General features: G+C 46.6%; 2 protein-coding genes across 2 annotated transcripts; one reads left to right on the forward strand and one right to left on the reverse strand.

The window, feature by feature from the left end:
- Nucleotides 1–1,167: 1,167 nt before the first annotated feature.
- Nucleotides 1,168–30,821, reverse strand: MMP25 (matrix metallopeptidase 25). Its single transcript, XM_060255631.1, has 10 exons — nucleotides 30,702–30,821; nucleotides 14,405–14,537; nucleotides 13,441–13,585; nucleotides 12,786–13,081; nucleotides 12,514–12,687; nucleotides 11,094–11,193; nucleotides 8,636–8,718; nucleotides 7,424–7,576; nucleotides 6,209–6,469; nucleotides 1,168–2,842 (listed from the first exon to the last, which is right to left on the reverse strand). The coding sequence occupies exons 1-10, from the start codon at nucleotides 30,798–30,800 to the stop codon at nucleotides 2,595–2,597; spliced, it is 1,692 nt and encodes a 563-aa protein (XP_060111614.1). The 5' UTR covers nucleotides 30,801–30,821; the 3' UTR covers nucleotides 1,168–2,594.
- A 12,929-nt stretch (nucleotides 30,822–43,750) lies between these two features.
- On the forward strand, nucleotides 43,751–66,165 carry BICDL2 (BICD family like cargo adaptor 2). Its single transcript, XM_060255716.1, has 9 exons — nucleotides 43,751–44,103; nucleotides 51,753–51,968; nucleotides 55,398–55,514; nucleotides 57,025–57,171; nucleotides 57,926–58,108; nucleotides 59,746–59,919; nucleotides 60,392–60,522; nucleotides 64,210–64,330; nucleotides 65,748–66,165. Exons 1-9 carry the CDS (start codon nucleotides 43,798–43,800, stop codon nucleotides 65,919–65,921), a joined length of 1,569 nt encoding a protein of 522 aa, XP_060111699.1. The 5' UTR covers nucleotides 43,751–43,797; the 3' UTR covers nucleotides 65,922–66,165.
- Nucleotides 66,166–70,926: the final 4,761 nt, after the last annotated feature.

Consider the following 70,926-nt stretch of genomic DNA (forward strand, 5'->3'; position numbering starts at 1 on the left):
TGAGTGGGGGTGGAGATGATGGATTAGTTGCAAGTATCTGGAAGCATTTCAATCTTGTTCGTACCAAGAAGTTTTGGCAGTGCAGTTTCAAAACAGAGGAAGTTGTGCCACGGTGAATTCAGCAGCGGACTTCCATAAATTGAAAGGGATGTGATTCAGGGTTCTGTTGACATCTTCTTGCCATCTGTGGGTTCCTGCTCCACAAGCTGGTGTTGCAAGCTTTTGCTTTACGTGGAGGTCCAAGGGGACCCACTTCCTCTCCCTGCAAGGATTCTCTGGGGACCACGAGCCTAATGCCTGGCAGATGGCTGTTAGCCACTGGTCAGTCTTCCCATCGAGCATTTTCTTTCAACAGAAGGAAAGAAAGCTGCCAAAATGCCTATCGAATCCATACAAAGGCAGTGGGATGACAGATATATTCAAAGTCCATAAAATTCAATTATATTTTACAGTTTGGTGCAGTGGTTAAGAGCGGAAGACTCTAATCTGGAGAACCAGGTTTGACTCCCCACTCCTCCACATGCAGTCAGCTGGGTGACCTTGGATCAGTCACAGTTCTGTCAGAGCTGTTCTCTCAAGAGCAGTTCTCTCGTGGCTTTCTCAGCCCCACCTACTTCACAGGGTGTCTGTTGTGAGGAGAGGAAGGGAAGGAGGTTGTAAACTGCTCTTGAGACTCAGCATGAAGGACAGGGTATAAATCCAACCTCCTCCTCTTTTCCCATTCAAATAAACAACGGGATCCCCAGTTTATATTCTGCATGGAGTCCCTTGCCCTCCCCATATACACCCCCACAACAGTATTTCCAGCCACAGTCCTTGATCTAAACTTCTGAGATATATCAGGCAATCTGTATTGCAGATTACAGGAACAGGCAAAAATCCCAAGAAGTCATGGTGGGAAGAGACATACATTGCAGGTTCCTGGAAGCACACACCCAGCAACATGGAAATAGATGCAGCAGGCAGGTCTGAAGCTGACTGCACCATCCTAGCCTGTCTGGGCAGGAAGGGACTTGGTTTACTGGTGGTGTAGCAGATTTGCACGCAGAAGCTCCATATTCAGTCCCTGGCGGATCCAGTAGCAAGGGCTAGGAAAGAGCACCCCATCGGCATGGACAATGCTGAGCTAGATAGACCAGTGGTCTGACTGGAATAAGAAGTCAAAAAGACAGTTTCCATTTGGCTTTTATTATAAAAACATCTGAGATCAATGCACTTCCTGCCCCTGGTGATGAATCACCTGAATTAACTGGCCCATCAAACTTCCTGTCTGCTCTTGGAATTGCGGCTCTGAAAGGGAGTTGAAGCCCCAGCCAAGATTCTCCAGGCACTGACTTGTATTTCATATAGAAACCTGGCTGCCCCCCAAATGAATTCACAGTACACTCTGATATATTCTATCTGAATATACACCTAGGAAATACCTTATTTTTATTTTCAAGTATACTTGGGTATTAGGAATGCCTTTTGGGATTCTCAGGCATATCAGTACCTGGGTCCCATACATTCCTGGGGCATTCATTTTAAGGCTGCCAGGCCTGTTATTTCCCTTTCAACAGGTTTCCTGGGCAACAGGAAGGCAGCTCATGGCAAGCTCCCCCAGTTGGCCCAGAAATGGAGGCTGATCACTGCTCATGGTCTTGTCTGGCCCAACAGAGCTGTGAGTCTGGCTGGCTCCTTCTCCTTCCCTCTCTCCTTTGTGGAGGCGGGGCCCTCTTCCGGGGCCACCTTTTTCTCCCAGTCAGCACCCCTGCTAGTAGGCTGGCCGGGGGCACCTTGTTCAAAGGGGATGTAGGATCAGACCCCTTGGTCCAATTCTCTTAAAACTTAGTAGTACTAGCACCCCTGCAATTTTGCTGTCATCTGGTTGAAAAACTGGGCACTGCCTCTCCCACCACATCCCCCCTAAGAAATGGAACCTGAGTGATTCTAGAATCCTGGAAAAACACAAACCTGAATCCTGAAATGGTATAGTGTATTTTTTTTCTCAGGTATACAACCCAAGTATCTGGGCAGGGGGGAAAGCAAGTGCCTTCCTAGGCAGCGTCTTTTTGGGGCAGGATAACTGGACCCCTCCCTGAAATCTTTATCTGTTTATAAGGAAAAGGGGGAGGGATGCATATTAAGCTTTCAGTCAATGATGCTGACAGGCTAAGGTGACCTCTAGGCTTCACCTTGCCTTGACATGACAGCCAGGAGGGGAAGAAGAGCAGCGGGCAGGAGGGCTGAACCAGGATGGGCTAGTTGGGCTGAGCAGGCTTCAGGAGCTGGAACTCAGCCTTGTGATGTAGGGAGTAATCAAAAACAAGGATCACCTCTGAGCATCTGCAGAGGACCCTTCTTTCCCCCTTCAGAAATCACAAACCCTTTTTGCCTGCCAGGGAGGCTGGTGCCCCGCCATCTTTCCCGACAGGAAACTAAGCAGTGGAGCCAAGGAAGGAAATGCCCAAAGGGTCGAAGTAGGTCACAGGTGAGATTCATGAGAGCACCATGAAAGGGGGGTGGGGATGTTCCCACGGGAATAACCCCCCCTTGCACCATTGGATCTCCTCCTCGAATAAGTAAAGTGCACTGTTTGGGTGGCTGGTGAAGGGTCAGCATAGAACCCAGATCAAAGCCAGGATCCAAGCCGAGAGGGGGGCCAGCTTCACGGCAGACCCTTGGCAGATGCACATCCCCTTGTCTCCCCCCACTCCGTGCCTGGGTGCTGGTGGAGCGGAAGTAGGGGGCCCCTGGCAATACATCCAGTCTCGGGAGGTGGAGCGGGGGTAGCCGGTGTCGGACTGCACGTTGCCTCCGGAAAACCCCCAGTATTGGGTGCCCTTGAAGAAATACGTGTTGCCTGCAAAAGAGGACAAAGTGGACTTGGGTTGGAAGAACAGATGTTGTGAGTGCAAAAGAAAACATCAGATTGCCTGTGGCCATCGGGGGGAGGGGACATCAGTCCCAGCAGAGCCACCACTGGGGAGACTTCTATACTTGACTATCTTCCATTCAAATACTTCGCACAAACTGGCATCAGGGAAACGGGGATGTTCCTTGCTTGGTGGCGGAAAGTGGCATCAATTTTCAGCTGTCTTAATAGCAACCCCATAGGGTTTGAAGGCAAGAAACAAACAGAGGTGGTTTGCTATTGCCTGCCCTTCTGCATAGCAACCCTGGGCTTCCTTGGTCGTCTCCCATCCAAGAACTATCCTGGATTGACCTTCTTAGTTTCTGGGATCTGATGAGATCAGGCTGATGACCCAATGTCATAATCTTAGGCCTAGTGTGGCCTACAGGCTCCAGAGAAGCCTGGGTAGGAGTAGCCACAAGGCCTACATCTCCCAGGATTCTTTCTGTCCCTCTGATTGGGTGAAAGCAGTTTTGGAGGGAAAACTTGCCTGGGGGTGGGACCTGGGAGGAAAGCATAACAAGGCCAAGCTACAGACAGGGTGGTTCTCTATGGAAAAGGCTGAGCTGGAGGCAGGTTGCAGCCAGAGAGGGATCCCTCATCCAAGCCCAAGGCAAGTGAGTGAGTTTGTTTGAAGTTAGAAGAAGGAAATGTTTAGGTAGTTGTGTCAGGGTTTTTGTTTCTTTGTACCAAGTTACTGTTTCTATAGTCACTGTTGCACTGAAAAGTTTTTCAACCCACTTATTGTTTTTGAGCATTTATATTAAACTTGTTTTTATTGTTAGATTGCCTGGGTCCTCACAGCTCTTTGGTCACGGATAGAAGGAGTTGCTAATAAGGAAAACGGGTGGACTAGGGTTGCCAAGTCCAATTCAAGAAATATCTGGGGACTTTGGGGGTGGAGCCAGGAGACTTTGGGGATGGAGCCAAGATCAAGGCTGTGACAAGCATAATTGAACTCCAAAGGGAGTTCTGGCCATCACATTTAAAGGGACGGCACACCTTTTCAATGCCTTCCTTCCATAGGAAACAATGAAGGATAGGGGCACCTTCTTTTGGGGCTCATAGAATTGGACCCCTGGTCCAATCTTTTTGAAACTTGGGGGGTATTTTGGGGAGAGGCACTAGATGCTATATTGAAAATTTGGTGCATCTACCCCAAAAAACAGCCCCCTCAGAGCCCCAGATACCCGCAGATCAATTCTCCATGATTTTCTATGGGAATAAATCTCCATAGGGAATAATAGAGTTCCCAGCAGACATTTCCCTCCCCTATCCCCACTTTCTGACGACCCTAAAGTGGGGGGAGGGCCTCCAAACCGGGGGATCCCCTGCCCCCACCTGGGGATTGGCAACCCTGGAGTGGATGGATGCACCTGGCCCTCCCATGCAGACCCTTACTAGTGGGGTGGCTGCCCTTCCTAGTGTTGCCAGATGTGGGTTGCCAAATATCTGGAAACTTTGGGGGTGGATCTGGGAGAGGGTGGAGTTTGGAGAGGGGAGGGACCTCAACATGGTACAATGCCATAGAGTCTGTCCTTCAAAGCAGCCATTTTTCTCCAGGGGAGCTGATTTCTGCCAGCTGGAGATCAGTTGGAAAATCAGATCTCCAGGCCCCACCTGGAGGCTGGCAACCCTAGTTCCTGCTGTGTGTCACCCTGTCATCCTGCTTTGCAATTAACAATTTCCCCCTTAAATAAAGATTTTTGCAGCAAATTTCCCTAAGTGAACATAATTTTTTCCTGTGACTGCTCATCAGAAGTCAGATTCCCCTCCCACTGTAGTTATTTCAGTTTGCAGTGCAAGACTTTTTGCTTGGGCTGGCTTTTAAGCTGAATGGCAGGCCTGTAGTGACTTTCCTAGTTACCTGTGGGGAGTCAGAATTCACTATAGATGATGGGGCACTGAAATTTTTGAAGAGGTTTTTAAAAAAAATTATTTCTGTGGATGTCAAGACCGGCCAATAAGAGAATCATAAGAACATAAGAGAAGCCATGTTGGATCAGGCCAATGGCCCATCCAGTCCAACACTCTGTGTCACACAGTGGCCAAAAAAAGTTATATATATATACACACACACTGAGGCTAATAGCCACTGATGGACCTCTGCTCCATATTTTTATCTAACCCCCTCTTGAAGCTGTCTATGCTTGTAGCCGCCACCACCTCCTGTGGCAGTGAATTCCACATGTTAACCCTTTGGGTGAAGAAGTACTTCCTTTTATCCGTTTTAACCTGACTGCTCAGCAATTTCATCGAATGCCCACGAGTTCTTGTATTGTGAGAAAGGGAGAAAAGTACTTCTTTCTCTACTTTCTCCATCCCATGCATTATCTTGTAAACCTCTATCATGTCACCCTGCAGTTGACGTTTCTCCAAGCTAAAGAGCCCCAAGCGTTTTAACCTTTCTTCATAGGGAAAGTGTTCCAACCCTTTAATCATTCTAGTTGCCCTTTTCTGGACTTTTTCCAATGCTATAATATTATTTTTGAGGTGCGGTGACCAGAATTGCACACAGTATTCCAAATGAGATTGCATCATCGATTTATACAGGGGCATTATGATACTGGCTGATTTGTTTTCAATTCCCTTCCTAATAATTCCCAGCATGGCGTTGGCCTTTTTTATTGCAATCGCACACTGTCTTGACATTTTCAGTGAGTTATTTACCACGACCCCAAGATCTCTCTCTTGGTCAGTCTCTGCCAGTTCACACCCCATCAACTTGTATTTGCAGCTGGGATTCTTGGCTCCAATGGGCATTACTTTGCACTTGGCCACATTGAACCTCATCTGCCACGTTGACGCCCACTCACTCAGCCTCAACAGATCCCTTTGGAGTTCCTCACAATCCTCTCTGGTTCTCACCACCCTGAACAATTTAGTGTCATCTGCAAACTTGGCCACTTCGCTGCTCACTCCCAACTACAAATCATTTATGAACAAGTTAAAGAGCATGGGACCCTTCTATCTTTTGAGGATTCATTTGCAAAGTGGAACAAAGTTTTGTCAGATTAGTATTTGCAACCAGGAGAGCTCAAAAATTCTCTTTGGATTTAATGGTAAGGATTCTGCATCACAGCCTGAGTCCTTCAGTGGATGCTTACAATATGTCAACGATGTGCAGTATAATTATGTCCCACCATTTTATAACTGTTTTATTTGTGGTTTTTAATATTGTAAGCCGCTTTGATCCATGAGGAAATGTGGGACATAAATGCTTAGATAAATAAATAAATAGACCATGTGCCCCAAAAGGGCAAAAAAAGTTTGTTTCAGACTCTCTGCTGGGAGAATGTTTCTTCCAAAACCTACCATCATTCCAGCGAGTGACATCATCCAGATCTGTGGGTACCCCTTCCCAAAGATTGACGGACTTGGGGTACCCTGGTTCCACATGTCCCATCTGATCATCATAGCGCCAGTACCGGTTCCCTTCTAAGAGGTACGTCTTGCCATTGTGAGGCCAGACAAACGCAGCCCCCACAATGGTGTTAGCAGGAAGACCAAGATCCGATACAGGACGGGGGTAGCCTGGATTGACCCGAGTCTCATGGAAGGCCCAGTAGTATGATCCTGAAAGGGCAGGGAAAGGAAGAATGCTGAGCAAAGAGGAGACAGCTGGCAGAAACCTTAGCAGGTTCATGTAAATGAATGCTGTCAAGTACATGACGCATTCTGAAAAAAGCTATTTTAACCTTCTCATTTCCCCCTACTACACATTTCCCCGAAGTGGGTGTGTTTTTTTTATAAATTGCTTTCTATATCTGAGTGCATTTGAGATGTTATACAAATTTTTAAAACTGATCTTAAAATAACAGAAGGCAAAATGCACACAAGAAGAACCTCTAACCCATCCCAAAAACCTCAACTAAAACTGTCAGCTGTCAATGATACAACAGCGAATGCATTAACACACCTAACGTTCAAGTCCATTTATTACATTTAAGAGCAGTCTGTCTCCGTGTGGGTATGTATAAAGTGCTTTCAAGTCACAGCTGATTTTATGGCAACCCCAGCATGGGGCTTTCAAGGCCAGTGAGAAGCAGAGGTGGCTTGACACTGCTTTCCTCTGCAGGGTCTTTCTTGGTGGTCTCCCATCCAAGTACTATTCAGGACTGACCCTGCTTAGCTTCCAAGATCTGACAGGATCGTGTTGTACCACGATAGTGTTGCTGCCTTCCCTCCCAAGAGCAATGAGAGAGCATAGGAAAAAAGAAAAAAGTTCTTCACAAGGCCTCCAAGCAGGCTAACTTGTGCATCCCTTGCTCTGCAGCTGGTTGCACTATATTGCGGTTGGCTGGACTGCATTGCAACTATCAGCCTTTTGCAGATGGGTTTTTTTTTAATGATTTAAGGGTGCCCAAATGCTTAGGGTTGCAAATAAATACATAAAAGCCAGAACACATGGCTTCCTCTCCCCCCACATCATTCACCACACCTCACCCTTTTTAAACATTAGGCTGTTCTGTCTTTCCAGAGAGGCCTCCAGTCCAATCCCATTGCACACTACCCCACTGCCACACTCACCAATAAAGAATACAATCTGGCTGTCATTGATGCGTTCGTACACTGCGTCAATGGCCTTGAAATCCTGTGGGAGACCGTTCCAGAACCTCAGCGTCTGCGCCGGCTCCAGAGAAACCAGGTTGCGGCTTGGCTGCATCCTCCAGAAGTGTTTTTCTTTGAAAGGTAGGGTGGTGCCGTCAATTAGGTCAGAAAACAAGCCTCTGCCCTGCCCCTTCCAAACCCACAACTTTCAAAAGAAACAGAATTTGAACAGAAAGAACGCCCCACCAAAGATGAGTAGCTGTCCCTGATCAGAGTTGTCATGTTGCACTAGGGAATGGAATGCAAGGCAGAAGATAGAAGAAGATGATACTGGATTTATAACCTGCCCTTCACTCTGAATCTCAGAGTGGCTTACAATCTCCTTCACCTCCCTCCCCTACAACAGGTACCCTGTGAGGTAGGTGGGGCTGAGAGAGCTCTCACAGAACTGCTGTTGAGCAGAACAGCCTTGAGAGAACTTGTGGCTGACCCAAGGTCACATCAGCAGGTGTATGTGTAGGAGTGGGGAATCAAACCTGGTTCTCCCAGATAAGAGTCCACACACTTAACCACTACACCAAATTGGCTCTGTACAAAAGATAATATAACCGGAGCTGACTAAGGAGTCTGCGTGCTCTTCACGTTGACAGGAATAGTGTTGTGCTGGACTTACCCTCTCCAGGTGAGAAGAACACCATTGGCCTGGGAGTTTGGCAAGATCCAGAAATCTATACCCACCCATCTCCAACCAACCTTCGTAAGCTGAAACTAATTCAAAGAGTTACACTGCCTTGCTGAGAGGCTGTAGCCCACTGGCAGAGCATTTGCTTGGCATGCAGAAGGTTCAAAATCTCTGGCATCTCCAGTTAAAAGAGTCTTAGGCAGCCAATACTGAGAAAGTCCTTTTGCCCTCTGAGGGGCAAGAGAGCCACTGCCAAAGTGGATGACCCTGAGGCAGTAAACCTCTGATCTGATTCCACATAAGGCAGCTTCCCATGCAGTGGCAGCACCAGAAAAATAAATAATGACATAAAATGGCCTGCAGTATAGAGAAGGAATGGGTAATAGAGTGTCCCCACTTGCCCACATCAAGCAAGGCTGGTTGGCTCAACTAGTAGGCTGACAACGGGCCATGAACCTTGAACTTCCTCTCCCCCTGCATGCCTACTATTCCAGAAAAAGCATTCTTACGCTTGAAGAAGAACATTTCCCCACGGATGTTGGCGATGGCGTCAAAATGAGCCTTGCAACGGTCAGGTGATCGCGGGTGTGTGCTGAAAGGAAGAGGAAAGACCGTTAAGGGCTTGTTTCAGTTTAGTAGGAAGCTGTGGAACCTCCATGTGGGTCCTCTAGCCCCATTAGGGTCAGCAGGAAACTCTTGAGGTTCCCCCCAGGAAAGTTTAGTTTTCCAGCCCTCCTTAGGTCACTAACATACTCCACAGAGCACAAAGAGGGATGCAATCGCCTCGGTTTGGAAACAGCAAAATCCTCCATCAAGGCAGGCATGGTGGCTAAAGCTGTGGGACTACTTTGTCTTAGATAAACTCACTCATGATTTAGATCCTCGTAACACCTCCCAATCTGCTTCTCTGGACTTTGTGTGTAAATGGCGTCCCTTTATTGACAAGGTCTCAAAGGACAGCAAAAATCCTAATGACCCATATCATGCTATACTGATGTCATGTCAACTGTTGTTGTAACCTGTATTTTAATAACTAACTCTGTTTATATCCATCTTCCCGCTGTATATGGGTACATACTACACATCTGCCGATGCATTTTCATACTTGTATCTTGAACTTTATATTAATAAAGCTTTTTATTATTTAAAAAAACAAAAAACAAACAAAGAGGGAATGAAGGTAAGAAAGCAGTTTCCTCATGTCCAGTGCCCTCATAGCTTGGCTGAAATTTGAGCCTTAGAGACCAACGTTCACCACTGTAACCATTGATCGACGTTGGCCATCATTATGCAGTTCTGATAAAATCAGGCTAGTGGAACTGAAGAGACTTCATAACTTTTCTGAATCACTCACAGTCATCATAGTCTAGGGTTGCCAACCTTCAGGTGGTATCTGGAGAACTCCTGGGATTACAACTGATCTCCAGTTGACAGGATCAGTTCATGTGGATCAAATGGTCACTTTAAAAGGTGGACTCTATGGCATTTTACCCCGTTGAAGACCCTCCCCTTCCCAAGCACCACCCTCAGTAGGGTTACCAGGTCCAGGTTGGGAATACCTGGAGATTTTGAGGTTGGAGCCTGAGGAGGGCGGGGCTTGGGAAGGGGAGGGACTCCAGTGCTACAGAATCCACCTTCCATAGTGGCCATTTTCTCCAGATGAACTGATCTCTGTCTCCTCGAGATCAGTGGTAATTGTGGGAGATTTCCAGCCACCACCTGGAGGCTGGTAACCCTACTCCTCAGGCTTCCACCCCAAAAATCTCCAGTTATTTGCCAACCTAGCTGGCAACTCTACTGTCTACTTACTTTCTATGACTCCACCTTCCTACCTGTAGCCGTTCATCTTCTATTGGTTGCAGTGGGAAAGAGCTTTTTTTGTAGAAAAAGCCCAGCAGGAACTCATTTGCATGTCAGGCCACACCCCCTGGCATCAAGCCAACCAGAACTGCATTCCTGTGCAGTCCTGCTAAAAAAAAAAGCCCTGAACTGGGGTATATAAAAGGGGTACAGAGTGTGTTCAGACCATCAGAAGGAGGTTCTGTTGTCCATTCCCATTCCATATTCCTTTTCTGTTGGACCCTGCTGTGCCTCTACATAATTCATCTGGCTGTAGAGTGTGTTCCACATTCCTGCTTTAAGCTGATTTGGCAGAAGGAACAAATTAAATGCTAAGCTGTGTCAAGTTTGAGAGGCCCTGTAGCACTATCAGCCCTCACCTGAGCAACCCAGCCTAGCCTGATCTGAGTCAGATGTCAGAAGCCAAGCAAGGTTGACCCAGGTCAGTATTTGGATGGGAGACCATCAAGGAAGTCCAGGGTTGCTAAACAGAGGCAGGCAATGGGAAGCCACCTCTGTTTGACTCTTGTGTTGAAAACCCTACACAATCACTGTAGCCCTCCCAATACTTTTGTTTGCATGTGATTTTTAGGGTTTTGTTACAGTGCAGAGACCCTACCTCCTCATAATCTGAGGCTCCAAAATGTAGTTTTGTGCATCAATCCAGCTCTGCTTAACTGGATGCTCTGATCCTGGGCTCAGATCTCACCAGTTTACTATTGATTTTGCTTTCTTAGTTTGGAATGGTCTTGTCTGGATCTTGCTCCAATTTTGGCTCAGTGTCTAGCATGATGACAAGCACCAAGGGAGGGAAGAAGAAGAACTGCAGATTTATACCCCGCCCTTCTCTTTGAATCAGAGACTCAGCGACTTACAATCTCCTATAACTTCTCCCCCTGCAACAGACACACGGTGAGGTGGGTGGGGCTGAGAGAGCTCTTACAGCAGCTGCCTTTCAAGGACAACTCCTGCGATAAGCTATGGCTGACCCAAGGCCATTCCAGCAGGTGCAAGTGGAGGAGTGGGGAATCAAACCCGGTTCTCCCAGATAAGAGTCCATGCACTTAACCACTACACCAAACTAGAGTTAAGAAGATTATCATCTGATATAGGGAAGGCCACACTCACTGTTGTGTTGGCTGGTATGGCGGTAGGTCAGGGATGGGGGGCACTGTAGGAACCGGTAATGCTGGGCTGTCATCTGGATGGGAACCAGGGTGGCGCTTGCCTGCAGGGAAGGAGCGTGTTAAAAGACAAAGTGCAGACCAGTCTGACCCAAACCCAAAGTAAATAAAGATAGCATTTTTTATGACTGCGTGGAAGACCAAAAAAACCAGGAGACAAAGAGATTCTCTTTTGTGGGGCAATTTATTTTTTTTGCTTCCGATTCTGTGACAGGAAGAGCTTTGAAAGCTGAAGACAGAAATAGTAAACAAATGAAATAATGAAAAAAAGTAGAAAACAGATGGAGGAAAAAGAGGAAGACACTAAGGGAGATGACAAACTACTCAGACGTACTTGCTCTTTACAACGCTCTGATGTGTTTTAAAACAACATGCGAGTTACTAGGGGGCCAATTCCCCTTGCCTTTGAAACCCATTGAGCTGCCTCCTTTTTAGTTGTTCTTCAAGTGATCTTATATTTTAGCTAACTGCAGTTTATTGTGTTGTGCATAGGTTACCAACCTCCAGGTGGGGCCTAGAGACCTCCTGGAGTTATAACTGCTCTCCAGGAGATGGAGATCAGTTCCCCTGGAGAAAATGGTTGATTTGATATGGCAGTGTACTGTGCCTTCCCCAGGCTTCACCCCCCAAATCTCCAAGGATTACTCAACTCAGAGTTGGCAACTGTCACTGTGTACAGTTCACTGGTTGACAACTGATAGGGCTGTTTTATTTGATTAAAGAAAGGGAAGAGAAACAAGGCTGCAAATGAGGTAGGGTTACCAGCTTCCAGGTGAGGCCTGGGATTCTCCCGCTTTGATAACTGATCTTCAGCTGGCAGAGATCAGCTCCACTGGAGAAAATGGCTACTTTGAAGGGTGCACTCTGTGGCACTATACCATGCTGAGGCTCTTCCCCTCCCCTCCCCAAACCCTGCCCTCTCCTGACTCCACCCCCAAAGTCTTTAGTTATTTTCCAACACAGACCTTGTAACTCTAAAAGAAGAAGAAGAATTGCAGATTTATACCCCACCCTTCTCTGAATTCAGAGACTCAGAGCGGCTTACAGTCTCCTTTATCGTCTTCCCCCACAACAGACACCCTGTGAGGTGGGTGGGGCTGAGAAGGCTCTCACAGCAGCTGCGCTTTCAAGGACAACCTCTGCAAGAGCTATGGTTGACCCAAGGCCATTCCAGCAGGTGCAAGTGGAGGAGTGGGAAATCAAACCTGGTTCTCCCAGATAAGAGTCTGCACACTTAACCACTACACCAAACTGGCTCTAAAATGAGGGAAGGAGAAAAGAACACTAAATCAGAAAGAAAGAAGGAAGGTGTTGCTGACAGCTACCAAAGGGCCTACTTTCCTGAGAGCATGTGAACTACTCACCATACATTTGTTCAATCCCCATGACGTCGTCTAGAGGGAGCTGATACTTGTGGGGCAGTCCAACAGGGCCCTGATAATAAGGGATCATGATGGACTCCTTGGCCGAAGAGTGAGCCAGCCCCAGAGCGTGACCAAACTCATGCACTGCTACAGCAAAGAGATCTGTGCCCCTACCTAACAGCAGGAGAGAAAGGGGGAAATTTTACCTGTGAGAACTTTCTTCCCTACGCCCCCTACGTTCCCCCAGAGAAGGTCTGTAGTTCTGAGCAAACCTGGTGCTATGTTCTCTGGGTCATAGATCCATGTCTCTTCATCATCAAAATGGGTATCACCAGAAATAGGGTGTTCACCAGGGAAAAAGGCATGGGCCAAGGTGCCTCCAGGTCCATCAAAGGGGTACCCATCGTCATGGTAGGAGCGGCTGAAGTCCACCAGAATGTCAGCATCTTCAGAGTGCACCTCCCGAAAAGTCAATGCTGAGGTGTTGCTCCAGGCCCGGAAGGCATAGAAGAGAAGGTTCCGGATGTGATCGTGTGGCAAGTTGGAGGAGAGGGGGAAAGAACGAATGCTGCAGTGGGAAAACAAAATGAAGTAACAGAAATGAAGGGTATTCGTATTGTAAAAGAACCTTTTGACATGGTGAAGATTAATAAGATCAGAAATGTGACAGAATGGGAACAGTCAGTTACAGTAAAGAAAATGGGAATTCGAGTAAGATAGAAAATAAAAGGCTGAGAAAACTCAGTGCAATGAGGTGAATATAAACCACAGGAGGACACAATGACAGGAAATTAAATATTCAAAAAGCTGATGTTAGGAAAGCTGAAAGATTGGGAAACATAGAGAAACAAGAAAGCTCATGGCTTTATCTTCCTGAACTTTACTTGCTGGATGAAGGGGGTGGAATCGTGGATGGGGTTGACTTACCGCCATGTCAGATCCTTCTTTTTCCAGATGGTGTCACTGAGAGCATAACGTCTCCTCCTGCGCCGGCGACGCATCAACTCAGAAGTCCCAATGATGTCCGGAAGGGAGCAACGGGGCCGGTTCATCATCTCCAATGTATGTGAATCTGCAAAGGAGATAAAACTCAGAGACTGTTCTGGGTAGCTGAACTTCCAAACCATTCCCTACTTTGTCTTTTTCCCAGACATAGGCAGATGAACCACTGTTTCTTGTGAAGTAGGGACTTTTGAGGATATATTTAGTTGACAAACAAGAGGCTAACACCTTGCCTGGACACAATGTGGCTTGGCCCAGCAACTTTCTTGACTCCTCATCCCTAGTACAGACTGGTGTTGCTTACTTAGGCCCATTCCACAGATTATAGTTTTTATGGGTGATGTCATGACCACTTCTGGCAACCTCTCTACAGGAGACGAGACTTATGCAGATGTAGGTCAGGAGGGACCAGCCTTAGGACTCCCACCTGCACCAAACCCATCTGATGGCCAATCCAATCCAAGAGAAGAAAAAATTAAAGTACACCAAGAGATAAGGGCCAAGAATTTAACTCAGTTCCCAGTGGTGCAAAGGGCCATCAAGTTGCAGCTTATGGTGACCTCCATAGGTTTTTCAAGACAAGAGAAGAACAGGTGGTTTTCTATCACTTGCCTCTGCATAGCAACCCTGGACTTCCTTGGTGGTCTCCCACCCACATGCTAACTGGGGCTGACTCAGCTCAGGCCTTAGAGCCAGCAATTTGAAACTCTTAAACAGGAAGCCCCTTTCTTCGTTATTATTGCTTCACAAATATCCAAAGTTGAAGTCTGACACAGGAGACTTTCTAGAAAAATTGTGATTTTAGTGTATGTGTTACTAAACTCAAATACCTAACCCTCCCTTCCATCAGAGAACAAAAATATCTGGATATTCCTTCTGATGAGCATACCCAGCTTCCCCGTCATGGGTAGTCCTGCAAATCTTTGCATTGTTCTGACAGCATCTGCCAGTTCTTCATGTGTCTGAAGACGGGCGGCCATGGGGTCTGGCTGGGGAAGGTAGCCATAGCGAGTCAGCCATTCCTGTCAGAACATAAGCATTGGTGGATTTATTAGTGAGAAGATGGGCTCATACCAGGCTTTTCTTGTAGAAAAAGCCCAGCAGAAACTCATTTGCATATTAGGTCACACCCCCTGACATTACCATTGTTTCACAAGGCTTTTGTAGAAAAAACCCAGCAGGGACTCATTTGCATATTAGGCCACACCCCCTCATGCCATGCCAGCCAGAACTGTGTTCCTATGCGTTCCTGCTCAAAAAAAAAACCCCTTGGCATACACACCAACAAGGGATCAGTGCTTCAACAGTCATGGACTAAGGAGAAATTCAAGAGATGCCACTTTCCTCAGTATGGAAATGGGGACAATTTAACCTCATTAAATTTCTGCCTGTCATGAAACTTTTCAAGGGGCCTTTAAATGTTCATAGCAAGTATTATGCACCTAGTAGTGCATGGGTCCACAAACTGGTGCCTGTACAGGCCATGGAGCCTGGCAACAGCAAGTGTTTTTACTAAGTGGGTGGGGCCAGTTGGAGCTCTTGTTCAGCATGGTTTCTGATTTGTCACTGGAAATCGGATTGGCTATGCAAATTAAAATAACATTGTTTCAGTGGCTGCTGCCATGTCTGTGTTTGTTTTTTATTATCGCACAACTTTTTCCCAGTGTATTTTTTAATTATCCATCTTCTTCCCTTCACTTGGGCTTCCACTGTGTTTGTGGCTCCATGTCCTGTGGCAGCCATTTTGTGGTTGTGCCCTGTGCCAGAATTCCAAATGTGTCCAAAGGCTAGGGCTGCCAACTTCCAGGTGGGGCCTCAAGATCTCCTGGAATTACAGCCAGTCACCAGGCAACAGAGATCAGTTACCCTGGAGAACATGGCAGGCTGAAGTTGGTTCCTTATTCTGTATTCATTCCTCATTTGTGACTTATTCATAAATTCAACCAAAAACACTGAGGAGACATTGAAAGCTCTGAACCCCAAAATAAGTTCTGGACCACCATGTATCATACAACCCCAACATTCAGGGGACTCTCCCCTTCTAGGGGACAGGTGCTGTTTCCCTGTCCAAGGCATGGTTCTTGTGCCAGTGGCTCCAAAGTGTAGTGTTTTGGGTTGAATTTATGAATAAATCACAAATGAGGAATGAATAGGGAATATGGAACCAACTTCAGCCTCCTGGAGAACATGAGAGTTTTGGCAGGTGGACTATGGCATTACATCCTGTGGAGGTCCTTCTTCTCCCCAGACTCCACCCCCGGATCTCCAGGTATTTCCCAACTCAGAGCTGGCAACCCTAGGGTCAAAAAGCTTGGTGACCCCTGCAGTAGTGCTTCTTGACCACGTGTGTCTTGCCATGCTGTGTTAAATGATACTGTGGAGAATGATGAAAGAAGAAGCTTTAAGCGCTGCAGTTTCTGAGTGATGGAAGAGGCAGGAGCAGACCCCACCCTCATCTATCCCTTGATGGTCCCACCTCACCATGTCTTGTATTTAGCCATACTTCATATGCAGGGCCACAAATTGACATACATCATTTTTGTAATCACAGCCAAACAGCAGAGAAAGCATGGATGTGTGCCTGTAGAGGGGAATGCTTCTAATTTATTTGTTGGTCTCCCCCAGCCTTTTCATAAGGAGGGGATTGCCAGCTTGCCTTTCAAGTTCTGTGAATTGTTCAGTTATTTTCCGGTAATGTGTGAGGGAAAAAGGAACATGAGGATGTGACTGAGCCAAAAGAGGGTCCTTTGTGAAGGCTGAAAAAAAAAATAGCTCTAAAAAGCAAAAACTCTTGAGGGTTGGTTTCCATATTAGTACAACCACACACGCAAGTAAGGTTTTCTCACAAAAACCGCAAAACAGAGGAGGTGTGAAGTACTAGGCTGGCAAGTATGGCAAATACAACGAAAAGCCACAAAAGTAGGAAGCAGAGCTCAACATCATTTGCTTTCTGAGAGAATGTCTAAACATTACACAGGCAATGAAATGTTGCCAGAGAACGTAGTCACAGCATAGTCACATAGAAGCAATTTGGAGGCAAAGCTGCAGAAATTCTTATGACATTTATTTATTTAAAACATTTGCCTCCTGTGCTCTTCATTTGTAATTCCTTCATTTGTCATTCCTTTTTTCCCCCTGGGGGAATGTGGTGGAATGGAGTTCTGGAACCTCTTTGTGGAAACAAAATTAAAAAAAAAATACCAGAAGGAGACAAAGAAGTCCCAGATTAATACAATAAAAACTCCCCAAAATATCCACACAGAACAACGCAACAAGCAAGAAAAACAGCAGCAAGAAAAAGTTAAAACTGCTTGACTCTTGATAGAACAAAGAGCAGAAAAATAGTTTTCCAGTGCAATCCTAAGCAGAGTTACACTTTTCTAAGGCTTCAGTGGATTTATGAGGGTATAACTGTGTTTAGGATTGCACTGTTAGTGTTCAAAAAGCAAAATCAGCATTAAAAATCCGAGTGCAAAACAGGATGTAGAATAAATAAAAAGAGAAAGTAGTCCGGCTTCGTGGAAGAGCCTCTTAGATTGGGGAAGTGGCAGGAGGAAGGGACTACCGTTGACGGAAGAGATATGTGGAATCCAACTTCTGCCACCCATACAACCCCCAACCCCAACTGCGTGAAAAGAAAAGTCTTTTTTTTCTGCCACAATTTTTAATAAAAAACCAAAAACAGCACTTTTCCAGTAGGGGCAGACCAGCCCTTGAATTTATTGGGAAAGTTCCTGGTGGGCCAGGAGACCATTGGCAGTCTAGAGCAGGGGTCCTCAAACTATGGCCCGCGGGCCAGATGCGGCCCGCTGAGCATGTTTATACGGCCCTCCAGGTTATGGCAAAATCAGACCAGAAGTGATGTTCGACCTAAACTCGCGTTAGCAACGCATACTTCCGGCACTGGGCTGAGGCGGCGGAGACAGAGTGTGAGGTGATACCGAGGTGAGGTGAGTTCCCAGGCCGGGGTGTGTGGTGTGGGGAAGGGAGAGAGATGCAGAAGACGGAGAACTGACAGCCCGTGGCCTTGTACAGTAACGGCAGTCCGGCCCTCCAACAGTCTGAGGGACAGTGAACTGGCCCCCTATTTAAAAAGTTTGAGGACCCCTGGTCTAGAGCAAGCAGAAGGTAGCAGTGCCACAAGAGGTCACGTGGCTTGAAACTGGGCTGTGGTCAGGGCTTTTTTCCCCCTGGGGGAATGTGGTGGAATGGAATTCTGGAAACTCTTTAAACAAAATTTAAAAAAAAAATTAAGTTCATGAGGAGCACCCTTCATTTCCTTCTTGAGAGTTCCTGCACCTGTTTTTCCAGAAGAAAATGCCTGGATGTGGTGATGTTGACAGCGGGTGTAGAGACCCCACACCAGTGTCTGTGTTGTCTCAGCCTAGGTCTAGTAGTACAGGGCCTATTTGCTCCGGGGCTGTTTTAACAGCTTGATCCAGTCATTTCCTGGCACTGATATGGGATGGGGAGTGGGTAGGGTTGCCAGATCCAGGTAAGAAAACTCCTAGAGATTTGGAGGTGTGTGGGGTGGACAGGGACCTCAGTGGGGTACAACGCCATACAGTCTAACCTCCAGTGCATCTGTTTTCTCCAGGGGAACTGATCTCTGAATTCTGGAGATGTGTTGTAATTCCAGGGGATCCCCAGGTCCCACCAGGAGGCTGGCATCCCTAGGGAGAAGACTAGGGAGAATTAGGTTCAGCCATAAAACTCCCTGGACACACACAAACCAGTCACACTGTCTCTTAGCCATCTACTCTGTGGGACGCTGTGAGGAATTTTCCAGTGAAGATAGTGTGGCATAAAAATATAACAAATTGTGTCTTCGAAGTTTACAAAATGTGTTGGGAAGTGGCAGGGTAGTTATTTTTCTTTTCTGGATTGCTGAAGTTTTCAATTGGTGTCAACAGGCTCTATGTAACCATCTCATGCCACAACGTGATCTGTTAACACGCCCCCCCCCCTTCCGTGTAAGTTCTGTACTTTTTTGCAGCAATCTGATTGAGAGCTCCCATCTAGACCCTGGCTATTGTGTTTCATCTGCTATTATCTTGTGCGTGACTGAGATTTGTACATGGGATGTTGGCACTATTGAAAACATTATTTGTGCATTTCATATTGTGACTTATCCCTGATGTGTTACAGCAGCCATGCGGAAGTTGGCTGAAATTATTTCTGTAGGTCATCCTGTCAGGGCAATCGCTTGCTGCCTGGTTGTTCTACTTCCTGTGGGAAAGTTTCCACGCCACTAGCTATGGTTGTCAACGTCCAGATTTTTTGGGGGGGGGGGCACTGGCAATCTCCTAGAATTACAATTAATCTCTGGACAACAGAGACTTGTTCCACTGAGAAGATGGCTGCTTTGGAGGGTGGACTCAATGGCAGAAGAAGAAGAGGAGGAGGATTTCTACCCTGCTCTTCACTTGGAGTCTCAGAGCAGCTTTCAATCTCCTTCCCTTCCTCTCCCCACAACAGGCACCCTTGTGAGGTAGGTGGGGCTGAGAGAGCTCTCAGAGAACTGCTCTTGAGAGAACAGCTGTGAGAGAACTGTGACTGACCCAAGGTCACCCAGCAGCTGCATGTGGAAAGTGGGGGATCAAACCTGGTTCTCCCAGATAAGAGTCTGTGCACTTAACCACTACAAAGTGGCTCTCTGCTGAGGTCCCTCCTCTCCCCAAAACCTGTACAACCAGAGGGTCCACCCCCAAATCTCCAGGCATTTCCCAACCCAGAGTTGACGACCCCACCACCAATATGACTGCCAGAAATGTCCAGAAGAAGAAACTTCCAAACTCTCCAGATGCCACAATATATTGTAGGGTTGCCAACCCTCAGGTTGGGCCTGGAGATCTCTCAGAATTACAACTGATCTCCCATCTATAGAGATCATTTCCCCTGGAGGAAACAGCAGCTCTGAAGAGTGGATTCTGTGGCACTAATGAGGTCCCTCCTTTACCCAAACCCCATTTCTCCCCCAGGCCACATGCTTAAATCACAAGGAATTTCCCAACCCAGGGTTTACAACGCTGTTTACAAGGTAGGGTGGACACACGTTCTGGCTACAGCATACTAAATACTGTTTACAGTAGCTTCCATGCAAGAACCATAACATGCACACTGGGGATTCAGCAATACTACAAAGGAAAAAATACTCAAGATAAAGACCACCAGCGTGTATTGGTTAAGAGCTGGACTCGGATTGTTGTAAAGATAAGACAGAAGAGAGGAAAATGATGTCAGCTGCTTGGGGAGAAGGGTGGAATATAAATCAAGTAAGTAAAATCTGCCAAGAAGAATCTGAGGCCTGGTTGCTACAGGAAATGAGGTGGCACAGTCTGAGGTGGTAGAATGGACCACAATGCTTCAGATTGCAGGTGGTAGATTGCTGATTGTGGATGTTTCTTCCTTTCTGTTTGCAAAGAGTTGTTTTTTTTTTTTAAATATAGGGTAACATTTCAAAATGTGATCTTCCACCCATAGTCTGAAGTGGTACTGCCTATTCTGTCTCAGCATTCTACCACCTCATTCCCCTTGCACAAGTGAGGTGGCAAAATGAATGCTTCCATTTCAGGCTACAGGTGAAAAAAGTCACAGGCTCCACCATATTTTTTTTCTAATCAAACTTGCACATAAACACACTAGAGAGACCAGTTCTAGCCTAGCCCTTTGAACATTGTACCACATTTCCACTTATAGTCAATTACTAATGTTGGGGAATTTTGAAAAATATAATCCCTTACCCACAATCTGATATGGTTCATTCTGCCACCTCAGCTATCTGCCACTTCATTTGTGCTGCCTGCATAGACGAAGGCCTATTATACAAGGGTGTTTCCCCTTGCTTTCACCATACATGTCTGCCGGGTTTTCTTTTTCATTCTGCATTTTTCCTTGCTTTCACTGTGCATGTTTGTCAGGTTTTATTTTTTGTTCCGCATTGATTTTTCTGCCTTCAGCATACAGTTTGCTCTCCAGTTACTGTTTCTCTGGGTTTTCAGAGAGTGGCTTTATGGTGGTGTCCCCCTCTTGCTTTGCTTTTAAGCTGATGGTAATTCAAAAACATACAGATTCTCTTGGATTCCCTCCAGCCTTTTCCCCACCTCTTGGAGGCCATTCCATCACCCACACTGAGGTTGTTCCTCTAAGTCTGCACCTTCTACCATCCTCTCCCCCTTCATTGGTGTACAAGCTCCATTATTGCTTCGGTTTTCCATCTTTTAATTTTTTTAACAAGTGGGTTGAGTCTAGTGATATGAGTTTTATTGCTTGTCTTGGAATTGCTGGAGGATGTAATTTTCATCCTCCATATCCTGGCCCTGGGCCTTCACCTGCTTTGCTAACAAACACACCTGCCCACACTCTGAAACCCCCCCTGCTGCTCAACCACCTGGGCCAAGCAGAAGCCTGGCCTGAGGGTGGGCCACTACCAAGTCTCCAGAGTCCTGCTGCAGGGCTGGTGAGAGGGACAGGTTTGGGCGGTCATTTGCATGCTGGGTGGGGGAGTGCCACCAGCACAAGACACAACCAGCTGCTTCCTTGCTCCCTTCCTCCGTGGTGCACCCACTGCTGCCTCTATGGTCACATGTTTGGCATCTCCTCCTAGTGGCATGCATCTTTTAACTGCACACATACACTACTTCTAGCCAAACTTTTAAAACATTCCCTGCCAATGCTTTTTTTTTTCTCCAGCGATCCAAGAGTAGCAATAAACTCATATCGCTAGACTCAACCCACTTGTTAAAAAACTCAAAAATTTAAAAGATGAAAAACCTAAGCAATAGTGGAGCTTGTATACCACTGGGGTGGGGGAGAACCACTAACCTTCGACTAAGATGGCTACTCAAGAGTAAATACAGCTTGAAGAATCTTCTGTTTCAAAAAACATGCCCAGTGTGAAACTGACCAATAACTGACCAATGTCAAACCACACCACACAAAATGAGAGAAAGCGAGAGGGAATTTCAGCTCCATTATACCATCCAGGTTTTTTCATTAAGAACATAAGAGAAGCCATGTTAGAACAGGCCAATGGCCCATCCAGTCCAACACTGTGTCACACAGTGGCAAAAAAAAAATTATATATATATATACACACACACACATATACACACTGTGGCTAATAGCCACTGATGGACCTCTGCTCCATATTTTTATCTAACCCCCTCTTGAAGGTGGCTATGCTTGTGGCCACCACCACTTCCTGTGGCAGTGAATTCCACATGTTAATCACCCTTTGGGTGAAGAAGTACTTCCTTTTATCCGTTTTAACCTGTCTGCTCAGAAATTTCATCGAATGCCCACGAGTTCTTGTATTGTGAGAAAGGGAGAAAAGTACTTCTTTCTCTACTTTCTCCATCCCATGTATTATCTTTTAAATCTCTATCTTGTCACCCCGCAGTCGACGTTTCTCCAAGCTAAAGAGCCCCAAGCGTTTCAACCTTTCTTCATAGGGAAAGTGTTCCAGCCCTTTAATCATTCTAGTTGCCCTTTTCTGGACTTTCTCCAATGCTATAATATCCTTTTTGAGGTGCGGCGACCAGAACTGCACACAGTACTCCAAATGAGACCGCACCATCGATTTATACAGGGGCATTATGATACTGGCTGATTTGTTTTCAATTCCCTTCCTAATAATTCCCAGCATGGCGTTGGCCTTTTTTAATTGCAATCGCACACTGTCTTGACATTTTCAGTGAGTTATCTACCACGACCCCAAGATCTCTCTCTTAGTCAGTCTCTGCCAGTTCACACCCCATCAACTTGTATTTGTAGCTGGGATTCTTGGCCCCCATGTGCATTACTTTGCACTTGGCCACATTGAACAGCATCTGCCACGTTGACGCCCACTCACTCAGCCTCAACAGATCCCTTTGGAGTTCCTCACAATCCTCTCTGGTTCTCACCACCCTGAACAATTTAGTGTCATCCGCAAACTTGGCCAATTCACTGCTCACTCCCAACTCTAAATCAGTTATGAACAAGTTAAAGAGCATGGGACCCAGTACCAAGCCCTGCGGCACCCCACTGCTTACCGTCCTCCACTGCGAAGACTGCCCATTTATACTCACTCTCTGCTTCCTATTACTCAGCCAGTTTTTGATCCACAAGAGGACCTGTCCTTTTACTCCATGACTCTCAAGCTTTCTAAGGAGCCTTTGATGAGGAACTTTATCAAAAGCTTTCTGGAAGTCAAGGTAAATAACATCTATCGGGTCTCCTTTGTCCACATGTTTGTTCACCTCCTCAAAGAAATGTAACAGGTTAGTGAGGCAAGATCTTCCCTTACAGAACCCATGCTGAGTCTTCCTCAATAACCCATGTTCATCAATGTGCCGACTCATTCTGTCCTTGATAATGGTTTCTACCAACTTTCCTGGTAGAAAGTTGGTAGAAACTTGGCTGGTAATTTCCCAGATCTCCTCTGGAACCCTTTTTAAAGATGGGGGTGACATTTGCTACCTTCCAGTCCTCAGGAACGGAGGCAGATTTCAATGAAAGATTACAGATTTTTGTTAGAAGATATACAAGTTCAACTTTGAGTTCTTTCAGAACTCTTGGATGTATGCCATCCGGACCCGGTGACTTATTAGTTTTTAATTCGTCTATCAGTTGTAGGACCTCCTCTTTTGTCACCTCAATCTGACTCAGGTCTTTCAACACCCCTTCCAAAATTAGTGGTTCTGGGGCAGGCAAAAAGTTCTCATCTTCCACAGTGAAGACAGAGGCAAAAAATGCATTCAGCTTCTCAGCCATTTCCCCATCCTCCTTCAGTAATCCATTTACCCCTTGGTCATCCAAGGGCCCCACTGCCTCCCTGGCTGGTTTCCTGCTTCTAATATATTTGAAGAAATTTTTATTGTTGGTCTTTATGTTTTTTGCAGTATGCTCCTCATAGTCCCTTTTTGCCTGCCTGATCACAGTCTTGCATTTGATTTGCCACAGCCTGTGTTCCCTTTTATTAATCTCACTAGGACTGGTTTTCCACCGCTTAAAGGAGTCCTTCTTACCTTTTACAGCTTCCATTACTTTGTTTGTTAACCATGCAGGCCTTTTCTTTTGCCTGTTTGTGCCTTTCCTAACTTGTGGTATGTATTTTATCTGAGCTTCTAGGATTATAGTTTTAAATAGTCCCCAAGCTTCCCCAAGGGTTTTGACCGTATTTACCTTTCCTTTCAGTTTCCTCCTCACATGCCTCCTCTTCTCAGAGAATTTACCCCTTTTAAGGTTAAACGTGGTTGTGGTGGTCTTTTTGGACAACTCCCTATTTATACAAACGGTGAAATCAATAACATTATGGTCACTGCTCCCAAGTGGCACAATCACTTTTACATCTCTCACCAAGTCTTGGGCATTACTTAGGACCAAATCCAGGATTGCTCCACCCCTGGTAGGTTCTAAGACCATCTGCTCCATAGCACAGTCATTGAGAGCATCAAGAAACTCAATCTCTTTCTCTCGACCAGAACACATATTGACCCAATCAATCTGCGGGTAGTTAAAATCACCTATTACGACAGTTTTTATGTTTAGCCGCTATCTTTAAGCCTTCCATCATATTATAATCGTTCTCTCTCTTTTGATTTGGTGGGCGATAACAAACTCCCATAGTTAAATTTCCTTGTGGACCCTCTATTTCAACCCAAAGCATTTCTAAAAGGGAATCTAATTCTCTGACCTCAGTCTTACTGGGCCGTATATCCTCTCTGACATACAGAGCCACCCCACCTCCAACCCTTCCCTCCCTATCCTTCCGATATAACTTATATCTAGGAATCACTGTGTCCCACTGATTCTCCTCATTCCACCAAGTTTCTGAAATTCCCACAATGTCTATGTTTTCTCCCAACACTAAACATTCCAATTCACCAATTTTACTTCAAACACTTCTAGCATCTGCATACAAACATCTATAATTTCCCAGGCGAGCTAGGCCCGCCACCTTCCTCATGCTGCCTCGAGACTCTGGCAGACAGTCCATACTGTTTGTCACCATCACAGTGGACAACTCTGATCCGTTACCCGGTAGAAAAATAGCAGCCAACCCTTCATCTCTTTGAGATGAGTCCTCCCGAACCAGAGACATTTCATCTCCTGTCGGCTTTCCCCCAAGATTTACGTAGTTTAAAAACTGCTCTGCCACCTTTTTGATTTTAAGCGCCAGCAGCCTGGTTCCATCTGGGGACAAGTGGAGACCGTCTCTTTTGTACAGCTCCCGCTTGTTGCAGAAAGCATCCCAGTGCCTAACAAACTTAAACCCTTCCTCCTTACACCATCGTCTCAACCACACATTGAGACTTCTAATGTTTGCCTGTCTCTCCTGCCCTGCACGTGGAACAGGTAGCACTTCTGAGAAGGCTACCTTGGAGGTCCTGGCCTTAAGTCTCCCGCCTAGCAGCCTAAATTTTTCCTCCAGGACCTCACGACTGCATTTCCCCACATCGTTGGTGCCAACATGCACCACGACCACAGGCTCCTCCCCAGCACTGTCTATCAGCCTATCTACTACACGCGCAATGTCCGCTACCTTCACACCAGGCAGGCAAGTCACCATACGGTCAGTACGCGGTTTCACCACCCAGCTGTCTATTTGCCTAAGGATCAAATCACCAACTACCAAAACCGTCCTCTCCCCCTGCCCAGGGATGGTTCCTTGGCGCGAAAGGATTCCCGCTCACCAACCGAAGATGATGTCCCTTCTGAGGGCGCATTCCCCTTATTCTCAGCACGGTGCCCTGTTCCCTCTTGATCCTCACGCTCTCTGGCAGCAACGGGGCTGCTATGTTCAGAGCGGGGCTCATCTAATACGCCCCTGAGAGTCTTCCCCAAGTGCCTAACTGACCGTCTCTGCTTCTCCAGGGTAGTCACCTCGGCCTCAAGGGTACGAACTTGTTCCCTGAGGACCAGGAGCTCCTTGCATCAAGCACACACCCAAGACTTCTGTCCTTTGGTATGCAGAACATAAACACTGTGATTCCCAATAGAAAAATCTGAAGGGGGTGGGGCTGGGGAGAAGGTGTGGAGTACAGGCACAGCACTCAAAGCCCTACTGACTCAACTTCAATGAAAATCAGCTGTGTGGGCATAATAGGCCTGGGTCTAATTGTAATCCCTGAGCAGAAGGAGTAAAAACAGGTCTGGTGTAGTGATAAAGAGAAACGAGCTGTGCTCTGGAAGGTCTCTGGGCTCAAACTTTGCTTCTGCTTTAAACTTACTAGGTGGTCTTCCTGGGCAAGGCATCTTCTCTCAGCCTTCTGTCCCCTCCCTTATCTGCAACATATAAACTCTGACCTACCTTATGGGACTGTTATGAGGATTATGCATGTGAAGCACTTTGAACACTGAAAGTGCTACATAAAAATTATTGTAAAATTATTGTCAAGATAATTGTAAAATTATCTTTACAAACAGATCAGTATCACAGTCTACTGATCCTTGAGGCTGCAGCCAGTATTCCCCTTCCAAGAAGAGTGTTTGGGTTCATTTGGGTACTCTGCATTTTTGACCACTGCCCACCAGCTCTATGTAGCTCTGCTAACTGTACCCCATTTCATTGTTGAAGTGTGCTTCTAGCACATGGGAGCTTACATTCTGAATAAAAATGTGTTGGTTTTAAAGGGACTACTGGAGTCCAACTTTGTTCTGTGGGTTCATATGTCTGTCTGATTCTTGCTTGAACTCTTGGAACCTGTTAAAGCATCTTATCTGGGCATGGACAAAATTCAACTTTTATTGGGTGGGTCAGAGTTATTTTTCAGCTGTTTACCAAGAAGCTGATCTTTGTGCATAGATGTGAAGGACACACAACGGGCTGCCTGCTGTCCAGAGGCTATATCACATCCAGGCTTTTGAGATCCTTTTCTCACAGTGTGCCTTCACAGAGAACAGAACCAAGGGCTACAAAAACTCACTAAATGGGGATTTCTTAGACCTGATCTAAATGCCTCGCTGGCTGAAACAAAAGGAAAAAAAAAACAATGATTGGCAACTTCATATAGAAAAGTAAATTGCAACAATGGGTGAGTCCTATGAGTATATGTTTCCTGTAATAATGAAGTGAATAATTTGGGGATAGTTTTGAATTCATCCCAGGGTCTTCTAAATAAAACAAAAGGACTCACAAATGGGATTGTGCAGTCATTTTCACCTGGACTGTGACTTATACCAACCTGCATGCAAGTGCAAGGTCCCATGAGGGAGCGCTCTGGCCTTAGCCAGGGACCTCTTCAGATCTGGGCTTAGGCAGCAGCAACAGCAGGCCGGGCATAAAACTGGTCTTGGACAGGAGGTCCTCAGACTGTTGTGTGGAGGTGATGCATGGCCAAACACTCCTTCACATAAGCCCCCTGAAGCCCTCCCTCCACATCCAAAATGAAATTTGAGAGACGTGTTATTTTATTTATTTACTTCATTTATCTTCCACTTTCCACCTAAGTGGCATCATTCCCCTCTCCTCCACTTAGTCCTCAGGGCTTTTTTTTTGTAACAGGACCTCCTTTGCATCATTCCCCTCTCCTCCACTTAGTCCTCAGGGCTTTTTTTTGTAAAAGGACCTCCTTTGCATCATTCCCCTCTCCTCCACTTAGTCCTCAGGGCTTTTTTTTGTAACAGGACCTCCTTTGCATCATTCCCCTCTCCTCCACTTAGTCCTCAGGGCTTTTTTTTGTAACAGGACCTCCTTTGCATCATTCCCCTCTCCTCCACTTAGTCCTCAGGGCTTTTTTTTTGTAACAGGACCTCCTTTGCATCATTCCCCTCTCCTCCACTTAGTCCTCAGGGCTTTTTTTTTTGTAGCAGGACCTCTTTTGCATATTAGGCCACGCACCCCTGATGTAGCCAATCCTCCAAGAGCTTACAGGGCTCTCAGTACAGGGCCTGCTGTAAGCTCCAGGAGGATTGGCTACATCAGGGGTGCGTAGCCTAATATGAAAAGAAGTTTCTGCTACAAAAAAATCCCTGGTTGGACCAGGCTGGTCCTCACAAGAACTCTATGAGGCAGGTTAAACTGAGAGCATGTAATGGTGCAAGATCACCCAGCCAGCTTCCATGGCAGAGTGAGGGATTCAGATCCTAGTCTGACACACTAGCCATTCTACCACACTGGCTCTCTTTCTTTCTCTTAAAGTCTTACTTTTATATGGGACTTTTAAATATGTATGTGAGACAGTGAATCTGCCTGCAATAGAATTTGAGTTGTTTAGGAGCAGGTCATAGGGATGCCAGCCTCCAGGTGAGACCTGGGGATCTCCCAGAAGTACAACTCATCTCCAGACTACAGAGATCATTTTAATGATTTGGAGGGTGGACTCTATGGCATTGTACCCCATCCCTGTCTTTTCCAGGTCCCACACCCAAATCTTCAGGAGTTTCCCTACCTGCATCTGCCAACTCTCAATGGTTGTACTATTTTATCTGCTGTTTTTGCGAATGAGGCCTGGAAATGGGCAATGTTAAGAATGACCAATATATGGTCAACTAATACCACAGGGCTCCGTGCCCTGAAAATTCCAACCCCCCCCCCCCCCCCAATCTGTTTGCCTCCTGAAAAACAGTTAAACCCTTGTTTGGCATGCAGAAGACCCCAGGTTGTCCTGGCTTTTCTAGATTTTTTTTTTAAGAATTGCAGATGGAAGGAGGAAGAAGAAGAAGAAGGCAATGACCACTTCACCCTGTGAAGCAGGTGGGGCTGGGAGAGCTCTGAGAGATCTGCTCTTGAGAGAACAGCTCTGAGAGAGCTGTAACTGACCCAAGGTCACCCAGCTAGCTGTATGTGGAGGGGTGGGGAATCCGACCCAGTTCTCCATATTAGAGTCCTCCGGTCTTAACCACTACACCAAACTGAACTGCTGCTGGTCAGAACAGGCAGTATTGGGGCAGGTGGTCTGACCCACAGGATACAGCTACTTCAAATGTTCCTGGCAAGGCTCCAGTAAAGGCCAAGGCAGGAGTGTTGGCTAGAAAGGAGAAGCTCCCAGCAACCGCCTCTCCAGCTTGCTCCAGCAAGATTCAGTCACTCCCGGTTCATCACAGCCCCTTACTATGTTCAAAGACTCCTTTGTTTCAGTCCTTGGAGGCAGCAGTGGAATCCAAGAGCCGCCCCCTGGTTTCTCTGGACCCCCATGACCTCCCCACAAGAACCCTTTTTGCCTCTGTTTCCGGGATGGTCGTTCTTTCTGAGATATATATATGTATGTGTGTGTGTGTGTTATACACACTCACATGCCTCTGCTGTTTCCAGCTGCAGGGCAGGATGGGTGTCCATCTATTTTAGAAAGGCTAACAGATGCTAGTGGAAATTATTTTCCAGAGGAAAAAGAACAACAACAAAATTGTTAATGGACCACTGCTCTGAAAAGTTGCCAGGTTAGATCCTGAGATCTATAGATGAGAGGATCCCCCCCTCCCCAGAATAGAGAGGTGAGCCCAGGAAGCCAGATGCTGGCAGGACACAGCGTAGTTTCCTGCCAGTGTTTTATCAATCTTTCATAATAAAGCACTTTTGAAACATGCAAGAACCATTCTGAAATATTCATTGCATTCCGTCTCACTGAAAATAACTTCGAAAGAGCTGGTTTGTCTGTTTCTGGAGAGGGGGTATTGAGGCAGAAGGAGAAAAGGAGTTGTGAAGCTGGTGGAGGACAGAAGCCATCCGTATCTGGGCTGCTGCCCAACAGTACTCCCATCCATTAACCCTGACCACAAGCAGATGAGCCGCAAAATTTCGGTGCTTGTTGAACAGCAGCAGATGACTTAAGCAAGTGAGCCAAACTGCGTATGATAGGTGGTAGACCTCTGAATACCAAGACTAGGGGACAACACCTGGTGAAGGCATCTTAAAGGGTAGGTGGGGGTAAGAGAGTTCTGAGAAAGCCATGACTGCTGCAAGGACCCCGCAGGCTTCACGTGGAGAAGGTGTGGGGAATGAAACCCAGTTCTCCAGATTAGAGTCTGCTGCTCTTTACCACTATGCCACACTGGCTTCAGAGTTCTCCAGAATGCTTCTTTGGGTTGCACATTTACCTGATGAAGTGTTCTTAAGAACCTGAAAGTGTGCTTCATGGGGTTGATCTGATCAGTTTGTTGTTTTTTTTACTCAATCTCAGCTTAATTATTACATGGATTTTGGTTTTGGACATCCTTTTTTAATTACACCCCAATAAAAGTTTGTTTGAGGAAGGGCACCACTTGGCTTGCTTGGGGTGTCTCATTCAGGGATCCTGGTAGTGCAAAGAAAAAAAATCTGGCCATGAGAAGCAGGAACCATTACAAAGAAAATGATGCTCCTTTTCAACTGCAGATACTCTCCTTGCCTTTATTAATTAAAGGAACAAAGATCAGGGATGATCAGTGCTACACGATCGATCGCTGTGGAAAAACTTAACAGAGATGCAATCTCAGAAGCTAACCAAGTTTCTTAGAGGCAGAGTACGAATTTGCATATACATCAAAACCTGCTCTACACATTCAGAACAATTTCCCTGTTCCCCATTTCTCTCAAGGCCTAGGATGATTTTTAAAAACACCTAAAAAGTGGCCCCAAAAGCCATCAAATTATAAATGACAGGGAGTGGATCTCTCTACTGTCCTCTGGAGGGAAGGGAGAAGCAGAATTGGAAGACATTCATTTCCTTGGGGAAATGGGATCCCATTGAAAAGTAGGGAAAAAAGGCAATTTATCTCTAGGTGAAGGAGGGGGAGGAAGAAGGAAACAGGCACTAAAGGGATCAATTCTTTCCCAACTGCAGGCGGTTTGTAACATGAAACCCCAAGGAGACAGATCAATTTCCCACTGACATCCTTTTGGGGAAAGAAACAAAAGATAGTAGCTATAATAAGCCCTTTACTGCCAGAGAACCCAGAATTTCTGTACCTTTCTTATTAAATCCCACTAAACTTCTGTATGTCTTTCCAGGAGTCTTTGCCTGGTTAGCTTTCCTGCCCCCTTCTTTCAGCCCTTGCACCCCATTTCTCTCTCAGGGGCTCCTGGCTTTGATTTACCACCCTTCAACCCCAATTCTCCCCTAGCCTAGAGAATCCCTCTATCCATCTCCTCCTCCCTCCCTCCCTCCCTTCCTACTAGATCTTTTTTTTTTATCTTCCCAGAAAACTCAGGAGTCCTGACTCCCCAACCCCTGTAACCTGAATCAGTGGATTCAACCCCACCTTCCCCTGCACCCTGAACTCACCACCCCCTTGCTGATCTTGTGGCCGTCGGGTGATCCCGCTCTGGTCCGGGGGATGCTCCAGAGAAAGAGAGAAACCAGGATCTCAGTCAGCATTAGCATCTTGGCTGGGCTAAGTCTCTCAGTGATGCCTCCGGCCACAGCTCTGCCCCTATATAGCAACTCTCTCTCCCCCCCCCCTTCCCTTCCTGTCTCGCTTCTCTCTCTCTCTCTCTCACTTCTCCAGCTGGGTAAATCTGTAGAGTAACAACAGAAACATCAGGAGTCAAGTTGCACCTTTAAGACCAACCAGTTTTTATTTAGAATGTAAGCTTTCGTGTGCTCTTAAGCACACTTCATCAGACGAATCCAGCACAGTGAGCAAAGCCATACATAGCTGAGCAGAGCCATACATAGCTGGTAGGCAGTGACCCAGAATGCAAAATGGTACAGATTTAAGAACCAATGACAGTGAAGTAAAATTATCTGGTAGGCAGTGGTTTAGAATGTAAAATGGTACAATGACAGAATAGTAAAATTAACAAATTGAGCAAACCTTTGATCTGAGTAGCATGAGCATGTGAAAGAAACATCAGGCGGCTTCCTTGAGGGGAGAGAGGTCTGCAGGGGAAACAAGAAAAGGTGGGAAGTGTGACCTGCAATGGGGAAGCAGGCGGGGTGGGGTGGGGGAGCAAAGTTGATAGCAAGCAGAAGTGCATGTTCAGTCAATCACCAAAAGCCACACAATGCCTTTTCTCAAGAGCCAATGTGGTGTAGTGGATAAGAGGGTCAGACTAGGATCTGGGAGACCAAGGTTCGAATCCCTACTCATGCCATGGAAGCTTGCTGGGTGACCTTGGGCCAGTTGCGTTCTTTCAACCAAACTTACCTCATGGATGTTGGGAGGCTAAACTGGAGGAGAGGAGAATGGTCCCCAGTGGGGAGAAAGGCAGGCCTTAAGTGAATTAAATAAAATGAAATGAATACATCAAGACCAACCAAAAGAGCACAATGCATCGTGTGATCTCTTGAGTTTCTGTCACACCGCATAGTTAAAAAGGGTAAGCTAGAGAAGGACACATCTCTCAGGCCACAGTATTAAGGTACCTCTTGAGAGGTGAATGGAGCAAGATCACCAATTTTGGGGTGGTGGTGGTGGTGGTGGTGGAGGTGAGATTCAGTTGGCGAAGCTTGTCAAACACAACCTGTTGGATTTCTGCCTGTTGCACATCTGTAAACTGCAAATGGCAGGAAAGGATAACAATCCCATGGCTATCTCAGTCCTTAAGCACAACCATGACCTAAGACATCTTTCCTTCACCCTGCACTTTCCTTTTTTCATTAGCACTCAAGAGTCTGGGAGAATGCCTGTGCTATACAAAGTAGGAGTCCAGTAGCACCTTTAAGACCAACAAAGTTGTTGTACAGTTTGGGTTGGGCTTAATAAACAGTATTATATGTGCTTTGTTTTTTGGATTTTACCGATGGAGTTTATGGTTATGGCTTTAATTGTATGTTATGCAGAAAGAAGCTAGGACACCTGGGTTCCCTCTGGAATGTGGCTGAAGGAGGAGTTTTCTAGTCTTTGCCTTTCACTGAGTCAGCCCCTCCCCCCAGGTTTCTCTTCCCTGCAGCCCAATTAACCTGGCTTCCTTCGGTGGAGGAAATTAACCTGTTTCCCTGAAACCTTTGATCAGCCCCCTTCACCCACCCTCTCAATCCCCATGTTTAACTTCTCTCTTCACACTTGGTCACCTCCTGGTGGGGCTGAGAGTGGGAGGAAGCTGCCATTCTCCCTGTGGCTGATGGGTCACCCCCCAAAAGGCTGTGTCTGATGCCCAGCTGAGAAATTCCTTTTCAGCCCCAGGAGTGGGTTTCTGCACCAACAGCCACAGGCTGGCAACCAACATCAAAACATATGTTTTGGTACTAGGAAAAAAGATCTTGGCATTATCAGCTAGCTGCTCTTTGAAACATCTTCTCACTCTCACCTTTCTGTTGCTTGTAACTTTACATGTCACCTATGGAAGTACACTGTATGTTTCTGATGAAGTGAGCTCTGAAACACTTCTAGGCTGGAAGGTACTGCTGGACTTCTGATTTAATAAGGAATGGTGTCCACTCTAGAGACAGCTTCCCTACAATTGTGCCACATGGAGAGAGATCCCTGAGTGTGTTCCAACACACTTTCTGAGTTATGTGCAAACATGACTCAGAAGTCTGACTTGGGTCACTTTGTAGAAAAAGAGATGCAATGGTTCATTTGCATCACTGTGGCCACACAGGAGAAAATAATTTTAAAAGTATGATGGGAGTAAGGTTTTTTTTATGAGAATAATAATTTAGGGAGCCTTTTAAGATAGATGTTGAGCTGATGTAACTTAGTACATCTTCTGGTGATGTAAGGGGTGTGTGGCATATGCAAATAAGTTGTGCTAATGAGCTCCAGCACCTCTTTGTCCACAAAATAACCCCTGGTTACATTAATCTCTCCTCTCATCCCTAGTGACATTTTCTCCTGCATGGGATTTCAGGTGTAGGGCTCAGTGCAGAACATAAGGAGATCCCTGGGATATCAGAACAGTGTCGTGTAGTCCAGCATCCTGTCTCACATAGTGGCTAACTAGGAATAGGATCCCACCATTAAAAAAAGAGAGGATTTCCCTTTGATCACCCCAAAAAACCACGATGGGAAACATGGTGGGGAACCTGTAAGTACAACAATCATGTGGAACAGGGATCAGTTGTTCAGCGTGGCTCAAACAGTAATGACTTGTAGCCCCTGAGAAGCTCATTTCTAGCACCAGTGTCACCTCTGTCCGCCTCGTGTACTTTTGGAATTCTGCAGGACAGGAGATCACACAGGTTTAGGATGAGAGCCAGCATGCTGTGGTGGCTTAAGTGCAGGAGGACTAGGATCTGGGAAAACCAGGTTCAGATGCCCACTCTGCCATGGAAGCTTGCTGAGTGACTTTGGGCCAGGAATGCACTCTCAGCTTAACCTACCCCACAGGGTTATTGTGAACAGGGTTTTTTCTGTAGAGGAACTCCTTTGCATATTCGGCCACACACAACCTGATGTAGCCAACGTCCCAGGAGTTTACAGTAGGCCCTGTACTAAAAGCCCTGTAAGCTCTTGGAGGTTTCGCTACATCAGGGGTGTGTGGCCTAAAATGCAAAGGAGTTCCTGCTACAAAAAAAAGCACTGTGAGAATAAAGGAGAGGAGAAGCCGCTTTGGGTTCCCCACTGAGGAGAAAGGTGGGATAGTAATAAAGTAAATAATGCAGTGCTGCTAGGGTTGCCAGTCCCCAGGTGGGGGCAGGGGATCCCCCGGTTTGGAGACCCTCCCCCCACTTCAGGGGCATCAGAAAGCGGGGGGAGGGGAGGGAAATGTCTGCTGGGAACTCTATTATTCCCTATGGAGATTTATTCCCATAGAAAATCATGGAAAATTGATCCATGGGTATTTGGGGCTCGGGGGGGGGCTGTTTTTTTGGGTAGAGGCACCATATTTTCAGTATAGCATCTAGTGCCTCTCCCCAAAATACCCCCCAAGTTTCAAAAAGATTGGACCAGGGGGTCCAATTCTATGAGCCCCAAAAGACGGTGCCCCTATCCATTATTTCCTATGGAAGGAAGGCATTGAAAAGGTGTGCCGTCCCTTTAAATGTGATGGCCATTTGGAGTTCAATTATGCTTGTCGCAGCCTTGATCTTGGCTCCACCCCTAATGTCTCCTGGCTCCACCCCCAAAGTCCCCAGATATTTCTTGAATTGGATTTGGCAACTCTAAGTGCTGCAGCTAGGCAGGGCCAAGTACAAATGTCCAATTGCTGCTGTTGAGTCATGAGTCTCAGAGGAGGCAGCGGAAGACGGTATCAGCCTACAATTAAACACGGCATAAAAATACATCCTGCCTCAGGCCCCGAAGGACAAACTGAGGCAAACGACCCTTCCCCCGCCACTCTCACATCAATCTCTTCCTCCAAAAATTTGGGGACAAAGCCCCGAGTCACACACCCGGCCCAATAGAGAGAGACAGGATAGAATGGACCATTTCAGACTATAAGGGGGCGATTTTATATATGGAAAGCTCCCTTGTATTTAAAAGAACCCTCCCTAAAATTAGAAAACTAACACAGATATAAATAGAGCGTCACCAAACTTGATAGGATAATGTTTTCCTTGCAGGTGGGGTTTTTTTTTGCGAGGGGGGCGATTCAAACACAAAACACACCCCTGCAGGCCGAAGTAGAACAGTCCAAGCTGCCCCACTACTATTAGCTGCATGACGTCAACTCCAGGCTGCCCATCTCTCACTCCTTGACCTTGATTACTTTATTACTTGGCTTCCCTTGACTCACCCGGTTGCTACCTGCCAATCAGGGAGGCTCAGCCAGTCCTACACGAGGGTGGATTTTTCCTCCTCACGCTGGGAATGCATGCTCGCCCAGGGGGGGCTGACTCAAGCTAAATGGCTGCCTTGGTAAAAAATTAATTTTTGCTGCTCCCATCTTTTTGTGTGTGGAGCTCGGGATTTTTCCTCTGAGGTTTTTCCTCACATGCATCCCCCATAAATGAATGGAGTGAGTGGGAGAAAGTAATGCGTGGGTGAGATCCGCAGGGCCTCCAACCTAGCAGGGAAGGCAATTTATCTCTAGGTAAAAGTGCAGGTTTGGGGACAAAGCACATGCTTTTCCTGCAGAAGGCCTCCTGGTTCATTCCTTGGCTTAAAAAAAAGATTTCAGGTAAGCAGGTGTTGGAACAGAGACCCCTCTCTGCTGTAGGCCCTGGAGAATGCTGAACTAGAGGGGCAAATAAGGATAGTTTCGTATCTTTGTTGTCCTGCGGTGTCAAGTAAATATCTCCCTCTAGGGTTTTCTCAAGAGTGGTCTTGAATCATGACGTTTCAGGCTGAGCCAGCCCTATACTGTGCTCCTTGGTAGAGCAATGGGAGTTTCTTCTGACCAGACAGGTAGTTTCTCCCAAAGCATGGAGGGAATGAAGGCAGCACTGCAGCCCCTCTACTTGAGCCAAGGAAGAAACCCAAGAGTGTGGCTTTGTAGTTCAACCAAACAGGTCTTTATCAGAATTGTTTAGCCCAGTGGTCCCCAGTGTGATGCCATGGTGCCCGCTGGCACTTTTCCTGATGTCTACCAAGTGTTTTTAGAAAGTGGGTGGGGACAAGTGGAACTTTTGCCCAGCAAGGCTTCTGGTTGGCTATTGGATATTTGATTGGCTGTTCATGTTTTGAACACCATTGCTTTGGCAGCAGCTGTCACCACAGCGGAAGAATCTTTGTTGTGTGACTGAAGGGAAGCTGTTTTATATCTGGCTGCAACTCCTATGGCAACCAATTTGTTGCAGCAATTTTGTCACTGCACCTGCCATGCTGTCAGAATTGCACGGGTGCCCACAGGCTCAAGAAGATTGGGGACCCCCAGACTTAGCCAATTGGGTTATCCAGCTTCTTTTTGTGGCAAGGCTTGAAGGGAACAACAGATCTTTTTCGGGAGACGATGTGATGAGGGAAGTCCCTGGCAAGCATGCAACTGAAGCCAAACAGAAACAAGATGGCAGCCTCCTCTGTCTGTGCTTCCAAATTCACCTCACGTTGCTTCTTGAGAACCCAGGTGGCCTCAGTGAATAGCAAACAGTTGTAGTTTGTGCTTGGACTTTCCTTGGAAATAATTTCTAGAAATGTGGTAACCCCGCTGTGGGTTAATTTCCTTCCTGAAAGAAACTGTTGAAAACAGGATATGGGGGAGGTAAACCACATCTGATTTCCTCATCACCTGAAAAGCCATCCTGTGGGGTGGGGGACAATGGCTGATCTCTTGTCGTTTGGACTACCAGGGAAACAGGTGGGGTTGAAGCCCTACTAACACAACCCTGGTTGCCATGGAAGCATGGTGACAACATAAACATTTGAGATGAGTAGATTGCAAAACCTCAAGAAACCAGTTGCTCCAACTCAGTGGTAGTGTTCTGGGTACTTTGCCATACTGGTACACATGGAACATTCCTGCTCTGCCCCCCTCCCCAATGAGTGACAACATAAGCTTTAGTTTCTGGTGGGTAGTCGCATTGAGTCTGCAGTAGAAAGGCAAGATTCAAGTCCAATTGCACGTTAAAGATCACTACTAAGATTTCTGCGCTATAAGCTTTTGAGAGTCAAAGTCCCCTTCCTTAAGGAAACTTAATTTTCACCAGCGGCAACCCTGCCACTAGATAAATGAGGTGATTGCCTAGGGCGCCAGCCTTCTGGGGGCCCAAATTGGGTGCCCCCAATGTGACTTGGTGACATCAGTGTGGGGGAGGGGGCACCAGAAGTTAGCCTTGTCTTGGGTGCTAGACAGTCTAGGGCTGGCCCTGATTCTCACAAGCTTATACCCTAGAAATCTTGGTGGTGGCCTTTAAGGTGTTACTGAACTCAGATCTTTCTTTGGGTTACATGTCAATCGCTCCAACAAGCACAAGTCTTGTGACAGCCTAAAGACTAGCAGATTTATTGAGGCATAAGTATGTACCAATTTCAGCCCACTTAACTTGGAAGTTTATGCCACAGTAAATCTGTTAGTCTGTTCATAAACTGCCATGAGGTGCCTGTTTGTTTCTGCTGCACCCACCTCATGCAGCTTCCTCTGTGGAATAGAAATATATTCCAGAGAGGCTGCGGCACTTACTCTGGGTGCAGAAGGTCACAAGTTCAGTATTTGGCATCTCTGGTGAAAGGGTCTCAAACTATACTCCCTTTAAGCTGTGGATGCTTGTGAGCATAAATTCTACTTGAGCTACTGGCATTCAAGTTGTGAGCTAATGCATAAATTCGTTTGCTCTGGGGCCATTTTTCCTAAACTAAAACAAACATGTGTGAGCCGGAGGCTAAAAAACCGTGAGCTAGTATACACTAATTCAGCTTTCAGGGAACACTGGTCTCGAGTACACCGAAATACCTTTTTTTTCTATCTGCAGCCTTGGAGAGCTGCTGCCAGTCAATGCTGATAATGCTGACCTTGATGGACTGAAGGTCTAACTTAATATAAGGCCGCTTCATATGTTCAAATATGTGTTTCTTGCTTACTGAAAAAAAGGAACAGAAGGAAGATCTGTTTGTGCAAACTAGTCCATGACTATTCTTTCTGCATGTGCATCTGTTGTTTGTGGCCTAAACGTTTTTTTAAAAAGTACACTCATTTGTGTAATAATTCCCTGCCCAGTTAGTGCTGGTAAAAAGTTCCATCAAGTTACAGCTGAGACACTGTAGGGTTTCTAAGCCAAGAGGTGTTACAGAGGTGGCTTTCCATTGGCTGCCTCTTCATAGTGACCCTGGACTTCCTTGGTGGTCTTCTGTCCAAACACTAACATGAGCTGACCCTGCTTATCTTCTGAAATCTGATAAGATCAGGCTAGCCTGGGCCATCCAGTTAGGGCTTCTGCCCAGTGACCTGGAGGAAATTCTTACACCTGAAGTGGCTGTTTATAACCCTGATCCGATCTTCACTACCTGCCAAACAAAGTCTACTGTTTATTTAGAGCAGCAGTAGGAACAATATCCCCCTCCTCCCCCATTCTTAAAAATGTACATTATTCCATGGTTCCTTCACCTGATTAGAGATTTTCAACTTCATAGACAGCATCTGGGAGAACATTTTTCTGTTAATTTGGTTTGTATGACCCTACTGTTAAATTTGGGGAAAGTTTTGGATTTTTACCCAAATGAACAGTAGTATGTAAGAGCCTGGTGACACAGAGTGGTAAAGCTGCAGTACTGCAGTTCTAAGCTCTGCTCACAACCTGAGTTTGATCCCAGTGGAAGCTGGGTTCAGGTAGCCGGCTCGAGGTTGACTCAGCCTTCCATCCTTTCGAGGTCGGTAAAATGAGTACCCAGCTTGCTGGGGGGAAAGTGTAGATGACTGGGGAAGGCAATGGCAAACCACCCTGTAAAAAGTCTGCCATGAAAACGTGAAAGCAACATCACCCCAGAGTCAGAAATGACTGGTGCTTGCACAGGGGACTACCTTTATCTTTTTTACAGTAGTCTGTGCATTCTGGGTTACCAGATGACCAGCCCTCTCACTCCTGGGCAGAGGCCTGCATGGAGTAGGGTTGCCAAGTCTAATTCAGAAAATATCTAGGGACTTTGGGGGTGGATCCAGGAGATTTTGGGGCAGAGCTAGACTTTCCCATATCCAAAATAAATGCATAAAAATACAGCAGTGCAGTTCACCTGAATAGTCATCATTTCCTCATCCTCCAATAGCTGCAATTCTAGTAAATGAAAGTGTAAACACACAAAAAGCAGCCAAAATGCACAGAGTTTGCAATCTTTTGTGATCTCACTGGGGCTTCACTCACAGGAATTGCTGTTCTTCAGCCTAACACAGGCAAACAAAAGAGAGAGAGATGGAGTTTTCCTCTATCCCATAAACAGGCTCCTATACAAAGACTCTGAAAACAATGCAAAACAAGCACAGACAGACACACACACACACTATTACTGCCTCCCCTACAAAGACTTCTGAAAAGTACTCTCTCTCTCTCTCTCTCTCTCACTGGGTCTGGTTCCTCCACAACGACATCTGACAATTACAGGGGCTACGCTGCTCACTCTCTCTCTCACAAGCACACAATCTTACTTACTGTGAAAGAAAGCAAAACAAAAGGAGGCTCTGCTTCTGACCCTTCTCCATGAAGTGCTTCCTGTTCAACTTTAAAGGGGCACACACACACAAAGAGGCATTTTAAAGCGGGGTCTGTTTGCAGGTTTCTTAATCCGCAGGAGATCTAGAGGTACTGGTGGCTGTGGGGGCGTGGCTTCCCCCCACCGGCCAGCTGGCTGGGGACGGGGGGGGGGGAACCTGTAACACTGGGGGATCCCCCGCTGGGACCTGGGGATTGGAAAGCCTAACTTGGAGCCTCCTCCACACATAAGGCTTCGCTCTCCTCCTCATGGCATATTTTTGAGGAGGAGCTGAGGCTCAGTGGAGGAGCCTCTGCTTGGCATGCAGAAGGTTCCAGGTTTAATCCCTGGCATCTCCAGTTCAAAGGATGAGGCAGTGAGTGATGTCAAAGATCTCTGCCTGAAACCCTGGAGAGCGACTGCCTGCCTGTCTGAGACCTTGATGGGACCAATGGACTGGTTCAAAGTCAGGCGGCTTCATGAGTTCACAATCTTTAGTGTTTTTTGGAGCAAGCATTCCATAGGATGTGGATGCAAATTAATGCCTGCAGATGAAGGAGCTGTTAAGGGCATGCTTGAAATAACACATTGTAAAGTGAGGGTTGCCAGGTCTGTGTGGGAAAATACCTGGAGATTTTGGGGGGTGGATCCAGGAGAGGGCGGGGTTTGGGGAGGGGAGGGGCCTCAGCATGACACAATGCCATAGATATAGCAACCATTTTCTCTAGGGGAGCTGATCTCTGCCAGCTGGAGATCAGTTGTCAAAGTGGGAGATCTCCAGGCCTCACCTGGAGGCTGAGCAAAACGTGAAAGATTATGCTTTGTAAGCAGTAATTACAGCAGTAAATCACAGCTTAATATAGAAATTGCAAACACTCTATAAGCATTATATCAGTGCTTAAATGCATTCTGTAGTGTATTGAGTATTTATTAGGGTTGCCAAGTCCAATTCAAGAAATAACTGGGGACTTTGGGGGTGGAGCCAGGAGACTTTGGGGGTGGAGCCAAGAGACATTAGGGGTGGAGCCAAGATCATTGCTGTGACAAACATAATTGAACTCCAAAGGGAGTTATGGCCATCACATTTCAAGGGGCGGCACACCTTTTCAATTCCTTCCTTCCATAGGAAATAATGAAGGATAGGGGCATCTTCTTTTGGGGCTCATAGAATTGGACCCCCTGGTCAAATCCTTTTGAAACCTGGGGGGTATTTTGGGGAGAGGCACTAGATGCTATGCTGAAAGTTTGGTGCCTCTACCCCAAAAAACAGCCCCCCCTGAGCCCCAGATACCCGCAGATCAATTCTCCATGATTTTCTATGGGAATAAATCTCCATAGGGAATAATAGAGTTCCCAGCAGACATTTCTCTCCCCTCCCCCCGCTTTCTGATGACCCTGAAGCGGGGGGAGGGTCTCCAAACTGGGGGATCCCCTGCCCCCACCTGGGGATTGGCAACCCTAGTATTTATGTTCATGGTGTTTAAAGGGAAAGCACTGCAATCAACTTTTAAACAATAATTCTAAATTTGCCAGGTTTTGAACAGCAATTACTTCTGTGTACAACATGCAGGGTTTGCAGTATACTCGACCAACAAAGACAACAGTTTTTGAATTAAATTTAGGCTTAGAAGAATGAATCAAAAGTTGTTTTTCTGTTTATTATCCATGTGTATACATTCAGTAACACGCTTCCTAGGTTTCTATCTTTGCATGTTTTGAATGTCTTCTTCTTTGACCACATGGTTATGCCTCTGGAACCAAGGCTCATAGCATTAGAAGGAAATCAGCTCCAGCATATACACAGGCAAAGTGGTTCTTCTCACCTGGAGGTTGGCAACCCTATTTAGGTGCTGCCCTGATCTGGATAGCCCAGGCAAACCCGATCTCATCAAATCTCAGAAGCTAAGCAGGGTCAACTCTGAGAAGTGCTTGATCTGGTTGCCAGCCTCCAGGTGGGGCCTGGGGAGCTCCTGCTTTTACAACTGATCTCCAGCTGGCAGAGATCAGCTCCCCAGGAGAAAATGGCTGCTTTGAAGGGTGGTGGACTCTATGGCCTTGTACCATTCTGAGGCCCCTCCCCTATCCAAACCCTGTCCTTGACCAGATCCACCCCTAAAGTCTCCAGGTATTTTACAACAGAGACCTGGCAACCCTACTTGGGTAAGAGGCCTTGAAACACCAGGAGTCATGAGGACAGGGGCAGGCTTTATTCAGCCACCTCTCTGAATATCCCCCAGGCCTCCATAGGGGTCACCAGAAGTCTCCACCTCTTCCAGGTGTAGAAATACACATATATTTTAAAATACCACAAAAGAAAAAAGAAAGCACTAAGTGCTCAATATTATTGAATATGGAATTTCTAGATTTTAAATATGCCACAGATATGAGGCGAGGAAAGCCCTGGGCACTGAAAACAAAGATGTCTTTTTACCAACAACAACAACAACTTGATCCTCAGATCTTAGCAGGTAATAATGTTATTTCCATGATGTTGTGAAAATCTTCCTTCGCTGATTGCTGCCAATTAGGCTGCTGTTAAAAGCAAAGGAACAGAGCAGGCATTTTTAATACAGTCAGCTGACAACCGAGGAAGAACTTCGAGGAAGGGAAACATGGTATATAATCCCAGCCTCTGACTCTGTATTTAAAAAGCAGAGAGGCCTCTATATGTCTTCTCACACTGCAGCACGTATTTTTTCTTGGCAGTATGCTCGTCAGTGTTCTGTCTTTCTTCCACGTCTTCTCCCTAGAGGAAGAGGAATGGGAAGTCTGGAGCCGTGCATATTGATCAGGTATGTTTTAATACATCTGGTCTAGTTAAAGCTTTCGTGAGTGGAACAAATGGATGGGAGGTCCAGGAAGTGGATAGCAGGACTCATGTCTCCTCTAGAGGGCACTGTGCCACTGGGATTAAGGCAAGCGCATCTCAGGTTTCCATATATAACCCTCACCTGTTGTAATCAGAGGCTTTGACCAGGACTTCTGGGTTCTGTCAGGCCCATGCATGAATGTATGCAAGGTAAGGTAGCATTTTAAGAATGCAACTTGCAGTTGCTTTTAAGTGACTCATAACAATTACAGTAAGATTTTCACCCAAGGTCAAACTTTTACAAACATGCCCTTTTTTAAAAAAGGTATTTGTAGCTTTGATGCATGTTACATATGATTGTTATATAACAATATGTAGTGGTTAGAGCCAATAAGCTTGCTAGAGACAGAGGTGCTGATGAGAAATATCCATACAGGGGGGGTTCCAGTGGGTTTTAGTTGTTTAATTTTGTCATGCTGTAATGCTCTGTGTTTACACTTTTCTTCAAGACGGGTAGCCATTTTAGTCTGTAACAGAAGAAAAGACTCCAGTAGCACCTTAAAGACTACCAAAATCTGTGGTAGGGTAGGGGCTTTTGTGAATCACTGCTCATTTTTTGAGATACAGATGTGTCTGAAGAAGTATATATTTTCAGAGACAGAAGGGAAGATTTGGGAACAGGGTTGCTGGGAAGAGAATGAAATGTACAGGACATGAGGACTGGAGTGGCATACCTGTCTGTCTAGTACACATTTTTATCCCATCCTTCTTCCAGGAATTCTGGATGCTATCCATGGTTTTTTATCGTTACAACAAGCCAGTGAAGTAGGTGTAGCTGAGGGTTACTTGGCCATATGGGCATTTGAACCCAGGTCTCCTAGATCCCAATCTAATGCTGTAATCAGTGCAGTATGTGAGCTCTGAGTAGCAGGTTCAAATTATAGCCCACCAAACTCATAAACAAAGCCTGATTGCTGACCTTCCATCTGTAATAGGGACCAAATCACAGTGGCCAGCCTTTCAGGGCAGTTGTGCTGATGAAATCAGTGTAAAAGGAAAAGCATACTATTAAACACGGTTGCTATTAATAATACCAAACTAGGAGCCATGATTCAGTCGACTGTGTGCATAAAAGGGAGTGGAAGAACTGAGAAGTTGGAAATTTCCCAAGAGGTAGAGAGGGAGGGAGGGAGGGAATTGGAAGGACAGGTGAGGGCGTGAACAAGGGAGGAGCCACCAGGAGACTGCAAAATCCACCTGTCACAGCCTGTGAGGGCAGAGGCAGGAAATAGGAGATAAACAGCAAAACCCAACTGGAAAAAGAAGAAGCAGAGAACCCAGGAGTCCTAGACAACATAGCTTTTCCTGGATTTCAAGTGTCGAGGTTGTATCCCACCTGGACGGTACTGGAGAGCGTGTCCCTTTTTGGAAGATATCGGCCCACAGGGAAGTAGATCTCAGCTGTCCTGGGTACCAGCTCCCCCCTCTTTAACCCTCTAGGCACCACTGCCCTGTGAATCTGAACACCCTAGCTTCCAGCTTATCTCAAGTCTAACCTGTCAGACCCCTCTCTGTCCCCCTAGTTGGGGCCTCCCTAGCCTTCCGTTCCCCCCCCCCCCAGCAATTCCATGACAACCACCGCAGCTTCCTCTATGTACCCTGAGGAGGAAGCTCGTCGGACTCCTTTCCCTCTGACCCCACCTGTTCTCGGGGATGACTTCTACCCCTTTGGGGGTGAACGCCGGCAGTCTTTTGTGGGCGATGTGGTTGCTGGGGACGCCAATCCCGAAGATGGGGATTTGAAGGTTTTGCTTCAGAGGAAGGAGCAGGATCTCCTGCTGGCTGCTGAATTGGGGAAGATGCTACTGGAACGAAATGAGGAACTGAGTCGGCGCTACGAGGAGTTGGTCCAGGAGCACACAGAGGCCATGGAGGTAAGAGACATAGGGGGGAGCTCAGGGTACAGGGAGTGTCAGTCCAAGAGGACCTCTGGGTTCAAGCCTCTGCTCACCGTGAAGGCCTGTCTCTCTTAGCTTAGCCTATCTCACAGGGTGACTGTGAGGATGAAACTTCTGCCTATGCCACTTGGCATTTCTTGGAAGGAAGGTGGGGCACAAATGGGTCAAGGAGAGCTGGCTCACGGCATCTGTTGAAACAGTATCTGTGGTAATCTGGCTGAGGCCCACCCTCTTTACAAAGAAATCCTGAAAGACAGTTCCACCTAGGGTTGCCAATCCCCAGTTGGGGGCAGGGGATCCCCTGGTATGGAGGTCCTCCCCCCGCTTCAAGTTTATCAGTAACGGGGGGGGGGGAGGGAGGGAAATGTCTGCCTAGCACTCCATTATTCCCTATAGAGAGCGACTTCCACAGGGTATAATGGAGAATCAATCCATGGCCATCTGGGGCTCTGGGGGTTGTGTTTTGATATAAAGGTCCCAAATTTTCTGCATAGCATTCAGTGCCTCTCCTCAAAACGCCTCCCAGGTTTCAAAAAGATTAGACCGGGGGTCCAGTTCTGTGAGCCCCAAAAGAAGGTGTCCCTATCTTCCATTATTTCCAAATGGAGGGAAGGCATTTAAAAGGTGGGTGATCCCTTTGAATGTGATGGCCAGAACTCCCTTTGGAGTCCAAACGTGCTTGTCACAACCTTGCTCCATCCCCAAAGTCTCCTGGATTCACCCCCCAAAGCCCCCAGATATTTCTTGAATTGGACCTGGCAATTCTAGTCCCACCCCCTCCTCACCCCAAGATCTAACCTACTAAACCTCCCCCCGGAATCCAAGAGATCCAGACTTATATTGCGTCAGGTGTTGATGTGTTTCCTCCACATAAAATGCTTCCATATAGGAACCTGTCACATCCCCTGTGGACTGTGACGGGTGAGTATCCCTCACATGTAGAATCGCTGAAAGATCCTGGGACCGCATGCCATCTCGTAGGCCAAAGCGGTTTAGAAAATGTGTTAATGTGTGAAGCAACTTGATCTCCTTTGCTTGAACCTGCCAAAGCCTTTTCTCTGAGGAGTCTTGGTTTCCATCCTTCTGTTCTCATTCCTCCCCTACCTTATGAGAAACCTTCTTCCCCAGCCCTGACTTTGATGTAACAAACTCCCCTCTCAAATAACCCCCAAAGGCCCTGACCCAAAGTGCAGTTGTCAAGGACAACCTGTGGATGTGATACTTGTGTGGCAACTGGTTGGACGAGTCTGGCATAGAGGAGATCACCGCTGAGGTGTGGTGGCACTGCCACAGAGTGGGTATAATTACAGAGGGGGAAGGAGGAATAGAGAATGACAAAATGGAACAGAAAAAGGGCCCAGGCTGAGTCACCCCCAGTGAACCTCATCCACCTGCTGTTCCCTTACAAGGCCCAAATATTTCTCTTGCTTACAGATACTAGGCTTGGTGCCAGAGGCTGCTGCTTGCTGGGGGTGGGGAGGTGTGGCTGGTGAATGGATTAGAGCGGGCAGCGGACCGAGAAAATCAGAAAGTTATGGCATCGCTCCAGAGTGACGCTAAAATGGTTGCCTGCCAGCCCCATTTCTCTGTGGTTCTTAATTCGTCCCTGTCTTTGGACCAGCTGCCCCATCCAGGGTGTGTCCAAGAGGAATGGAATCTAGAGACTTTCCCTCTCTTGGGTGTCTTGGTTTCACTATAGCCAGGGGCACAGTGTTGGGGAAGCTGCGCAGCACCTTCACTGCAGAGTTCTTGAGCAAGACGGACTTGTTTTGGCCAAGGGGTGTGTGCAGGGCTTAATCGGAGCCGATTTGCTGTACAAGAATGTAGTAATTGGGGCTTTTTTTGTAGCAGGAAATTCTTTGCATATTAGGCCACACACCCCTGATGTAGCCAGTCCTCCATGTAGGCCCTGTACTAAGAGCCCTGTAGCCCTTGGAAGATTGGCTACATAAAGGGTGTGTGGCCTAATACACAAAGGAGTTTCTGCTACCAAAAAAAGCCCAGCAGGAACTCATTTGCATATTAGGCCACACCCTCTGACATCACCATTGTTACACATGGGGCTTTTTGCAGAAACAGCTCAACAGGAATTTATTTGCATATTAGGCCACACCCCCTGATACCGAGCCAGCCAGAACTGCGTTCCTGCTCAAAAAAAGCCCTGCCTTGTAGTAATCGTCTTACTTTGCTTTGCTGGATGGATCAGGATGAGAGCTGTCTAGGTGGGATGGGGAATGCAACCTTTTGTAGTTAAAAGAGAAAATGTACATCAAAATTCAAAGCAGGAGATCAACAAAGAGCCAGTGTACGCAAGTCTGTTTGCATAATTGGAAATATGCATCATTACGTTACCCGGTCTGCTACTGCGGCTTCCCAGGTGGGAGTACATTCAGCTGGGACTGCGGGAACTGCACTGGCTGCCAATAGTATACTGGATTCGTTACAAGGTGCTGGTTACCTTTAAAGCCCTATATGGCCTAGGACCTGCCTACCTTAGGGACCATCTCTCCTCACATGTTCCCCAGAGGGTACTTCGACCTTGTCCATTTCCGCAAGGCCTGCAAGACCGCTCCCTTCCGGTTGGCTTTCGATTGACGTGGAGCCTATATCGTAGGGAACGGAAGAAATACCATCGCCACTGAAGACATATAATATCAAAGAGATTAGCACCAAATTAATTTTTGACTGTTTTAACTACAGAATGTGTAATTTTATAATATGTATCGATTTTAATCGTTTGTTGTGATTTTAAATTGTGAGCCTCCCTGAGCCTGCTTCGACAGGAGGGGCGGGATATAAATAAAATTAAAATAAATAATTGACATCTTGAATAGTAATCCATAAAGCTTCTACAGTCCAAGCACTGGCTGTTGAGAGTAATTTATTAAGAAGTGGCAGATGTGAGGTCTCACGATACATCTATGCAGGAGCACTCTGTGCAGTTGTTTTAGAGTGTTGGTATAGATATGCACATAGTTCACGCTTGGATTACTGGCAGCTGGTCTCCTCTGTCAGTTCCTTTCCTGTAAAGCATCTTTAAGGTTCTATAAAAACCTTATTCCTTTGGTAGATCCAGGTGGGCAGCCGTGTTGGTCTGAAGCAATAGAACAAAGTTGGAGTCCAGTAGCACCTTTTAAGACCAGCAAAGTTTTATTCAGAATGTAAGCTTTTGTGTGCATGCAGACTTTGAGTGCCATCGAGTCAAGTGGTTTATGGCAACCATATAAGGTTTTCAAGGGAAGAGACAAGAGGAAGTGGTTTGCCATTGCCTGCCTCTGCATAACAACCCTGGACTTCCTTAGCGGTCTCCTATCCAAATGCTAACCAGGGCTGATCCTGCTTAGCTTCTGAGATCTGATGAGACTGGACTAACTTGGGCCATCCACATACAGTTAATCTAGCCTCCCAACTACCCCTCCAATTTACCTTTCTCGTTCTTCTACCTGAATCTATACTGAGCCACATTTAGCTCTGGAGCCATTCTTTGCAGACATCTAGTCTAGACAAACAGCGGTTTCTGGGATCTCACAGGTAGACCAGGAACATGAGACCCTCCCCTTGTTTATCTCCAGCGTCTGCTATTTAAAGATACACTACCTCTGTACCTGGTGGTTTGCATCTGGGTTAGGGTCCAGGGTCAGGGGATATAAGATTTCTGTGTGGCCATTTGAAAGGATGGATCACCAGGTAAATAAAGTTCAAGAGATCAGAGATTAGCCAGGGGTGCGGGTGAGGAGAAGCAAACAGAGGAGAAAATCTGCCTGTGGTAAATCTTTGCCATTGGAATCAAGAGATCTTACTGACAGCAAGCCTTGACATTTATAGTTCCTTTCCCCAGCCCTTCATTCACAGAATGATCCATAGGATTCTGTTGCAGGAAAAGTAGGGTCGAATCCAGCATTAACTGGAGGCATCCCCGCAATCTCGGATTGCCAACACTGGGATGGGAAATACCTGGAAATGTTGAGGGTGGAGCCAGGGGGAGGCCAAATTTGAAGAAGAGAGGGCCCTCAGCAGTGTATATTGACATTCAATCCACCCTTCAAAGCAGCCGTTTTCTCCAGGAGAACTGATATTGATCAACTTGTAATAAGCAGGAGATCTCCAGGTGCCACCTGGAGTCTGGCAACCCTGCCTCAGTATTGAGAGAAAGCATGCTTTCTCCCTTACTGGAGGATCAAAAATAGTTTAATTCCCAGGCTGCGTCTTTTGGTCTCGAAGGACAACTCTTTCCCCAGCCTCCGCCTTAGCTGGTTGTGAGCCTCGGAGGTCTGGGTTTAGGTTCCATCTGCTTCAGGCCTTTCCTGCCTTTGGAGCCTCTCTCTGCCTCAGCCCTCTGGTTTTGACCATGACTCAGGTCTTGGCCTACACAATAATTCCAGAGAAGTAGCTGTTCTGGTTTGCTGAATCAGAAACAAACAGGTGTCATGCGGTCCTGGCTGACAAAAATTTATCCATGCAGAATCTTTTGTGGACTACAACTTCCGAATCCGTTAAAGCTGATACTGGAACAAGATGTTGCTAATCTTGAATGTGCCGCAAGACTCCTGGTTTATTTGACCCCACTGTGTTTCTTCTGATCAGTAAAGACACAGTTCATCACTCCCATTTCCCTAAAACCTGGACTCCCTCCATTCTGCCAGTAAGTGGGACACAGGAATGGCACCCTTCTTACATATGAGAGCCTCACCAATGGCACTGTCAGAGGGTGAGAAGCTCAGGGTGGGCAAGGGATACAGAAGATCCAGTGCCCATTGTCTCCAGGACAAATTTGGCTTCTTCAAGGTTCAGGGAAAGAAGGTTGTGAATGGAACTAGGCAGGAGAACGTTTTCATACAAAGACAGGGCTGTAGTTTATTGCACTGCGTGTTGTATGCATTATCCCACCCAGTTTGTAGTTTTAATTTTTTGTTATCCAGTGCTGCTTTGTCTACAACATGTCTTACACTGTTCTCTTTATTCCATCATCCCCCCCCCCTCAGTTTTGTAATGTGCTTTGAGTTCCAGCGAGACAGGCAGACTATAAGTCTTGTAAACAAACAGATTTTCTGGAATGAAGGAGGTATGGATTTGTGAGGGGCTCCCTCCCTCTCTCCTTCCCTCTAAAAGATGCAAACTGCATATGATTACTGGGGCCTGTGTTCTCCACAGGGCCAAAATATTCCACTAGCCTCATTTGTCTCTCTTTCCCACCCCCTCCTCCAAGGGTTGCCTGGTCTTTTCTGGCCACTAGCAGGGGATGGAAGGGCAGGATTGCCAGATCCAGGTTGGGAAACTCCTGGAGATTTGGAGGTGGAGCCTGGGAAGGGCAGGGACCTCAGTGGGGTACAAGGCCATACAGCCCACCCCTCCAAGGCATCCGTTTTCTTCAAGGGAACTGATCTCTGTAGTCTGGACATCAGCTGTAATTCCAGGGGATCCCCAGGCCCCACTTGGAAACTGGCATCCCTAATAACCTCCGGGTGACGCCTGGAGAGCTTCTGCTTTTACAGCTGATCTCCAGGCTACAGAGATCTGTTCCTCTAGAGAAAATGGCTGCTTTGGAGGGTGGACTCTGTGGCATGCTGAGGTCCATCCCGTCCCCAAACCCTGATCTCTCCAGACGTCATGCCTCAAATTGCCAGGTGTTTCCCAACCCAGAGCCAGCAGCCCTAAGTCTTCTGCACTTTGTTAACATTGAATCTGGGTTGAAATTCAAGGGGCTTTCAACTCTAGGCCTGCAAGACTGAACTCTTTGTTTGCAGCTTCCTTAAAAGCCAGATAAGTCACACCCACCCACCGCATATCTGCTGTCTCCCTAACGATTAAACCGGGCTGATGTTTCTAATCCACTGGCAATTCCCACTACTGTGCTGCTGTCTAGAAGCAGAAAAGAGAAATTGCAGGGTTTTCCTCTGGGGGAAAAATAGCAACGTCCTTAGGGGTGATTTTTGCTTGCGTCTCTGTAGCGCAGCTTATGCCGCGAGCTGTCCTTCAGGTATCCTTTCCTTGCTGTGACTCAGATTTCTCCTCTGCCGGACTGCCACCTTCCTCCCCTTTTTCTGGGTTATCCTTGCCTCCTTGGAGTTTTCCAAACACCTGAGTTGAATCTCTTTCAGCCTTAGCATCCTCCCGTTCTGTTTGGCTGTTGGTGTGGCAGACATGGAAAATTCTTCCAGTTCCTCCATGCTTAAATTCTCACCCCTGAGCTTCTTCTGTTGACAATACTCCATTGATTTGGTTTTATTCAATAATCACATTGTCATACTGTAGCTTTGCTTCAGTTGACCTGAAAATAACATTGGAAACAAAACTTAAGTGCTTATGGCATGAGAGAATCCCCCCCTTTCAGTTTAAGTGCATAATTATTTGTATCCCACCAGCAGTATCACCAGATTTCACAGAATGGGAGATCCATACACTTGGTCCTGCATGTGAGGACAGCACCGTACAGGCTGAGACCCAAGTGACCAGACCTTAAGGAAGAAAAGCCCCTTGGATTCTCCCTCTCTCAGTTTAAGAGCGCTTGTTTGCTCCCTTGTCCTCCCCAGGGTTTCTAGCCCTTCCTCAGTGGTTAGGTTGCATGTTTAAGCTTGGGCATAGAAGAGGGAGCAACTAAAACACACAGAGACAACAGTTCATCTTTAAACAGAAATCCTGAACTAAGTAGTTGCATATTTCCCCCTACAAAAAAAGGGAAAACAACAAAAACAAATAAAGCAGACAGGTGGAAATCTTCAAAATGCCACTGTGGCCACTCAGGAGAAAGTAATTTTAAAAGCATGATGGGAGTAAGGTTTTATTATGGCAATAATAACTCAAGAAGCATTTTAAGGTAGATGCTGAGCTAATATAATTTAGTATACCTTCCAGGGGTGTGTGGCATATGCAAATGAGTCATGCTAATGAGCTCTGGCACCTTCTGCAAAATGACCCCTGATTTTATATGATGTCCTAGGGAAGAGTCGGTGGAAGCCAAAATGGGTCATATTACTGGCAATGGGAAGAAACCCCATTTTTCCTGCTCCCCTTCTTCCACTTGAAACATTCTTTCTATTGGCTAAATTCAGGCCAAATATTTGCAATTGGAGGCTGCTGTTATCCCCCAATCCATGTCCCTTCTTCTCAGAACACGCAGCACTACCATCTATTCAAATCTACCCAGCGTTCTACACAGGAGACTCACAAGATACCTTAAATCAGGGCTGAAACCATCTTTTCCTCAACCTCTTGAGGAAGAATTTTTAACATACAAAATTTTTTAACATCTAGCCTGATAAAGAGTTACAGAGAAAGTTTGCACTCTGTCTTCCTTAATCTTTTATTGTGACCAACCAAGGTATTACATGGTTTTTAAGCACACATCACAAACACACATACCATCTGAGCAAACCCTGAAGTTTGTGCTCACATCAGACAAAGGAAAAGTCAGGATGGCATACACAAGATTTTTGATCGCATCTAGTGAAACAGACATGAGGCAGGGCTTGAGGCTCAGAAACAGTAAGTTCCTCTTAGGTCACCTAACAAATGAGGCAGGATTTGAACCAGGGACTTTCTGGCTCACAATCTGTTCTTTTAATAATGATATGATGTCAGCTTCTCCTTATCTTGCCCTCCCCATTTTCTTTCTTTGGCCCTCCCAGCGCCTTGAACAAGAGAAACACGAACTCCGCCGGCGTCTTGAATCAGGCCAGGCCGAGTTTGAGACTCGCGTGACAGAACTGGAGACTGACCTGGCAGCAGCCCGAGCCCAGCTGGGACAGCAGCGTTTGGAGCAGCAAGACACCAGCCGCGAGAGCTCACAGGCTGTCCTGGACATGTCGGAACAGAACCAGCGCCTGGTGGAGCAGCTCAGCCAGGTGAGATTTGGTTGGTTGGTCAAGAGAAGTGAGAGGGCCAGGAGGTTTGTCAGGAAGCCTCATAACTGCCTTTTAACAGAGACACAGTGAGCAGACATTCAACAGGTGAAGCTTTACTTACAAATGCCATCTTGGGCTAGGAAATGCTTCACCTGCTGACTTCCCACCTGTCACACAGCTGATAAAGAGTTAAGGATCCTTTCCAGATAACAAGGTGGGAGATAAATTTGTGGCTGCAGCTGGTGAGAGCTTGCTGCAAACACATCATCAGGATGTGAGGCCCCAGCATATATTTTAGCACAAGGTACTCATGGTCTGTATTTCAGTCCTGTGAAAGCTCTGTGTCAAAGATAGGGGTGCTTTAGGGAGGGTTACCATACAGAAGGAGGCCATGGCAAACCACCTCCAAATGTCTCTTGACTTGAAAACCCTACTGGGTTTCCATAAATTGGCTGTGACTGGATGGCACTCTGCACAAGTATGTGTTCAGGAAAAAACTGTACAGCCACCCTGGCAAGTGTCTGCATGGGAGACCACCATGGAATACCTGGCCAGGATACAGAGGCAGGCAATAGAGCCACCTCTCTGAACATCCAGGCTTCAACAGGGGTCGCCAGGAGCCAATTATGACTTCCTGGCACGCACGCACACATGTGCACACTCATACATACAAACACAAGTACAGAATTTTTAAAAATTGTACAGCCCTATTTGGGACTACAGGAGCCCCGTGGCGCAAAGTGGTAAAGCTGCAGTACTGCAGTCTAAGCTCTGCCCACAACCTGAGTTCGATCCTGGCAGAAACTGGGTTCAGTTAGTCGGCTCCAGGTTGACTCAGCCTTCCATCCTTCCATGGTCAGTAAAATGAGCACCCAGCTTGCTGGGGGTAAAGTGTAGATGACTGGGGAAGGCAATAGCAAATCACCCCATAAAAAGTCTTCTGTGAAAACATTGTGATGCAACATCACCCCAGAGTCGGACAGGGCTTGCACAGGGGACTACCTTTATCTTTATTTGGGGCTACATGACTTCAGCTTGCTGTGGGGGAATCACATGATTAGCTGCTCACTCACAGTAAAAAAAATCCCTTCCTACAGCAAGCAATCTTGTCCAAAGTGATTTAGCCTAGCCTTCTCCATGATGTGCTAGTTTTCTAAGCGTGGGGAGATTACTTTGCAACTAGATCGCAAACATTTTGAAATGTTGCTCTTACAATTTGACTTGAAGGATACTTTTTTTTACAAATCTTAAAACTGGTAAATCATAATAATGTCACTCTCTCAGATTGTCAAAGAGAAAATTGCTACGCTTGAAGTTATAATTTCTAAAAACACTGTGTCTTAAGAGCATCCATAGCTTGGAATATCGAGGCCACAAATACTATAGGGAGAATTTGCTTGAAAACATCCACTCCATTTGTCTCCACAGTGTTTGGAGGGGGCAGAGATTCAGGGCCCTGACCTGGCTGCCCAAGGTGACCTGACCTCATCAGATCTCAGAAGTTCAGCAGGATGGGCCCTGATTAGTACTAGGAGATCACCCAGGAAGTAGAGGATGGCTACCAAGAAGCAGTCAGGGCTTTTTGTGAGCAGGAACACACAGGAATGCAGTTCCGGCTGGCTTGGCATCGGGGTGTGTGGCCTGATATGCAAATGAGTTCCTACTGGAAACTGGTGGTGTCAGGGGGTGTGGTCTAATAGGCAAATGAATTCTTGCTGGGCTTTTTCTGCAAAAAAACCTCTGGAAGCAGTCAATGACAAACCACCTCTGTTCGCCTCTTGCCTTGAAAATCCGATAGGGGGGATGTGTCCCTTAATCAGCTGTGACTTGACAGTACTTTCCACCAGAGATTTACTTCTTCCTTTTCACTCCATTTCCTTCTTCCTCACACCCCCCCCTCCCAAAACACTCTAAATCCTTTATAGGGCCGCCCTAAGGACAGCTACACCCTTTTAAGCCCTGTGACATAGAAGGGTGTAGTAGATCTGCTTAGAACTTGCAGAAGAAACCGGACCAAGTAAGCAGAGAAATGCAGATGTGCTTTAGGTGCCTCCTGTATTTTGGGAACACAGTCTGCGTGCGCAGCCTGCCACTCAGAGTTCTCCGTTCGCCTCTATTGAACCACAAAAGCGGGAGGAGCCGAGGCGTGCCCCGTGAAAGGTTTCTGTGGAAGAACAAGGGACCCATTGGAGGCAAATGAGACGCCTGGTGAGGTCACACAGTTTTGTTGTTACAGCCCCGGCCTGGCTGGTTTCCAAGAATGTGGGAAATGAACGGCAAGAAGGAGCTGATAACAAGGTCAGATAAACAAGAGGAGCCTTCCAGGGCTCTCTGCTTGTTGAAAAGCAATAAATAACAATTCCGCCCTTCACCATGGTGATGCCTCCGAGGGGTCTTTTCTGATCCGGGAGCGTCTACATTAGTGCCCTTGTTTCCTGGAACCAGTTTTAATAGGATGAGAGAGATTCCCCTCTGTATGAAACCAATTATTAGGCTGTTCGAGGAACTGGAATGGCACCCAGCCAGCATCGTACCGCTGATCTGGTAGTTCTTGTAAAACCTTTTGAATCTCTTTACTTTTAAAGCTCAAGTTTCTAATTCTCAAGGAGAGGTCAGGATGCGACACACAGGTCAAAGATGAATGAGCTGTTCATAATATTGATGCTCGCTATAATACAGTGGGTTCAACACGGGGAAGAAGCGAGGTGGTAGTGATCATAGCTCTTTATTAGGTACAGCATAGTATAGGGCTGCACTAAAAGGCTGACCACTGGGCCAAGGGGGCATACAGTTCAAGGTTCCCGCGCTAGCACGCCATTGGATCATTCAAACCAGCAAGGGGCCCGTGATAAGAGCAGGGCAACAGGTATTTGGACCCTGCTGCCTATTGTTCCTTAGTCCCCAAGCTCAGTCCTTATGGCTCCAATGAGCCAGGCAGGAACACCCATAATAGTCTTCACTTTGGCCCGCATGCACAACACTTACATAGCTTTTTCAGTGTCCCAGCAGCTTCGTACACACATTGGCCGGTATCCCGTCACTCCGCTGTGCAAATCTGGAAGCCTTCCTCCAAACGTAAGTGGCTCTTCCACCAACAGAAAAGGCGCTTTATGTTGAAGGAAAGTTCCTTAACCTGGAAACACTTTCTTCAGCTTACGGTAGCATGTATACCATCAAGTTCTTCCAGTTCTGAACAGCAGCCCTGCGAAGGAGAAGCACTCTGTGCGTGCTCTTCTCTTTGTTATTGTCATTTCATAGTCCCTCCCCTCCAGCATGCTGTTGTTGTTTTTTCTGTCTCAGTGGCAAAGCCAAAATGCTCTGTGCATGCTCAGGGGTGCTCTCTTTGTCAGAGATTCCAGGACTCGAATTCAGAAGAAGTTGACAGGTTAGGCGAATGCTGACGTCTAACAACTGTTCATTGCCCTCAAGGTCTCCCAAGTGGAGCATCAGCTGCGGGAAGAACTGAGCCTACTGAGAGGGGAGCACCGGACCCTGGCCCTGAGCAGTGCTGAACACACTGCCCGAATACAAAGCCTGCAAGCTGAGGTGAGAAAGGAGATGGCTCTCAACAGAAGATGCTGAGGGGGGCATAAGGACTAGGCCATGGCATGTTCCTCTTCTGCCCCCTAGAGGGCACTGTCTCTCCAGTTTGTCATGTAATAAGGCAGCAGTTCTCTAAATTCTAGTGCTATTGAAGAAAAGAGGTATGGGAGCTTACTCTATATAATGTGGCTTTTGTCCTTCCAGCCTGCCCTCTCTCATGGTAGGGTTGCCAGCCTCCAAGTCCAGCCTGGGATCTCCTGCTTTTACAACTGATCTCCAGCTGACAGCTCAGCTCCCCTTGAGAAAATGGTTGCTTTGAAGGGTGGACTCTGTGGCATTGTGCCATGCTGAGGCCCCTCCCATCCCCAAACCCCACTCTCTCCCGGATCCACCCCCAAAGTCTCCAGGTATTTTCCCACACAGACCTGGCAACCCTATTAGGGCTTAGCAGTGGTTACTCCCAGGAGCGGGAAGGAAAGTCTGTATGTGCCCAGAAACACCCTTCATCAGTCCTTCCCACTTTGTTGCTTAATGTTCCTAAACTTAAGAAGCCTCCACCAAAAATCTTATCTGACTGCACAATCCTCGCCAGCCGCCTAAACTCCCAAACAGATTAGAGCTGTCAGAGCGGAAGAATTTCTTATCTTCTGCGGCTGAGGCTGGTTCTGTTTCCAGACATCACGGAAGACACAGGCATGGATGTGTGTGAAAGAGAGAGAAAACTACCACAGGAAGGGCCCATTCTAATGGCTTCCTGTTGTTACACTTGTTGTGTGTTCAAGCCCAGCGTATGGAAGGGACGGGGGAAAGGTCGTAGCCCATATCAGCCTGTCTGTTCCTGAATCCATTCTGAACCGCTCCGCAGTTATATCCTGCATCAGTATCCCCTCCCTCTAGGCCAGCCAGCTGTTAGGCTGTTCAGGGTGCCAAATGGCCCGCTATTTAATTTATAGTTTTAGTTTTACAGGGCATGGAGAAAAAGGGTGTCATTTGGAGGTTTTTTTCCTCCGGCAGCAAAACAAGCTCCATGCTGCCACCGCCTCAAGATGCAGACCCTCTAAGAGGCGTTCGTTCTTAATTGTGACTAGGTAGTGGTGAGGTGGGAGAGCCCCATGGTGCAGAGTGGTAAGCTGCAGTACTGCAATCCAAGCTCTGCTCCCGACCTGAGTTCAATCCTGGTGGAAGCTGGGTTCAGGTAGCCGGTCCAGGTTGACTCAGCCTTCCATCCTTCTGAGGTCAGTAAAATGAGTGCCCAGATTGCTGGGGGGAAAGTGTAGATGACTGAGGAAGGCAATGGCAAACCACCCCATAAAAAGCCCGGAAATCTGCAACAATGACCCCATAAAAAGTCTGCCAAGAAAACATCATTATGTGTCATCACCCTGTGGGTTGGTAATGACTCAGTGCTTTCACAGGGGACTGCCTTTTTAGTAGAGAGATGGGACCTAACTCTGGCTCGAAGAAGCAGTGACCCATTCTGCTTTATTATCCCCACCCCTCATCCCTTCCCCAGAACCTTCTGCTACAGGAGTGGAAGCAAGATCTGGAGAAGCAGGCCCGTCAGCTTCGGGGGGAGAACGAATCCATCCAGGCCGTGATGGACACCTTACACGACAACCTCCTTCTGTTGCGCAGAGAGAGTCACAAGAAGGAACTGCAGGTAAATCTAACAACAGACCCTAAATGCGGCACCACAATAGGTGTTTGCAGGGCTTTTTTGTAGCAGGAAATCCTTTGCATATTAGGCCGCACACCCCTGATGTAGCCAATCCTCTTAGAGAGCCAGTTTGGTGCAGTGGTTAAGTGTGTGGACTCTTATCTGGGAGAATCGGGATTGATTCTCCACTCTTCCACTTGCAGCTGCTGGAATGGCCTGGGGTCAGCCATGGCTTTCGCAAGAGTTGTCCTTGAAAGGGCAGCTGCTGTGAGAGCCCTCTCAGCCCCACCTACTTCACAGGGTGTCTGTTGTGGGGGAGGAAGGTATAGGAGATTGTAAGCCATTCTGAGTCTCTGATTCAGAGAGAAGGGCGGGGTATAAATCTGCAGTCATCTTCTTCTTGCAGGGCTCTTAGTTCAGGGCCTACTGTAACCTCCAGGATTGGCTACATCAGGGGTGTGCGGCCTAATATGCAAAGGAGTTCCTGCTACAAAAAAAGCCCTGAGTGTACGTTACTTCTGTCAGGATAGAGAGAATGTCCTAAAGGGCTCAGGAGTTAATTTGGGATTGGAAGGAAAACAGATATAACAACGACAGTAAAGATAGCGACGTGCAGACTCGTGCAGAGGCTTGTTTGCCAAGAATGGGGAAGAAGAGGGCTTTGATAAGGCTGCTTTACCTCATGGAGGAACTTTCCCCACCCTCCACAATTGATTTTCACTTTTTGCCCTTTCTTTCTGTTCCTCCTCATCACCAGATGAAGCTGCTTGAAACGGAAGCAGAAGAGTTGCGAGCTTCCAACCGCCATCTTCAGCATCAGGTCAAGGAGATGAAGGAAGAGATCCGGCTGCATGACTCAGATACTTCCATCACTTCCATCCAGTCAGAAATTGAAAACAGCTTAGAGGATGCTCCGGGAGCGCCTGGGCAGACCCCCAAGGTACAGGACAGAGCAGGAGGGGGCTTATGGTTTATCTGTCTATACTGTGTGTTAAATGTTCATTAAAAACCCCCAAAGCCCTGGAATCTTTCTGCCAAAATGAGTAATGTAGAGTACTACGTCCGCCCTGAGAGCCCTTAAGGAATTATGGGGAGGAGAGAAATAAATGATTTAGAAATCCCCCCAACACACCTTCTCCATTGGACTACCAGCTGCTTTCAGGAAAAAAGTCTTTTTTTAATAGAGGCTTCATTGGATGATATTTATTAGGTGATGTGACTTACCTTTATGCCTTGAAAAGCTTTCGTTGCTCATTCCCACTCCTTAAACCTCTACTGAACAAGATAGTTTCTTCAGGCCTGGTGGCAACCCTAGCCCCTTCACAGTACTCTATCTTTCAGGGGCACAAGCAGGCTAAATCCCCCCCTGTAGTCCTCCCCGCCCCGATATTTAACCCTAAACATTCTGAGATCAATGAGAAAGTTCAGGGCTCATCAGGCCAAAGGTGGAGGGATGGAATGTTCTGTTTTTTTAAATTGCAAATGAATAGTATGTGCATACTTAGAGATATCCCCAAGTCTTCAGGTATTTGACAAAGCGAGCTTTGACTCTTGAAAGCTTATACCGTGGAAGTCTTGTTGGTCTTTTTTTAAAGGTGCCACTGGACTTGACTCTTGATCTTTGGCTGCAGACCCACACAGCCACCCACCTGAAACTGTCCCCAGGTCTTCAGAAACCCCAGCCGTCCCTTCAGGTAGCAGCAGTTCAGTGCCATCTTCCTGTTAGACCCACAGCCTGAATTTCAGTATTACTGGGGGCCTGGAAAGAATTGTGGGCAGGGAAGAGGCTGATTGGGAAACTTCTCTCTGTCCAAAGCCTCCCTCTCAGAGGTTGTAGCTGTTAATCCGATCAGTTTACTAACCCCCTTTTCATCTTCCTTTTAAAAACTGTCAGCTGCCCTTGGTATCGCTTCGGCTCTTATAGCATGTTCTTCACAGGCTCTTCTTTTATTTTCTAGTTTCGAAGTTCCCTTTATGTCTGGGGAGCCCAGAGCATGCAGGAAGGAACCCCTGTCTTGTCAGTGGGTGGTTTGGTTTCACCGCTCTGCTGATAAGTTCTTTGATTCAACAGCATCAGCAGATCTGGTTTTGCACAGATTAAAAAACCAATCTGTTTGCTACATCAGATATGTACCACCTTCTTTCATTGGGAGAATTGTTGTGCTGCAATCTAGCATGAAGGTGAAGAGAATGGGGAGGGGGTGTCCTCAAACTGAAGCAGAAATTACGCCATCCTATGCTGATTTTTATCTTCCAGCATTTCTAGTCCTACATGTTGCTAGACTGATAAGAGCTTTTTTGAATTGATAAACTATTTAAGTGTTGGATTTCTGTAAGTTTTCTGGATCTGTGCAGACTTTCCCTTTGACTGCAATTCAGAGCTGCTGTTAAGCAGACTTCGATGATTCCTGTAAGACTAAAAAATGCTTAAATGTATACCAGATGACACTGTCGCAGGATTCCTGTGGAAGTCTGTGCTCAGAGGCAGTTGTGGCTTGGCACCACAACAGAGATTCCACTCCAGAGTCAGTGCCACAGATCTCTCACCAGTTTGCACATTTGTTTTCTCTAACTTAGCTGATGGTCAGTGGCGTGGCTAAGACCAGCCCTGCTGCCGTGGCTACAAAGAATCTCTCCCGGAGATTGGAGGAGGAGGAGGCTGAATATGCCAAAAGAGTGTTAGCTCTGAGTCACCAGGAACAAGATATACTGAAACAGAAGGAAATGGAGATCATGAAACTCCAGGATCAGGTATGAGACACTGTGCCTCCCCAGGCTAGGGTAAATTCCACCAGCGCAAGAGCCTTCTCGGTGGCAGCCCCAATAATCTGGAACTCCTTCCCAGAAGCCATCAGGGCCCTGCAGGACTTATCGCAGTTCTGCAGGGCCTGCAAGACTGAATTGTTTTGGATGGCATATGACATTTAAATGGGAGAGGGATCTATCACCTGGATCTATCTCACATTAGTACCACCTGCCTAGGATCTGACCGCTTTAGTGAAAGAAAATACTATATGATTCTGCCTGAATAGATGAAGTAGCACCATTGTGATTTTATCTGATTGTTTTACTGTTTTAACATTGTCTATCTTGTGTTGTTAGCCACCTTGAGTCTTTGTAGAATGGGTTGGATATAAATCTAATGTAATAAATAAATAATTGTAGGGCAATGTGTTGTGGGATTGTCTGCAGGGGTTTTCTTATGTCCTGTTTTTATTCTTAGGTCACTTTGCAGTATGTGGAACTTTGCGGTTTAAAGTCAGAGATAGAGAACCAGAGGCGTCTGTATCAAGAGAGCAATCGGGATGAGGCCTTGAAGTTAGCCATATCCGATCGGGATGAGGCAATAATTAAGTAAGCCATCCCCACAGACCCTGTTTGTTTATTTGTAACCTCTCCATTACAAATAATAATCTCCATTAATAGCTTCAAGAGGGGATTGGATAGATGTATGGAGCAGAGGTCCATCAGTGGCTATTAGCTACAAGGTACAGATGGAACTCTGTCTGGGGCAAGTAATGCTCTGTATTCTGGGTGCTTGGGGGAGCAACAGTGGGAGGGCTTCTAGTGTCCTGGACTCACTGGTGGACCTCCTGATGGAGCCTGTTTTCTTGGCCACTGTGAGACACGAGTGCTGGACTGGATGGGCCACTGGCCTGATCCAACATGGCTTCTCTTACATTCTTATGTTCTAACAGATAAGGCAAACCATATCTCTATCATAAGCCATCCAGACCCCCATATACAACCTACACTCTTGAAAAACCTTTATTTATTTGTTTGTTTAAACATGTATATTCTGCTTTTCCTCTTGTTTCAAGGAGTCTTACAATAATAGTTAAAACATCTCCAGTTAAAATGGAAGATCAGATAACAAGCCCAAAATCTCTCCTGCCCAGGCCCATAGCTACAGTGAGGCCCACCACTTAAGCACAGAGGTCAGCGTCCTGGCCCCACCCGTTACCACCCCCAACTTCCCCCGGAATGGGTCAAATCCAACCTCACTCCCAATCAGGAAAGGCCCCTGAAACCAGTAGATTTCCAACACTGGAGAAAACGTGTGTTGGGGTGCGCAGGGTCCCTCCCTGCCTTCCAGTGCCGAGAGTCCGGCTGGGGCCACTAAACCAGGAGCACCCTCCCCCCCCCCAACAAAACATCCTGGTTATGTGCCCCACTAACTTCGAAATCCTGGCTAGCCTATGACCCTCTCTTGCCCCCTGCCCCCCCTCCCCCGCATAAAAGATGCCTGCCATTCAAAGCCCCCAAAAGCTCTGGCAGACAGGCAGGCTTTGCAGCGCCTCCTGAAGATCTCTAGGGAAGCTCCCACCCCCCAGAGCCCATTCCACAGAGCCAGAACCACGATGGGAGAGATCCAGGCTCTAGCTGATTCAGTTGCCTGTCATTTACACATCCAGTCACCTGTTGTTTTTTCCATCATTGTTAATCCGTTCACGTATTTTTGTATCTTTTATGCAAGCCTGCTTTATGTAAGGCTTTCAGCAGTCTCCCATCCAGATTGATCAGCCCCTTGCTTAGCTTCAGTCATTTTACATCATCTGGTGCTCCCAAGCCCTTTTCTGAATCTCAGGCTTGTTGCTTTATATGGTGAATTGCAGGTACTTCACCTGAAGTCCATTTTCTTGCAATATTTACAGTGCAGTCCTAAGCAGAATTGTTTATTTTCTTTATTTAAAACATTTCCACCCAAATAGAGTCTCCAAGAGGTTAGCAAACACCCAAACATTAAAACATTTAAAATATCAAAACAGCATGTAAAACGTTTATACAATTTAATAAAAACATGCAACATCCAGACACAGCACAACAGAATTACATCTTTCTAAGGCCATTGAAGCTAGTGCCATTAGCATTATACTTCTTACATGTTTTGCATGCAAAACAATAACATGATCCCAGTAATCTTAACAAGGTGCGTGTTGGGATCTCTGATCCAGCTTTGTGCACCCCTGTAATCAGTCTGCTTTGGGATCAGCGCCTGCCTTTTTGCATTTTTGTCCATTTTATTATTTACATGAAACAATTTTATGGCACTGTTCCCAAAATCAAGTATCAATAGACAATCAGTGCAGATCATCCAAGGAGAAAGGGAATGAGACAGAGGAATGCTCAGGGGTCCTGTGAAAAAAAAATGATGTGCAGATCTACGAAGCACACACTCTCCCTTTTAAATGTCTTGCACTCTTTTTCTGCATATTGTTTGGCCCATTGCCGTGAGTGCTTTCTTAGTGGAGAGATTTATTCACCAGCATTCCTGTAGAATTGGAGTGGGCAAATTATGGGTATAGGGCTCACATCTGGTCCATGGGAGCTTTTCCCGCGACCCTGAAGTTGCTTCACAGTGCATAAGGAACACTGTGCAGCTGGATGGAAGCTCCTGAACAACTTTTAAGCAGCTCCAGGGCTAGATCTGCCAGCTCTGGGCCAGGAAGAATCTAGATATTAGGGGGTGGAGCCTGAGGAAGGCTGGGTTTAGGAAGGGAGAACTTCAACAGGTTCTGATGCCATAGAGTCCACCTTCCAAAGTCGCCATTTTCTCCATATGATCTGTATTGCCTGGAAATCAGTTTCAGTGCTTTTTTTGTAGTAGGAATTCCTTTGCATATTAGGCCACACACTCCTGATGCAGCCAATCCTCCAAGAGCTAACAGGGTTCTTAGTACAGGGCCTACTTTAAGCTCCAGGAGGATTGGCTACATCAGGGCTGTGTGGCCTAATACGCAAAGGAGTTCCTGCTACAGAAAAAGCCCCGGTTGTAATCCTAGGAGATCCCCAGCCACCCCCTGGAGGTTAGCAACCCAATATGAGGGCTGTGTGCAATTTGGGGGCACTGTGGGGAAGAGAGGGCACGGGGGGGCGGGAAGGGCACTCTCTTTTGAGGGCTCCCTATTAGATTCCGATCCTTCCTGTTTCCAAGCTTTCAAACTTGGAGCCCTGAAAAGTGAGCAGAGACCCAGATGTGGCTCCCCAGTTGAAAAATTTACCCCAGAACCTCTGCTTCTCCCCTTTACCTCCACTCCTTGCTTCCCTCTGGTGAATCAGGGGGCTGCCAGAGCCAATCTGTAATGTACTGAGAACCGAGACGGTTTATTCAGTAGCACATCACAAGAGAGAGCAAGAATGCGGGCCGGGTCCCGCTTATATACATTACCCGGAACTGCCCCCTCGTCTGACCAGTCCAATCCTGGTCAGTCAAACTTCCCGCCACAGATCTTGATGGGCGGGGCGTCTGGCGAGCTACATCCGGGGACCCATGGGTCGCCTCTGTAGCGATCGCCATGCGGTATAATAGCTTATTGTTCAAGACACAACACAGTCTCAGCCGCCATGTTTCCTTACTGTACACCTCCTTCTCCATGGCAGCTTTCCCCGTCCCCTTGTCAGCATCACTCAGTCCAAAGAAAAGAACCTGAAGCTATCTCAATTAAATCCCCGTTGCCTGTTTACTTCCACATGTTAATGAGTAACTTAAAAGGAAGGGAATTAGCTCAAATGATCTTAATCAGTTGCAAGCTGTTAGGCGTTTCTCTTCCGTGTTCCTTTGAAGCAGGGCCTTCCAAGCTTTCTGGCTCCAGGGAACCCTTTCAAGAGGGAGTCGCCTGCGGAGAAGCTGCTGCATGAGCAGCACAGAGAATCTGGGAAGCGTTCTGGGACACGGACTAATTTCCTGTCGGGTATGGGCCAGGGTTTTGGGCCAACTCACAGCTCCAGATGATGCTTTTCCTAGAATACACCTTTGCAGCTGCACATTTGGAGAGGAGTTAATTACAGGCAAGCATTCAGGAAAATTGCAGAGAGGCAGCTGTGTTCATTGGTAGTAGGGAAATAAAACAACAGTCCAGTGGCACCTTCAAGACTACAGCACAACTGGTGGCGGCCATTAATAAGAAACTTCTGAGGCACCTCCAATGTTTTTATGCCATAGCAGGGTGACACCTACAGGACAGGATAGGAACTGTGTCACCCCCTCCCCATGCTTGTAATATTTTTTTTCTTACCTTCCGCTCTCCTCTGACACATTAGGAAAGGCGAGATGGAACTGGAGCTGGCAAAAGTCTCGCTGGAACGGGATTCCATGAGCCAGCAACTATTGCGCGTCATCCGGCAGAAGATGGCTCTTTCTCAGGAACTGGAAGCTTGGCAGGTGAGGAGCAGACACGATTTCCTGAGGTTTAGCCCCATACCTTGAAGTGCCTCTTTCAGCTTGTATGGTGGGAACGGGATACCCCAGGAGACACTGCACAGTAATCAACGCCAAATGTCAAAATCCCAAATTACCATTAAAACAGTTTTGGCTCCAGTGCAATGTTTAATACATTCCAGATTTCCACGGCGACACGACTGAAACGAGCATGAGAATTTCTGGTCCTTTCCCTGCATTCACAATTTGTTCCAAGTTCACTCTGTGGATTCATTCCAGTTCTGAAGGAGAGCCCTAAAGGGGGAAGGAAGCTGTGGAGGGATAAGAAAAGCAGGAGAGGAAGGGTGGCAAAAAACAAAAACAAGAGTTTGCTAAAATGGAGTCTTGAAGGAGTATTTGCATGTTCCCCAAAGGGTGGTTGAAAACAAAAGAGCAGCACATCACACATAAAATCATAACAGTGTTATTATATGCTGCAAAATGACAGTTGCTTTTCTTTGGGAAAGTGAACGTAAACCAACTATAACTCTAAGGCATAAAAAAGCTTCGGAGTTTATATATTATGAGCCAAATGACTGCAAATATAAAATCCTTGTCAAACCAATCACAAGAAACAACCTTTGAACTGGTATGGTATCTGATATTAGAATACCTAATCTCTCATGATGAGATTCCTGTCATTATCAATAAGTTTTTTCTTTATTGAAATTTTTAAAGAAGACGACTGCAGATTTATACCCCACCCTTCTCTCTGAATCAGAGTCTCAGAGCGGTTTTATCTTCTTTCCCCGCAACAGACACCCTGTGAGGTGGGTAGTGCTGAGAGGGCTCTCACAGAAGCTGCCCTTTCAAGGACAAGTCTTGTGAGAGCTATGACTGACCCAAGGCCATTCCAGCAGCTGCATGTGGGAAATCAAACCCAATTCTCCCAGATAAGAGTCCACACACTTAGCCACTACACCAAACTGGCTCTTTGATTCAATGATTTTTTTGTGTGTGTATGTATGTGTATATATATGTTGGTATATTATTTACTGGTTTGTTATTTATGGTCACACAAGTTTTTCATACCAACTTATTTGGTTGTTCCAAGTTGTTAAAAGCTGTATATAATGAAATTATAAAAAAGATTTTAAAAGAAAACAAAGGAGCAGTCAGGTAAATTGCTGTAGAGGGAGTGTGCTGGGATTGAGTGTGGTAAAAGAAAACAAGGGGAGAAATGGTGCCAGAGGGCAAGAGAGAAAAGATAAAGCAAAGGAAGGAAGACGACTTCCCTTTCTGTGAAAAGGAAAGTATACTTTCATATACTTCCCTTTCTGTGAAAAGGAAGTATATGAGGGAGAAAATGGGGGAGTTTCCTAGAATCCCTGTATTCCACTGCCTATCCGTGCTCACATTTTCTTTTCTTTCTGGTACCCAGGACGATATTCAATACATCATCCATCAGCAACTGCTCCAGAAGCAGCAGGAACGGACTTGCACCATCCCTCCATCACCTAAGAGTCCAGCACAAGGCAAAAACACTCCTTTCTTTCGACGTGGCACCAGCTTTCCCAACGGCACCAGCTTCTTCTCACTCTTCCGAAAAAGCTGAAGGGGCTGGAGATGATGGGGAGCTCCTGAGATGGCTGGAAAAGGAAAGGAGGTGGAGGGAAATAGACAATGCCAGTCACAAATGAAGGAGAAGGCCGAACAGCTGCCAACAAGACATGTCTGGGGCAGAAAGGGCTCTAGTGCCTATTAGTGGCTCATCAGTTTAATTGTAGGCCAAAAGACTTTGTATTCTTCCTCTAGTTCAATCATAAGAGCACCGATACCATTTCTCCATCTGTGAGGCTGACAATGGTTAAAGCAGGTGTCCCCAAGATGGCTGCCAGCCCCTTTTCTGGTACTCAACAAGTGTTTTTAGAAAGGAGGTGGGGCCAGGTGGACTTTTGCCCAACAAGTCTTCTGATTGGCCATTGGAGATTGGCTTGGCTGTGCAGATTTTTCAAAACATTGCTTTGGCAGCAGCTGCCACCCCAGCACCAAGATCCACGCTGCATTACTGAAGTGAAGCTGCTGAGCTGGTGTACAGCTGGCCCCACTTCCTGCAGCAGCCAGTCTGTGGCAGCCATTTCTGTGGCTCTGCCCACTGTCAGAAATTCAAAGTTGCCCATCATCTCAAAAAGGTTGGGGAGGGACCCCTGTTCAGGGCATTGTATTCAGTAAGAAGCCGATCCTGGGCCAATGTTCTCTCTAAGCTGAGTTAGTGTGAGCTAGCTCACAGTTTTTTAGTCTCTGACTCACACATTTTTGTCTTAGCTCAGGAAACGTGGCCCAGAGGAAACCAATTTATGCAGGAGCTCACAACTTTAATGCCAGTAGCTCATGAAGTAGAATTTTTGCTCATAAGGCTCCATAGCTTAGAGGGAGTATTGCTCTGGGCTTGGTGGGATATGCTGGTTTGAAAGATGTGCATTGATCTGTACCCAGGTGGTAGGTTAGTGGTAACGCAAATTACTGTGACTTAAGGGTTGGCATCAGTTGGCTGCGTGAGTGTGGCATAAGTGAAATGCACACAATTCCCTTTCTTGATTGGTCGGTGGGATGGCCTTCTCTAAAAAATAGCAGGTAATGGCAGATGCTCTAGATTACTCAAGTGTCAGACAAAACTATTTTTATTGTAAGCCATCTTGAACCATGAGGAAAGGTGGGGTAGAAATCTTTAAATAAATAAATCTATTTTTCAAAATTCTTCTGGCGATCCTACTCCAATGAACCACTGTATTCCAATAGATATTCTGGGTTACCCAGATTGTCGGTCAGTCAGAAGCATGACTCCACAGGCTTTTCTAGAACTATCTACAGGCCCAGCCTTGTCCGATCGGCGTCCTCCACTGCTTGGCTTTTTGGGCCCAGGGGGCCTGATCCTTTAGGCACTGACACTTTAACTCTCTTGTAGACCAAAAGCTCTGACAGTAGCGAGCATAGCAACACTTTCTCTCCACACTGAGGGGGAAAGAAATTACGGCTGACTTCATAGAAGTCTGAAATGAGGACTGTCAAACTACGCAGCTTGGAGAATAGTGGTAACGGCACTTGCTGGGTCATCCACTTGTATGTTCCAAGGGCTGCACTTCTCAATTCTGTTAGCACTTTAAGTCCCTGCGTTCCCCTGCTTTGCATTTCTGCTGCTTCCTTTAAGGATGAACTCCAAGGAATCGACCTGCGAATGGACACTTGGGGCAGGGGGGAAATGGAGAATAAAACGAGATTCTGATCACTTGCCTTCTCGGACTGGGGTTCCTGAAACATCAAGCGGATTTCAACATGGGGAGGGCGGGCAATTTCCCTGTGCATCAGTATCTTCATTTTCCCCACCCCTCCAATAGGTGGCAGTAGTACTCACAATACACTGGGGTTCCTACTCCGAACAGGTTTTCTTTGCTTCTTGCTTATTTTAAATAATCTGAGCTAGGCAACGGGTGACTATTAATATTTGTATATATGTATGCAAATGAGAAACTCTCATTCCAACCCCTCCCCCCCCATCCCGCATTAGCAGGTGGCAGAAGAGTATTCCGGGCAGGTCATATAACCACCAGCAGGTCTTGGTGGTTCTCTTCCCTTTTGTTCTCCATTACACTGGAAAGCATTAAAAAAAAAACGCGCTCAAAACAGATGCTGTTTTATTTTGCCTTTGTGATTTTTCCCATCTGCTTAAGAAGTGGAGCATCTTTAAAAAACAAAACAAAACCGTTAGATATCAAGGCTGATGAGATTAACCAAAACAGAGATTTATTTATCTATAATGAAGAAAAAATGTAGTGTATTTTTGTTGTATATTTTGTTAATATACGTTTAATAATATTCTGTTTAATAAAAAAGATATATAGTTTTAAATGCCATATTTTTCTTCTTTGTTGTTGAGAAGAGGGCAGCTGGGTACTTTGGGAGAGGAACGGGAATTCGATTTATTCTATAACCCTCTCCCCCCCAATGGGGATATAGAGCAGCTTACGTCATTCATAAGAACATAAGAGAAGCCATGTTAGATCACGCCAATGGCCCATCCAGTCCAACACTCTGTGTCACACAGTGGCAATTTATATATATATATATATATATATATATATATATATATATATATATATATATATATATATATATATACATACACACACACACACACACTGTGGCTAATAGCCACTGATGGACCTCTGCTCCATATTTTTATCTAAACCCCTCTTGAAGGTGGCTATGCTTGTGGCCGCCACCACCTCCTGTGGCAGTGAATTCCACATGTTAATCACCCTTTTGGTGAAGAAGTACCTCCTTTTATACGTTCTAACCCGACTGCTCAGCAATTTCATTGAATGCCCACGAGTTCTTGTATTGTGAGAAAGGGAGAAAAGGACTTCTTTCTCTACTTTCTCCATCCCGTGCATTATCTTGTAAACCTCTATCATGTCACCCCGCAGTCGACGTTTCTCCAAGCTAAAGAGTCCCAAGTGTTTCAACCCTTCTTCATAGGGGGCCAGGAAAGGAACAGAGTCTAGTTGGGGTAACTTAAAGGTTTGAGCACCTATTATTGAAACCTGCAGCCACTTGGTCACTCTAGTGCAGGGCCGGCTCTGCCATTACGCAAACTAGGCAATTGCCTAGGGCGCCAGCCTTCTAGGGGTGCCAAATTGGGCAACCCCATGTGACCCAGTGGTGTTATCAATGCGGGGGGGGGGGGACGCCAGAAGTTGGCCTTGCCTAGGGTGCCAGACAGTCTAGGCCGACCCTGCTCTAGTGTGGGCAACTGTGCTCCCTTTCTGAAATGAGAGGCCTCGGACTTGCTTGGCAACTATGCTGTCTCCTCTGGAAGCTCTAATCGCAGATATGCAGCTGTGCTGTGCGATGGCTCAAGGGTACTTTCTTTTTATGGGATGTCCCAGAACTATGGGATTTGCAGAAAGGGGATGGGATTTAGCTGGGGTTGCCAGTCCCCAGTTGAGGACAGGGGATCCCTGTTAGGAGGCCCTCCCTCCGCTTCAGGGTAATCAGAAAGCGGGGGGGGGGGGGGAGGGAAATGTCTGCTGGGCATTCCGTTATTCCCTATGAAGTCCCACTCCCATAGGGTATAATCGAGATTTGCTTTGCAGGTATCTGGGACTTTGGGGGGGGAGCAGTGTTTTGAGGCAGAGGCATCAAATTTTCAGCACAGCATCTGGTACCTCTCCTCAAAACACCCTCCAAGTTTCAAAGAGATTGGACCAGGGGGGTCCAATTCTATGAGCCCCCAAAGAAGGTGCCCCTATCTTTCATTATTTCCAATGGAGGGAAGGCATCTAAAAGGTGTGTGGTCTCTTTAAATGTGATGGCCAGATCTCCCTTTGGAGTTCAATCATGCTTGTCACACCCTTGCTCCTGGGTCCAACCCCAATTGTCTCCTGGCTCCATCCCCAAAATCCCCAAATATTTCGTGAATTGGTCTTGGCAACCCTAGTGGAGCCTAAGGGGATGGGGTTTGGAAAGGGGGAGGTAGGATGCCATAGAGTCAGCCTTCCAAAGCAGCCATTTTCTCCAAGTCAACAGATCCCTGCTGCCTGGAGATTGGTTGAAATTCCCGGAGATCTCCCGACACCACCTGGAAGTTGGCAACCCTTGATTTAATTCTATTGAGTCTTGGTCAAAATTAAATGCCGAATACCACACTTAGGTTAACAAAATTAAAAGCAAGCCAAGCCGATCAGAGCTGGGTTTTATTTTCAAACTTTAGTTTTCGACTTCTGTTAGAGGCCAGGGCCTGTGAAAAGGCTTCTGCTTACAACTGCCACGAGCAAAGGCCTTTCCTTCTGGCTGGGGCAGCGGCATCCCTTGCTCTGGCAAGAGAATCTCTTGGCTCTCTTGCTGCTGGTGTCCTCCTTCCCCTCTCCACGCCAGCTGTGCCCATCTGGGTGGCATTTTCCTACCCGCAAGGGGGCCTAACGAGAGAACAATGCGGGTATTTCTTGTCACACTGAGGGGGTGGCTGCAGTTGGCATCCCAACCCTCCGGAGCGGAATGCGGAACGGAGGGATCAGGCAGATGGACAAAGTAAACAGAGGAGAGACCACGGCTGCCAACTCATCGGCCAGAGCCTGAACTGTAGACTCACATTTCTGTGATGGACACAGGCGGGGGGAGGAGAGGCAGGACTCCTAGGAGAGGGATCTCAGGAGGAAGACCCAGCACCTTTAGAATCCCCTTACCGTCTCTTCTTTTCTTGTCCAACCTCTCTGACCCTTATTCCAAAGGGTCTTTCTCTTTCCCAAAAGCTCCTCTGCTAAAAATCCAACAGGAGAAGAGTTCGCCAGTGCTCCATCTCCTGCAGGGGAAATCCACGCCATTTGAATTACTGCCTGCTGTGCTGATGTTAAACATATGGGAGCCCTGATTAGCCACTAATAAATTCAGTTCCTTCAGAGCCATCCCAGATTCTTTCCTAAGAGCTTTCAGTTATCTTGGGGAGGGGAGGGGGGCTTCTATCTCTCCCTCTGTGCCCAATCTCCTTGATACGTTGGCTCTTCAGTCTTTTCTGGTGCTCTGCACAGTCCAGTTTTGTGCATATTTAGGGCTTTTTTTCTGGA

This window comes from Heteronotia binoei, chromosome 15, assembly GCF_032191835.1.
Source record: "Heteronotia binoei isolate CCM8104 ecotype False Entrance Well chromosome 15, APGP_CSIRO_Hbin_v1, whole genome shotgun sequence".
NCBI lineage: Eukaryota > Metazoa > Chordata > Lepidosauria > Squamata > Gekkonidae > Heteronotia > Heteronotia binoei.

What these genes read in the sequence shown, in the direction of transcription:
- BICDL2 (XM_060255716.1), top strand. Translation starts at nt 43,798, where the DNA reads ATGACAACCACCGCAGCTTCCTCTATGTACCCTGAGGAGGAAGCTCGT. An exon ending in TGGTGGAGCAGCTCAGCCAG is followed by an intron (nt 51,969 to 55,397) that starts GTGAGATTTGGT and finishes ATTGCCCTCAAG; the next exon opens with GTCTCCCAAGTGGAGCATCA. An exon ending in CGCCTGGGCAGACCCCCAAG is followed by an intron (nt 58,109 to 59,745) that starts GTACAGGACAGA and finishes TCTCTAACTTAG; the next exon opens with CTGATGGTCAGTGGCGTGGC.
- MMP25 (XM_060255631.1), bottom strand. Translation starts at nt 30,800, where the DNA reads ATGCTAATGCTGACTGAGATCCTGGTTTCTCTCTTTCTCTGGAGCATC. An exon ending in CCCAGAGAACATAGCACCAG is followed by an intron (nt 12,688 to 12,785) that starts GTTTGCTCAGAA and finishes TCCTGCTGTTAG; the next exon opens with GTAGGGGCACAGATCTCTTT. An exon ending in CCAGATTGTATTCTTTATTG is followed by an intron (nt 6,470 to 7,423) that starts GTGAGTGTGGCA and finishes CTGCCCTTTCAG; the next exon opens with GATCATACTACTGGGCCTTC.